Source organism: Lagopus muta, chromosome 2, assembly GCF_023343835.1.
Source record: "Lagopus muta isolate bLagMut1 chromosome 2, bLagMut1 primary, whole genome shotgun sequence".
Taxonomy (NCBI): Eukaryota; Metazoa; Chordata; class Aves; order Galliformes; family Phasianidae; genus Lagopus; species Lagopus muta.
The window spans coordinates 36652161-36724249 of NC_064434.1; positions in this window are offsets into that span (position 1 = coordinate 36652161).

Consider the following 72089-nt stretch of genomic DNA (forward strand, 5'->3'; position numbering starts at 1 on the left):
GGAGATCAAGTATTTGATTTTGGATAATTCATCATTCTCAAATGTATGAACTGGTCAACACTATTTCATTTTTACTCTATAACTCAGCTCTAACATTGCAAAACATTTAAGGGTGTGAATATTTCACATTTTTATTTTTACTATAAATTATGATTATACATTTTCAGAATTTCAGAAAAGTTCTATATTTAACTTATTTTGAATTTTTTTGGAGCAGTAATTTAAATTGCCTTTTCAGCCAACTAGGTGATAATTCAAAACTTTTCTGTCTGTCACCTCGTTTTTATTTGTGATTGAAGTCCCTTTTGTAGCACATATAGTTGTTGAACATTTGACAAACTAAAACTTTACTGTCTTTCAACTGGATTTGAATCGATCTCTCCCATGTTTCCTTCCTGGCTCAAACCTATCCTGAAATAAAACAAATATATTTTTCCTTGAGACTTTTGTGCATCTTCCTGGAGTACTTCTTAACCTTGAATCCATGCTTTAAATCTCTATTTCTAGGCACCTGAAATCCATAATTCCTTGATGTTTTAATGTTACTATTTAGATCCTTAGATCACAGAAATTCAGTGAAGTCTCTACATTCTCTGAATGCTAATCGGACTTTACCCAAACCCATTGATGGAGACATTTACCACCTGTAAGATAGGAAGCAACTAGTGAGATTCAGATCCAGATTCAGACATCAGACACCATTTAGGGTTTTTAACATTTGATGACACTATATTATCAGCCTAAACTACAGCCTTGGTGATATCTCCAGGACATATAAATACAGACATAGATTTCTAGAATTTTAAAGCTTCTGCTCTACCTTGTTTGATTTTTACTGACCTTTGCAGAAATCCATGGGAGTTACCAGAGCATCTTACCTCATATCTGTTATATCTATATGGACAGCTTGGATGCTCTAGAGTGCATGTACAACTCAATAGTTTCAAGTTCTTATTGCCCTCTTTTTTACATTTTAAATATGTTTTAAATATGTAGAAATATTGTGGTCTTCCAATATTTGAAGGGAGTATGTATATCAGAGTGGGTATGACTGTTTATGAGGGTGGACTGTGATAGGACAAGGGGAAATGGTTTTAAGCTGAGACAGGGGAGGTTTAGGTTAGATATTAGGAGGAAGTTTTTCACACAGAGGGTGGTGACACACTGGAACTGGTTGCCCAAGGAGGTTGTGGATGCCCCATCCCTGGAGGCACTCAAGGCCAGGCTGGATGTGGCTCTGGGCAGCCTGGTCAAGTGTTGGCAACCCTGCACATAGTAGGGGGGTTGAAATTAGATGATCATTATTGTCCTTTTCAACCTGGGCAACCCATTCCAATGTGTCACCACCCTGTGTGTGAAAAACTTATTCCTGACATCTAACCTAAATCTCTTCCATCTTACTGTCTCAGGAGGGAATCTTTCCTCTACTGTTTAAATGAATGATACATTGGCACTAAGTTGTCTTTCTTTCCTACTGCAGTTTAACACATTTATGTAATAGTAAAACAAAAATGATTTAAAACCAGTCATATGTTTCCAGATCTGTGTTTGAACTGCATTTCTGTCTGCATTTCAGTTTCTACTATACTTCGTTTTCTTTTCTTTTTTGACATGTTAACAGACAAAAAATGTAACATGATTTGGCAATGTTCACTTGCAGCCAAGAAACCCAATTGTATCCTAGGCCTCTTCAAAAACAGAACAGCTGGCAGATCAAGAGTATGATTTTCCCCTTCTGCTCTACTTTCATGAGACTTCTTGAAATCTGGGGATCATGGCATAAGAGTCTGTTTGATCAGGTCCAGAGGAGGGTCACAAAGATGATCAGAGAGCTGGAACACCTCTCCTATGAAGACAGGCTGATGGAGTACCAATTGTTCTGTCTGAAGAAGACTTCAAGGAGATCCTACAGGAATACTGAGAGGAGTTGCTTTATTAGGGAGTGTATCAACAGGACAAAGGATAAAGGTTTTAAACTGAGTGAATTGATTAGTCATTAGAAAGAGATTCTTTACTGTAACAGTACTGATATGCTGGAAGAGTTTGAAGTCATGGTCTCTGCCCACAGTCTGGAAATGTTCAGGTCCAGAGTGGATGGAGCTTTGGGCAACCTGGTTCAATGGAAGATGTCCCTGTTCATTGCAGGAGGGTTGGAACTAGATGATCTTAATGTCTCTTTGAAAATTTAACAAAATATCCTGTTATTCTCTGATGGTTAATGTTTTCTTGCAATAATGACAAAAGAGCTTTTAAATGAAGCTTCTTATTCAAAATAAGAAGCACTACTATGATTTGTTCTTGATACTGTTTTTTTTTTTTTTTAAGTGTCAGAAGTATTTGTAAAAGAGGTTCAGTTTTGGGGACTATTTAATAGGCAAGATACACAAGACATGAGAAAATATAAGATATCAGTTCATGTAATTTATACTATATTACCACTGAATCTGATACGATTCTAAAAAAATAACTTTTTAAAGTAAATTACAATCAATATTGTAATTAGAAATTTTAGTTAGTTAGTTAGCTACTTAGTTTTTAGATATAAAAGCTATAACTATACCTATCTTTTGTATTCTACATTACTTTAGAGAGCAACTCTACACTATACTAGGAAATTATATTTAGTTAACTATCTGCAAGTGTATCTCAGCTGTTCTCTAAATCAAACATGGATATGAATAAAAAGATAGGACTTAAAGGAGACTAGATTTTATTTGACTGGATTGTGATTTTTAAAGTTTTTTTATCCCCCCCCCCCCAAAAAAAAAAATACTGCCTTATATTCTTGATTTTGTCTCAGATTTGATATACCATTAAAATTATGCTTTAAATAGTTCTCTTCTTCTCATATCTGTATATTGTACAAATACCAGAGGCAGATTTGCTATTTAAATGTAGTTAATGTATATTACTCAGTAATTCATGTATTGACAGTAAAAGTTAATCACAATGTCAAAAATTTGGAGTAGATTCTAGTGAATAATATTTTGACCCTTTAAGGTGAAAGGTTTTAAGGAATTTGAGGCACAGTGGGGAAAAGATTTTCTCCTACATCTCACAGTGAATCTATAACAGAGTGATAACAAGAATATAGGTTTCTTGATTCTTATCTCTCCTTTAACTAGATGACCCTGATCAACTGAGCAAGAATTTTTAAAAATACACTTTTCTTTTTTTTTTTTTTTTTTTTTTTTACTGGAAGCAGAATCTCTTGTGTAAAATTATATGATCAAAATTTAAGCAAGATACTAACAATTCCTTTTTTCTTTGATGGAGAAATTCATCATAAAAAAGTAAAAGGAAGGGTAAAAAAGGGTAAAAGTAAAAGGGAAAGGAATATCATCCTTTCAGAGTGTTTCCTTTCAATAGTAACTGTTCTGGAAGTCTAAAACAAAAGAGGTCTGCTGTCTTCAACCTGTAACAAACAGCTGTGTTAGCATACATGATAAGTGCAGTCAAGTGAATGACTATACGTATTGCAAGGTAAATTTATTTGGAGCTAAGCTAAGAACGTTTAGAAGAATATATTCGATAGGGCTGGTGTATTATTTTTAAAATATTATATACTCTCACTACCTCAAACCCCAAATAGCAATGAAATTATTGCTTGCTTCACTGGAGACTCATTCAAAAGAAATGTGGTGGCAGAAACATCTCTCGATTTTCCTTCAGAACTAGTCATCTGGGAGGCAGAATTAAGTACGTGAAATTTTATCTTTGGTTTACTTCCAGAATTTCCCACATAGTTTTCCCCTGGAGACCAGATACTGACCCATTTTGAAAACAATATATATATTTAATTAGCCTTCATTTTCTCTAAAACATTTTCTTCCACAAATATTTGCCAGTCTAAATACAAATGAAAATTTTCTAAGAAATGTTAACTTATTTGGAAGACTATGGAACAATAAAACAGAGTATTTAGTTTTTTGGAACAAATGGGCTGTGGTGCACTAGGAATGTTTCTACTGATTTTAGTGGCTTTTTAAAAGCATGTGCCTAAGCTTTTATTACTGCACATCATTTTTGATACTGTTCTCGTTCTCTCTCATACTACTTTAGCACTGTCTATTCTCTTCTTAAAGCTTATTTGGACATTCACTTCACAAGGGTGAATTTCAATAACCATAGCCCTTGGTTTTTAAAATCCAAATAAAAAAGCTGATTTAAAAAAAATGCCTGAACATAAAATTTCAGAAGTAGAAACATATCTTTCTACTTTGCCATTTTTAATTAAGAATGTTCTGAGATTTTTGGTGATCAGTTATGGCAGTAATCCCATTTTTACAGGCTTCATACCTCAGTGCTACCAGTTTATCTTACACTTGGGTTTTTGCAATATTGGGAAAAATATAAATTATTTAAGATAACCAAAATGGGAAAATGAGAAAAATGTTTCTCTCATAAATGTACAGCAGCACTGAACTTCTGACACTGTGTCAGACTTAGCCTATAACTATACTTAATTAATCCATATTTAATTAAACCATAATTAATAGTAAATAAAATCTCTGATATAAGAAAATATAACTGCAGAATCTTGTAATTTATGTATAAGCCATTTAACTTCTTGTCTACATTTTCAAAAATTCCAAAATAAGACAGCAGAATATGGATATTTCCAGCTGGTGCTAGCAAATGTTAAGAGGTGACCAGAGCCTACCGGCAGGTCCCATACATTATCATCCCACATACATGCTGCTTGATGTAGGCTGCCACTTGCATCATCTGAAAATAAAATTTCAGAAGTGGCTGCTTTCCACATTCATCTTTAACAATTTTAAATGGAGTTTTAGGTGTTCGTTTGTTGATAAAGTTGAACTGACTCAAGTACGATGACTAACATTTTATAATTGAGTATAAGAATATATGAGGACATTACTTGAAAGTATATTTGGTTAACTTGGTGCAGAAGACTGTACAGTTATCACTGTTTCAATTTCAACCTTAAAGTGTGGACCGAGTGGCTTTAATGTTCAAGAAATTTGACAGTATATGTAATTAAATTACATTAATGTATGAAGACAATGCATGCTGTTATATCAAGAGAGCATATATTTATCTAAAAACATTGATCAAATGTGCTATTTTTTTTTTTTTTGTTTGTTTGTTTTAAAAAAGAGAACTTGTATCTGTAGAAGGCAACGGATTCTAGCCCAGAAAATAAGGAATTATTATTTGGAAGTTTTTTCTTGATTCTCGGGTAAGGTGGCAAAAATCCCACCATACATATGCCTGAATTTAATAGATAATCCATCTTTTCTGTAGGCCTTCAACAAGATTTAACTGAAAACATATGACACTTTTAAGAAAATACATATATTAAAAATCTAAATTTGAGATACAGGATGTTTGCATTGTGTGAAGGCAGATATTGATGGTATGACAGTAGACACCGGGCCTTCCCATCAATAGTACATTAAATTTTTCTGCATTGTGTCAGCAGAGTGCCAGCCTGACAAAATGGCGTCTGACATGGAAAAGTTTATGAAGGAAAAGTATGCAATTACATTTCTCCATGTGGAAAAAATTGCACCCATTGACGTTTATCAGCAGTAGGAACATTTACGGAGACCAAAAATTAGATATCAGCACAGTGAAGCAGGGGGTGATGTGTTTCAGCAGTGATGTGAAAGATGTTTCATTACAGAAGGCCACCCAGTTTTTTACAAATGTGACATGTGGGCACTTGTTCATCACTGGTGAAAATGCATAGCTAATGGTGGTGATTATGTTGAAAAAATTGTTTTGTAGCTATAAGTGTAGTAAGAGATTTTTAGAATATAGTTTAACAAAGTTTGTTTAATCTGGCAAAATGAAAGGCCTGGTGTACTAATATCATTGTTTATTAAAAAAAGACTGATAAACACTAAGAAAGACATACAACAGATCCAGATCAAATCTATCAGGAACTCAGATCCCTTTTTCAGGTAGATGTTTAGCAAGCCTACCCCTGGCATAGTATGCAAATAGTTAGCTGACAGTAGTTTAAGATTTTTTTTTTTGAGGCTATATCTGGAATTTCCTTTTAACTTATCTATCCACAACGGACTAGGAATAAGTAAACAATGTCCAGGATTTATGAGAGATATCCCAGAACAGAGGCTCATTTTCCAAGGACATTTTATTATTTTGGTGCAATATTAGGTGACCCAAGATTCATTTGCCTCTTTTGACTGTGGACAGATATTTATCTTGCCAGACTTGGCCTTAGACTTCTTAGTTTGGACCACTAGTTGGAAAAAGCTGTACAGGTGCCAAGTCCACAAATTTGTTCCTTTCTAGTAGAAGGAATTGATATAGAGTCAGTAATGTCCATTGCACTGACACCATTATACACAGGACTTGGTTGCTCAGATAATACATTATTTGATTATATCATGAAAGCTTTGTTTTTCACATAGAAACAAACCCACACATAAAATAAAACTCCTGCCTTTACCAGTTGCCTAATATTCAACTTCTGAGACAAAAAGCCAAAAGGGAAATCATGTGACAATACAAAATTTGCTTTCCTGGGGACATTGCTGCTAACTTGCTTTAGTTTTGATCTTCTTCTGTGTAAAGTCACTGTAAAAATATTTTTAAAATAAGATTCCAGTTTTTAGTGTTATACAAAATATATTGAGTCAACCCTCGGATAGCCTCAAGTTCAGGGGCAAATCTCATCTTCTCTGGATGTTTCATTAGTGGGATCACAAAGAGTACCTAAGCAGTCCTCTACCCCCAGGGAAAATGTACCTTTGGAGAAAGACTTTATAAAGAAAGAATATTTTAATACATAAAACAATATAAACTTAATATTTTCATTGAGCAGCTCAAAAATGCAAGTTGATATCAAGTAAATGCAATTTCTGACTAATCAAAAAGATGAACTTATATTATGAATTGTGTTTTAGACAGCCCTTTGTCTCTAAAATTTCAGAAATCAAGTCAATTTTAAAAACTTTTCTCCAATGAGAAATTTGCAGTGTTTTGTCAAGATGCTCAATTTATCCAATAGAATGAGAGTGCCTTCACAAAATCCATTATAAGTGGAAATATGAGACCAACTGGGACTGGGGTTGCTAAGCTAGAGCACAACCAGGAGCTGAAATGTTTTGCAGAGAATTATAGTCTCTTATAGGAATATAATCTATGAAATTCATTTTGGTGTGATTCCTAAAGGTGGATTTACACTTGTTATAATGTAATAAGAAGAAAATGACTTGCCTTCCTTTTTCACAAGTTGTGTGTACTCCAGCCGTTTGATCTGAAATCAAATAAATCTTGATTAGATTTTCATCTGATGTCATCTTGCAGTATAGTCACTTAGAAGTTTGTGAGAAATCTGTAATTTGTTAAACTCACTGAAAAGGTCTATTAATTAATTTTATTTTTAAACGTACATTCTTGTACATTTTGAAGGTATTACTGCCTGGATAACTTTTCAGGGATCTGTTCACAAATCCTTTCATTACTCAAATATTTTTTTTCGTCATAGCCAAAAAATCCCAAAGATGCTCTAAATCAGAAATGGGTTTTAACTGAAGTATCCTCTAAGGTCACGTTTCATGAAAGAAAATCCTGATAGCAAGAAATATTACATTATGTTCCTGGAACAAGCGATCTTTTTCAGTCTCTAGAAAAAGTTCAGTTACTTGCTGAGAAGAATGGTAGCTACGCCACAGTTATTTAAAAGCTTGTCTTCACTCTGCTGCCCAGTAAATCAAGCAGTGGTAAGCAATCTAAACGGGAAAACAAACAGTTTGTCCCTGCAAACTGGAAGTGCAGTGTAAGCACTAAGCTGGTGAATTCCAGTATCATTAATCTTTTTGTTTTCTACAGTGTTCCATGTCACCACCTCTGAGTTGGTGACACATACTCATGTCTGCACTGAGAATGAAGAAATGAAATTATTGAAATTGTTGAAATTATTTTGTCATACTTGAGGATTCTATGATCTTATTTTGCTTTGATTGAAATCTGATAGTTTCATGGTTGTGAATGTTCTCTTTCTTACTATAGTAAAATGAAAACAATTGAATGATAACATATCACACATTTAGTGATTACGAAGTTTCTCAACACTGCACCTCCCATTATACAATATTCGCTTTATTTCTAATTCCAGATAGGTGCACTATGACTTAATACAAACTTACATTTCAATTTGGCAAGTCTTCAAGCAGGACTTCATGAAAATAAGGATGCATCTGTTTCATTCCTGTTTAATATATGGATACTCTGCTTCATTCCCTTTATGTACCAAACCTTTATTGTTAATTACTATTGCCTAACAGTAATGCAAATAAAAGTTTTTAGGAAACAGCCAATAATGGTCTCTTTATTATCTGAAATACATTTATATTCAACTATTATACTTCAATTATGAAACGTCAGTATCCTCAGTCCTTCACTAGACCATTACATTCTCCTCAAACATGACATATTTTTTTCACCCTAGTGAAGGGCATTCTGAAGGGTAATGTAGAGTAAATACCACAGCAAAAGCACCTGCTCAAAATGTGTTAAAATCCTAGAATGACTGTGTTATAAATACTAGCAATATAAAATAATTGGTGCATATGTCTACTAGCACAATTCTTTCTTGCTCTTCAGAGCAATGCATAACAGAAAGTAGGTCTTCATTAAAAATATCAGTGATTCATAATGCTAAATGGTGTTGAAAACTGTCTAAATTAATGAACATGAAAACTTACAGAAATTATGTTGATGTGGCTAGGCCGGATCTACTCTGAAGACTCCTAACATACAGGTATTTTATACAGTCCAGAAATTTGATTATAATATATACCACCTCAGAATCCAGGGACGAAGTTTTCACATAAACTCTATAGTAAATACTGTGATTTAAAATTTAAATATATTAATTTTATTGAAATGTACTTAAAAAGTGATTGCTATGCACTGTAATCTTCATTGCCTTATCATGGAAAAAGCGAGAGAATAAAATGCACTAAGTAGACCACAAACCACAAAATATATTGTTAGGGAACTAGGAATGCATCTATGGTGATATGGCAAGATATTACTTCAAAATGTCATTTTTATACAATGAAAGGTTGAAATACCTGCACTAGAAAAATGTTTCAGTGAAGTGGGTAATGATTGATTGTGATTTTCGACAGCTTTTTGTAAAATATTATTCAAAAGAAAGAAAATGTTTAATTATTTTGTTTGTTTTTTTCCTCATATGAGATTTTTGGAAAGAATTTGAAATTAATGGCTTCAATAGTAATTTATATCCCACTGCTGGTGGAACTTAGTATAAACACCAAAGTACCTGGCTTGAAATAATGCAGTTATATAGATAAGCAGGTGTGTTTTGACTTCATACTTGACTAGAAGCCAGATGTAAAGTCTGGTCATATGTTCATCTATGCTTCAATTCTATTGTAGCTCTTGCCAAATTTGATTAATTTTTGTCAGGATTTAGATGAAAGGCTGCTTCACTGCTGAACTCCCCTACAACTGCAATATGTTCACAGTCACAAACCTTATTCAGAAATATCTATTCCCTTGAAACCTCAAAAAGATGGAGTATGACGCCTGTATCCGTTTATATATACATCTGTAAAGAATTTTTATTTTGTTACCTGTTTCTACTCTATATAACACTACTGAATTTCTGAACTGTGTGAGTAGTTCAAGTGTGTGCTTAGAGCTCTTAGCTGTATTAATGATGGAGACTGTGTCTAAATTAAAAAGAATTATAATCTAGCAACTGAAGAAAATATAGTGTTGCTGAATATTGAGTGTGTCCACTACATACGTTTCAAGTGGTCTTACTTCACATTGAGTCCAGGCTGGTTCCACAGACTAGACCAGGCTCTTCAGTTTACCTTCCTCCCTAAAGAATCCAGCCTATGCACTCCATACAGGAAATCAAATAATGGGCAGTGGGAATTTGCTTCAGAATTGTATCTCTAATTTGAAATACTGCATGAAATATTGTTTTTTTCAGCTTGATTTTTTGTAAAATGGGAAATGTCAAAATGTTTAATTTATATTCAGTTTAAATATTTTTAGTCAGAACTGGCATTCAGCATAGCCTGGCCTTATGTAATCTCAGAGGTATTATAATTGTCATTCCACATTACTCAGTCCTATATGTACATATATATACAAACTATCTTATATGTATATCTTATTAACTGTATTCTCTGAGTAGTATGATCCTTTAATGATACAAGCTCCCACAGTTAGGTCACTCAAGATAGCAGCTCTGAAGTTCATAAATAAATTTGTAATAAATGCAGACCAAAAAAAAATATATATATCATTTTGACAAACTCAAATAGAATTTTAAATTCTTGCTGTTTCAAAAAAAAAAAGTTACTTCCTGACTTTCTGGAAAAGTTAATATTTTTACACGGAAAGCATAGGTTTTGATAAAATGTTTTTAAAATAATGTGCATAATATAAAACACTCAGGATTGCATTTTTAATTGGGTTTGATTTACTTCTTATTGATAACATTTTATCATTTGAGGTGATAAATGGAAGTGAAAACTGCTTGAAAATACTCTTTAAAACTCTTTTAAAAATAACAGTAAAAAGAGGTTGATAAGTGGTTTCTGTTGAGCACATTTAGGAAGCCACTGCGTCTTTTTTTCTTGCAATTTTAAACAAAATACTGCCTAGTATTCTGTTTTCTTTAGAATACCAGGCTAACCCTAAAAGTTGTCATATACACTTTTTAACCAGCTGAGATAATACATTTTGTTAGGAAAAGTTCCTCCATTAATTGACTGGCGGTTTTACTTCTGACCTCCTCTCCTCACCTACCCACTTTGTCATAGTCTCACATCATGTCACATTCCACTGCAAGCACCCCACACTATTTGAACTGTAGCACAAAGGCGCAACCTAATCTGATTGTAAAACAGCTTTCTTGCTCTTCTGTGTTATACCTGAGACCAATAAGTGATGTGTCGCATGCTGTGAGCTAGTAAGTACTGCAGTTATTATTAACTGTTGCACAACTTGAAACTGGCAATGAATCCCACCCGCAGTGAGGATAAACCAGTTCTGATCCACAGAAGCAGTGTGTATGATTAAAAACTAATACCCAAACAAACAGGAGTGTACAGAGGCATGGTAGCAGGTGGTCCCACCCCAACAGCTTACAGAAATAGACCCTTAACCTAGCTTCTCTTGAAGCAATGCAGCAAGACACCATCTCTGTGGGCTGGGCTTGAAACTCAGGAAGACAAGAGATTTGCAGAATATCTAACAGATTGCAAGTTCCTGTGAGGAATACATACTCACACTAGCATAAATAGTTTCTAGCTATGATCAGCCTATATATTCTTTTTAAAAATCAATTGTAAAAGTACATCTCTAGGAGTAGTGAATGTAGGTCAGTCTTACACTCTGAATGACAATACAGTCTGGAAGGAGATAAATTTAAGAGTGTTAGAGATTCTGGAAGATGAAAAGCTGAAGGTAAATCTCTTAGTGTAATGTGACAGAAAAAAGTAAATGCCATTTCCAGCCTGTATTACATGAAACACCTAAGTCTAATTCAGCCAAAAAGTAGATTAGAAAATAGGCTTCCCATGTCTCAAACAATTTTCTAACTGCACACTATTGTAAAACAACTCTCCTTGAATGTCTGGTTTTGGAATTTAATTGTTTCTGAGATAGAATACAAATCACTGAAGTCCCAAAAGCTCTTGGACTGAACTGGTTTAAATATTCATAAACTGTAGAACAGCATCAACAGAGAAAACAGAAAATCTCTTACATACCCAGACTATGCACCTCACAATTTCTAATAACTTGAATTTATTTTGATGGGTTTTTTCTTTCAGGTAGAGGTGACAATGGATAGCTGGTTTTTCTTTTTTTTTATTTCTGACATGTAGTTAAAAATAAGATGTTCTATTCTGTACTATCAATTCAGTATGATGGCTATTTTACTTAAAGTTATTTCCATTTTCAAACTGGGTAAATAAGATGTTCTGAGACAAAAATAAAACTTTTTTCCAATGAATTCATTTTAATTCCCTCCACCTTTCAAAGGTGGCCTTGTCATTTGGCATAAATGTGATAATCACAAAAGAACTGCCTTTCTCTCTGCAGATATGGCATAACAGCTTCAAGAGTGATCACTGTTCTTTGACGACAAAACTTACTGTGAGAAATGAAGAGAATCTCTATCTGCTTATATCAACAAAACTTATGAGATAACCCACACAGATTAGTGATTTTCATAGGTTTATAATGAGTAGAAAGCTTTCTAATCCCGAAGATACCAGAAAATTTGATATGTGTGAAGAAGCTAAGCAAATGAAAATGGAAATTATGTTCATATCTTTTGCCATTTAGGATTATAGCAGCATTGAAATGCTTATGCCAGACATTTGATCACATAGGACCTTGAATTCAAGCTTGTTCTATTTCATTGGTGAGCTACTGAACTCAATCTAGCACTACTTGTTGAAACCCTTTGCCAGGGACTAAATACTAAGTCAGTCTTGATAAAAGTAATTTCCCTGATTTAAAACCTTGAGTCTAAACAGTTCAAATTAGTAAGACAGTAAAGTTCTTGGAAGCCTAGAAGATCTGATTCATATTTAGTCACAAGAACTTAAGATTTGTTTTTCTGTTATACTTCAGGGTAATGAAGGAGAGATGCCCCGAAAGTAATGACTCCTATTTTATTTTGTTGGCTCGTTATGTCTTAGGCAGATGATGATGGTATGGCAGTTGAAGTTGAACCTTCCCACCAATATATCATTAAGTTTTATTGCCCTGTGCCAGATGGCAGCAGAAAGGCAGTCTGATAAAATGGTGTTTGACATGGAAGCCTGTTGAAGAAAATATGTCACTGAATTCCTTCATATGGAAAACATGGAACCCACTGACATTCATCAGTGCTTACTGAATTTATATGGAGAATTATAGTCAACTTAGCAATGATGTTTAAGCAAGCTCCAGTCTATTCACAATAGCAAAATAAAACTGTGTTATGATGTCAGGTAAGCATTAATTTTTTTTAATCAACATCAATCCAAGTCGTGGCTGTGAAATAATTGCTTAAGGTAAAGCACTGTTCACAAATTGTCCACAGGGTACAAGAGTAGCTTGCAGTCTTTATGCAATTAAATTTGGGCTCATGAAAGGCAGATCATGCTTGACTATCTCCTTATCTTTATCTCCTTCTATGATTGAATCACCCATCTGCTGGATGAGAGAAAGGCCACTGACAGTTTACCTAGACTTCAGCAAAGCCCTTGACTGTCTCCCACAATATTCTGTAATATTATGTAATTGGTAAGTCTGATCAGCCTTATGACGACTTTACACTAAGATTTGAAAAAACAGCTTATGGAAGCTACATTGTGACTTTAAGATTTCTTTCACTGTTCTTTACATCCTTTGCATGGTTGTAATATATGAACTGCACTATGAGTAGTTCAACAATTTTGTTACTTAAAGGCCCAAATATTTAACATATTTAATGTTGGTTTTGAATTCTGTGGCATTTGCTTGTTCTCTTCTGTAATACTGTAGATTTTTTCTAAGCTGCTGTCACATTAAAGGGCAACATTCTAAGTGAAGCCCTATTTGGCATAAATCTGGTCACACTGAATATATGAACTGTCACCATTACACTATTACAGCCACAAAAATAATGCCCTACTGCATATCTATAGCAGCATTTCATGAGCTTATTCATGATCCTTTCTTTATTTTTTTCTAGCGGTGTGCAGACAGGACTCACATGACCGATCACAGAATGTTTGATATATGACAATCTTTGATTGTAATCAATCCACAATCACAACTAATAGTGAATTGAGGTTCTAACTCAATTCAATTTTCAGTGTAAATTCAGAAATTTCCTTCAAACTTTTCTTACTGAAATTCTTCCATTTACCTCACTATCTTACATTCATTTTTAACTCTCATCTATGTAAACTTTCTACCTTTAGAGTGAATAGTCAACATTATTTTTGGCTGCTGTAAAGTGATTTTTGGTTCCTTTACAGGACATTGTACCCTAATTACTGACAGGCTGAGTGGCCTCATGGATTCAGATGCTCTGCAACTCTAATAATATGCATTTCTGTCCATTATGTAGGGCTCACTGACTTTATTCCTCTAGTCAATGGGTTACAAGGTTAATGTGAAAAAAAAAGGATACAAGTAAATTACCAGATCATATAGGCTTAATTTTCTTCGGTGAAAATGTTTACATTTGAGACAATTATACAGTTCAAGTTCTTCAAAAAATAAGTAGCAATTAATAGGCATATAATGAGAAATGTATTTATAAAAAGTGTTGAAATTTCATGTAAATGCCCAATCAAATCTTTCTTGGAAAATGTTCCAAAGGTTTTATGGATGTTATGAAATTTCTCACCCTTGTTAGTAATGTTTCACCTTCAGGTAGGTCATTAACTGTAGAGTGAGCAAGCATCCACCAGTACTCACTAGCTCAGATTTGATATTAGAGAAAGGTTGTTTCTTTCTAGTATAGTGCTCCAGAATTTTCTCTCTTGTTTTTAAAATCTTACAGCAATATTCCACATATTGTTGGCTGAAAATTGTACTATTGATATTAGTTAGTTCCAGTCCATTCAAGCTTTGTGGGGACAAGCCTGATAACTAGGATGAAGTAGGGAGAGACCTACAGTCCTCGTTTTGAAGTGAGTAATTAATTAGGCTTTCATAATTCAAATGTAGATGTCTACAAAGTAAATTCAGACAAAACAGCTGTGCATCATACTTATTAGAAGTTTATTCAGAAGATTACACAGGCATGTTAGCAGCATAATGAAATAAGCTTTTTTCTTTATTTGTTTTAAATTCAATGCAGAAGAATCTACTTTTTTCCTTTTTTCTTTTTTTTTTATTTTTCATTCAACCATCCTGGGAAAATCACAGACAGAAGGCTTTTCGTGTTTTAAATGGAAAGCATTTATTCCTACCCTTAGGATACTGCCTGTGAGTGTGTGTGTATTTATATAATTTCTTGGAAACTTGTTAAAATAGAGAAAAATCTTTCTAAAGTTTGTTTATTTCCTGACATTTACAAGTTACACTCTTTAATATTGCTTTTAAAGACCTATTAAAAGTACATAGCTATGAGAAATTTTAATAGAAGTGGGAAAAGTGTCAGAGGAAATCACAATACAGAGTGAACTGCTAGAACAGTGCCAATCTGGTATAAGATCTCATTATTATCAAAAACAACTATCATAGTGCCTGTTGTGGTTATAAGGAAGCCAAACAAATCTTCTGCATGTTTTCAACATAAAAAACAACCTCAAAACTCACAACAGAATATATATAAATAAAAGAATATGAATTAAATGAACACAATCTTTATGAAATTACCTCCAGAATTCTCCTCCATATTCTTGGATTTTTTTCCTGATTTACCATCAGATAGTTCAAAAGTTAACTGGTTCAACAAAAGTGGAACTAACACTTGACGGCAGACCTGGTCAGATGTGACCTTGTTTACCTGAATATTGATAAACTCCAAAAATGGAGATTCTCTAACCTTTCTGGACAACCTATTCTAGTTCTGCATTCACATTGCTCCAAATAAAACTTTTCTAATACTGAGTCCAAGATTTTGTCTCTGTTCCTCCTAGCTATATTGTCACTTATGAAGTTTTTATTCAGATTTTTTTTTTTGCTATTTTTTTCTGCTTTTTTAAAATTTTGCCTTTGTTTTTTTCTGTAAAGCAAGTTATGTTCTCTATGTGCTTTTTTCTTTCTTTTTAGTTATTATTTTCCAATATTTTTTTATTGTATTATCAGATCAGATAGTGGAAAAAAAGATCCTTTATCTTGAAACATTAAATGATCAGTGTATCGTAGCTAAATCTATACTTACATACTATATGAGATATATTCTGTAGCTCTGAAGATAATAGCAAGGTCTAGTTACCTCCGTTAAATAAAAATTTCTTAGTGAGTGGCCCCATGTAAAGATATACTGGGAAAGATACCTGGCCTGTAATCTCCTTGGGCTATGTCTTTGAGAGCTTGAAAACTGAAACCACTTCTTATACTGATACTCCAAATTTCAGCACTTCATCTTCAAAGGAAAGGGGGAAAAAAAGAAAAAAAAAATACAAAAAACTTGTCCTAAAATTGCATTTGAGAGTCTGATTTAATACTAGTTATTATCTTTTCAGAACAAGAAGTTAACATAAGGAACAAGGGATTCTTTGCTTATTTCTCGGTTTTGACATTGACTCCATTCTTGGTTTTCCAACTTGTAAAATAAAGCTTTTCCTCCTATTTCGACCTGGTGTAGGTAACCTGCTTTGGCAGGGGGGTTGGACTCGATGATCTCTGGAGGTCCCTTCCAACTCTTACAATTCTATGATTCTGTGATTTCCTGTTTTTCAATTTCAAGCTCTACGCAATTCTCACATCGCTGAATGAAAAATTCTCACACCGCTGAATGAAAAAGCTCTCAAAGACTTCAATGAGGACACAAAAGTTGCTGAACATTAAGCATTTTTTAGATGACAACAACCAGCACCAAAAATCCCTAATTTTTGAAATAATTTAATATTCACTTTTATAGAAGTAAATAGAAACAATATTTTATGCAGTGACTACCAGTGACTTTTGAAGTGAAATGTTGAATATGATAATGTCTCTCTACCAAATGAAAGGAAAAAACTCTTCTTTAGAAAGTAAAAAAAAAATAAAAATGCATGCCAATGTAAGGACTTCATCAAAGGAAAATTAAACCCTTATCAAGAGAGGAAAGCTCAGCAGAAAACTTGCCAGTGCGGAAGGAAAGGGTAGAAATGATTCCTTTCAAACAAAAAAAGGAATTGAGAGAGAGAATAAAAGATTACCACTTTACAATGACAAGAGTCTTGCCAAAGGATTTCAAGAAGATAGTGCTCAAAAATCATCCTCAGTGGGTGCCTTTCCTACCATGGTTACCACTGTGTAGTACCAATGGAAATCAAACCCTGGGTCCAGGAGCTCCTTACGAACTACATGAAATATGCAAGTTGCTAAGGGTTCTTGCATTGCTTTTGTGAAAAGTGACAGTAGCTCCCAAGATGTGTTTTGAATACTGTTCTTCTAGGAGGAAGCAGAAATGTTTTTATCTTTGTTTGACTTCTTTATCTTACTTACATAGGTTGAAGTTGAACATTAGCCAAATATCTAAGATTTTAAAAATCATTCTTCCTCTTAATTTGGCAGCAAATTCTGCAGCTTCAAATTTGCAGTCTCTTCGTTTTACTGGTAAGTGAAAATAATTCATTTTTCCTCCAATTTTATGGAAAAAACAAGCCATATTTCTCAGAGCTAATAGGGGCAATGGAAGTTCAGAATAACAAGGTACAACATTTTTAGAAATGTGGAAATGGTTTTATGCCTCTCAGAAAAGGCATAAAAAATGTGAATGTCAAGGAAATTATAAGCAGAAAAAAATAAAATAAAAAAGTGTGGAAAATGAACTTAAAATATATATAATAAGATACATGTAATCTCACCAATTAAAGCAGACTGAAGAGCAGAGATGAAAAGCATATGAAATGAAAGGCATATAAGCACAAATAATATTCATGTCTTTAGATATGAAAAAATGAAGGTTAATGTAATATAATTAGATGATAAGTCATACCAAAAAAAATCTAAAAAAATGGAAAAAAAATATAACAATATCATAAGTTGATTTTAAAGGTAAAAAGTGTTGCATGTTTCTACGTGAAAGGCTATCAAGATCACTTGTGCATTCCATGAGCACAAATAAATACATATTTTAAAAAACTAGTGGCAGAGGATGACTAGAAAAATCTAGAATGGTTTTGTAACTGCTGATATTAAGCAGGTAAAATGATTGTGAATTCAACAATACAACTGAAGTGAGTGAAGAATTGACATTCAGTGCAATGATAAGCATGGAAAGAAGACAAGTAAATCTTGCAGTCATGAGTTATCAGATGTGTAACAGACAAATGCAGTAAACACAGGATTTTGTCTGTGAGGTGAAAGATAACCATGAAAGCAAATGTATCTTCTATATTGTCAACATTAAAATTGAAATCATATAAGATTAATAGTCTCGGAGATTATAGAGCCAACTAAGAAAGAAAATCCACAAATACATTAGGGAATCCAAGTTAGATCTTGGAGGCCTGTACATTCCAACTATTGTGAAGGCTACAGAAGTGATAATGGAATAAAAAGGATGGAAGATACTCAAGTCTGGTGAGATGTACTTTCTTCAGAAAGAGTGTAAAGACCTTTAGTAATATACCCACTTCCCTCCTACTCATAAATTGAATGCACTCTGTGTATAGTTCCAGCACAGCCAGACTTGATGAACCTTTTGGATTGCGCCAAACATTAAAACACTAATAATATAATGAACTTAGTTTTAATTTGGAAAGCAAAGGGGCTATGATTTAAGCCCCCTGATGTTGTGCAATTTAAATACCTGCTTAAACATTTAGGAGACAGGTGCATATCTAAGTCAGGACGTACAAGAGGAAAGTGAAGGAAAATCTGGAGTGAGAGAATGTGCGTGCATGCTCTGTTCTTAACTTTCTGCTCTGAGTTTTGACTTAGCTCTACAAGATATTTTGATTTGAATTTTTGAGGCAGGTATAATAGAATATAAAGTCTCCTAATTAATACAAAGCAGAAACTAGGTTATATGATGTCCTTTCAACCCTAGCACTGCTGGTTAAATCACTCGTCTTCTGAGGCTTTTTTCTTTTTAATGATTCAACCTAGAAATTAATTGTGTGTGCCACACAAACAAGCAGTAGAACAATTATTCAGAGATTTGTTATGTCATGCCCACAAAATAAGAAAATGAATTCTGTTGGCATTCTATTCACATGATTCTGTGAATCATGTCGTGGCAACATAATTTCTAGATCGCTTTCATAGAAGAAATCTTGTGCCTCATCTTGAATATCTATTTATTATAAAAAAAAAAAAATTAGAAATAGTTCAAGTGAACATTTAGAGAACAGAAAATTAGCATCGCAGTCACACTAAATGTGTAAAGGATTAGATTGTGTGACTTATGTCATGATTTGTATGTCAATAAAATTAGTGCCAAGATGATTTCTTGCTGATGTATGATGTGGTCTTCAAATGTACTGTCTGTTTGAAAGAAAATATCCTATTTTGAGCCATGACCCTTTACTCGTTTAGAACACATTAGCACATAATGAAGTGTGACAGCAGCTAATACACAACATGCAACCCTAGCAATACTGCTGTTGTTACTTGGCAACCAGCCAAACAAATAGAAACATCAGGTGAATAAATGCACGGTTTACCCTGTTTGAGACTGTAATTGATATTGGCATAGATCTTCACCTGCAGCTAGAGAGTTGTTATCACAAGCCTGTGTTAGAGACACAATGAATGGGTAGTTTTAAGCATTGAGCAGATGGATATGAGTACATCCCACACACCCAAACATCTTTGATTTATAAATCTTTACATGGACAAGTATTTCAAAAATATTAAAATAAATCCAAGTGAAAGTTATAATTCACCCAAGGCCACACTGGATTTGATTCTTTCTTGAAAACACCTAAGACATTGATCTTAAGGAAAGAGCATGATACAATCCTGACACCGTCTAGCATATTATCTGGTCATAGTTTTACTTAAAAGTGGATTGCTGGTTTGTTGTTGTTTTATGTGAAAAGTATCAGAAATGCTTTGTGAAATAGCTGCTATTATTTTTTAATAGTAGAAAAGCAGGTACTGATTAAGAAAAAAATTCCACTTTCCAAATGCATCAGTTTGTGATGTCACCCTCATTTCGTCCTCTCCTATGTGCTAGGAAAACAACACAATTAGCAAAAGCAGAAAACTCTTAATGTAGCAAACTGTTAACAGAGTTCAGGTGCCCAGGATGAACTGTGCTCTACTGGAGATCATCTGACTTCAGTAATGCCAGTATTTATGGATGAAAAATCAATTAGTTTGAGTGGTCTCAATCTGATTTCAGGCTTTTTAAAGAGGCCTGCATTTCAACACCTAGCAATTTAAAGACATTGTCAATGGTATTCTGAAAGGCAGTCCTTAGTCTATAATCACAGTTTCAGAAGAAAAGGAATAAAATTAAGGAAAACATTATCAGCCAGAAATGTTCCCACTACCTATTACTACACAAATTTTCAATGGAAATATGAGTATTTTTACAATGTTTTTACAGACCTTGGAGATCACAATGTATGTGGTGTGTTCTGTGTGTGTCTATTTGTGTTTATGTGTGAAAGCATGATTTCAGGCAACTTACTGGAAATAAATACTTCACTGTTCATACCCTATAGGTTTGAAACACAAGAAACTGTTTTTTCCCTCTCCCTTCCTTTTCCTTTTCTTTTTCCTTTTCCTTTTCCTTTTCCTTTTCCTTTTCCTTTTCCTTTTCCTTTTCCTTTTCCTTTTCCTTTTCCTTTTCCATTTCCTTTTCCTTTTCCTGCCTGCCTGCCTTCCTGCCTGCCTTCCTGCCTGCCTTTCTCCCTTCCTCCCTTCCTCCCTTCCTCCCTTCCTCCCTTCCTTCCTGGCTGTGTAGTTATGCATTTTCCCAGACCCAGTCAGAATTTAAATGTGTATATGACAATGGAATATTTCTAACTGGAGTGATGAGAAGAGCAAATAAACTGTTTTGTAAACTGTCTTCACTAATGAAGACTTGAATTTTGGTGTTATTTCTTTATTTTCTTATTTACGTATTTATTTAGGCCAGATCTAATATTGTTGTATCACATTACAGCTACTGCTGTTGAAATGGTTGTGTTGCAGAACCTAAATGCATAGACTATATTAAACCCAGAAGTGTCATCAAGGTTTACACGAGAGCGATCTGGCATGCTGAAGCAATGAGGCATAAGTGGAAACAGATACTTCAGCTGCCTATATCACATCTCTGGAGTGTTGTGAGGCAAAGCACAGCTAAGCCATGCCTCTGACACCTCAGATCCCAGCAGCACATTACCTAATTATCTCACGGCAACCATCCCTTTAGGGCGTTCTTTCTACTATTAGGAAACACTTTGATGATGGGTGGAAAAAGATATTTTTGGAAGCAGAGGAATATGTTGCTTGCAAGGAAGAATTACTGTAATCAGTGCAGTGTGTTCCATTCTTTCTGGCTTCAGTAACTGTTAAAAAAAAAATTACTTCGGCCTTATAATTTCTACATTTCAGCAAAATTCAGATGAGAGCTTCTTGGAGAAGGCTAAAATTATTTAGGTGCCAAAAACAGAATAGTACAATCTGTTGTAAGGTAAATTCACAATGCAAGCTGTACGGTTTATTTAGACCTCACCAGCTTTTCCTACACTCTTATCCTTTATGACTGCAACGCAACTTAGCCTATTCTGAGTCTGACCCCTGAGGGGCACCATTTGTGACCAGCCTCCACCCTGACACAGAGCCATTGATCACAACCCTTTGGCTGCATCCAGCCAATTCCTAATCGATCGACCAGTCCATCCTTCAAATCCACACCTCTCCAATTTAGACCGAAGGGTGTGGTGAGGGACCATGTCAAAGACATTGCAGAAGTCCAAGCAGATGACATCCATCGCCCTTCCCCCATCCATCAAAGCCATCACTGTATCATAGAAGGCCACCAGACTGGTCAGGCACGATCTGCCCTTGGTGAAGACATGCTGGCTGTCTCAAATCACTTCTTTATCTTGTATGTGCCTTAATATAGCTTCTAGAAGGATCTGCTCCATGATCTTTCCAGGCACAGAGATGAGGTTCACCTGCCTGTAGTTCACAACAAGAATTGGACCTCATCCTCTCTTTAAACATGAGGACAGGCAGAGAGTGGCTCACTGCTTCTGTAAGTCTTCTAAGCTATGCCACTATGAACTATTCAGGATTCACTATATAGGCATCTATAAAGGCACAGGCCCAATTTGAAGGCAGGGAGTTCCAGGAAGTTTATGGTGAGGTCTTGAAGGAGTGACATTGTTATACTTCTTCTCCTGCCACACGCAGAGTCACTGGAAGAGAAATATGCCCTCAGCTTAGATGCTTCAGCACAAGATCCAACACTCAGCCTAAAACAACTGCTATTGCCAGTTTGATAAGATGAGGACTTTCTATAAAGTTCAGCTGAAGTGTAGAGATTCTTTCTTTTGGGAGAGCTCTGCTCTAGTGTGGTGGACAGGTAGAACATACAGTAACTTCTATCACTTTTAAAGATAACTTACTATAGCTCATGAGACATAGCTCTAAATTCTATAGCTAGGATAACTATGAAAGACCACTGAAATATTACAGTTTTTCACATTATCCACCTTTTTATTTTTATCCTCTTATGCTAATGGTAATAAAACCTTGTTCCTAGAAGCTTCAAATTTAAATCTAGATTTAGCTCTATGTTTTCATGCTCCATTAATTTCCTTTTTTGCTGATATTCAGTAATGATGGGTCTTCTTAATAAAATTTGATCATTGCTTTGGGGACAAAGTTTTGAAGTACACTATCTATTTCTCCATTCAAGATTGGCTAGATATACTATCATTGGCCACTTACTAAAGCAAACAAAAATCTGACAGGTTCTGAGCTTTAGAAAATCTTTAGTCAGCAAAGATTCAGACAGACCATTTCCTCATTAGCTTGACTATTCTTCTCTTTCTAAAGCCAGTTCAACCTTTGGGTTTTGGCTGAAAATTACATGCTGATGCAGCATCCTTACTAACAGCCCAAGAGAGTTTCTGAATCTGAATAAATTTCTAAACTTCCTTTTCATGCAGCTATTGAAAATGCAATTTCCAGTTCCTGCTTAGATTAAAATCCCTGTTAGATTACGATGCCGCTGTGAGGAAGAATGCAGAAGTCCCCATAATATCATGGAGCTAACTGTAACACATTTTACATAAAAACTCTTGACATTCCTTTTTATCATTTCCATGCTCAGTAACATACAACAAAATTTAGACTGCTGCAAGTATATTGTCTGTCACAGGTCCTTCAAGATTTTATTTGGCTGTTAGTCAGCTCGCATTACTCCAGGCTGTTTGATACACAGAGTGCAAAGCAGCTTAGCTATGTTAGTATTAATGTTCAAACCATAATAAAATCACTTCATTAAACAGCATATTACAGTTTAATTGTTTGATAATATTTTGATTAGATTGTTTAGTAGACAGTTCTTGCTGTAAAGCATTTTCTTACTGTAGAGTGATTCTTTGGGAAAAGGCAATACCAAAATGCTCAAGATAGTTTTTTTTAAAAAGAGAATACAGTGAGAAAATTTTAAATATTCTTCTTCTTACTGTTGGTTACTTTCTTGCTATCGCAGTTTTGTTGTTAGTCTCCACAGTATTTATAAAATCTATGAAAATTTAGATGCTATTAGGAAAGCTCTATTTCAAGTCACAGTGAAAGAGGGAATCCCAGTTGTGTGTACAGACTGGGAAAAGAACTTGATAAGAGTTGAATTCCTTCTCTGGTTCTGGTAGATGAAAAACTTAACATAAACCAGTGGAGTGCTCTTACAGCCTAAAGGCCTAATTTAACCTGGGCTGCATCAAAAAGAGGGGGCCAGTAGGGAGTGAGAAGCCATTGTCCCCCTCTACTCTGCCCCTGTGAGGCCCCATCTGAAGTATTGTGTCCAGGCCTGGGGCTGCCTGTACAAAAAATACATGGAGCTGTTGGAGTAGGTCCAGAAATGGTCCATGAAGATGATCAGAAGTCTGAAGCACCTGCCTTTGAAGAAAGGCTGAAGGAGATGGGTTTGTTTACCTTGGAGAAGAGAAGGCTCTGAAGAGACAAGCTTCCAATACTGAAAATTTATAAGCTGTAAGCATACTGACTTATTACATGTTCTGATAGTGATAGGACAATGGGGAATTATTTAAAACTAAAATAGGATTAGATGATAGGAAGAAATTACTCAGAGGATAATGGGGCAAAGGAATATGCTGCTCAGAGAAGTTGTGGATGCCCCATTCCTGGAGGCATTCAGAACCAAGTTGGGTGCGACCTTGGGCAGCCTGATCTAGTAGGTGGCAACCCTGTACATGGCAGGAGGGTTGCAACTGTGAGAGATGCTCCAAAAGTAATGACTCCCACTTCATTATGTTGGCTCACAACATTAGAGGTGGATATTCATGGTATGGCAATAGTGGTTGAACTTTCCTGTCAATATTACATAGAATTTTGTGACAGATGGCAGCAGAGAGGCAATCTGACAAAATGACATCTGACATGGAAGAGGGTGTGAAACAGAGGTCTGTCATTGAATTCCTCCCTGTGGAAAAAATTGCACCCAGTGGCATTCATCAGTGCTTGCTAAACATTCATGTAAAACAAACTGTGGATGTGAGTACAGTGAGGCAGTGAGTGATGTGTTTCAGCATTGTTAGCAGCGATGTGAAAGAAATAACACACTCTAAACAGTTGCACACAGCTAGAATACCACAAAATAAAGAGCATCTCAATCAGGTCATCCACACAAATTGGTTAATTAACAGTCGGGAATTGTATACAGAGCTGAAAATCAGTTTCAGTGCATTGGAAATAGTGGTGATGACATTAAAATATTGCAGTTTGTGCCAAATGTTTTCCACAAATGGTCACACAGGAACAGAAAGAACGCCTTGTGCAACTTAATCAGTACCCATTGAATACATACAAGGTTGAAGATGACAATTTCCTTGAGTGCATCATAAACAGTGACACGATGCAGTGTCACCACTATGAGCTGGAATCAAAACAGCAGTTAGTGGAAGAGCAATGTGTGAATTCCTTACTGGAAAAAAAGTTCAGGATGCAGCTCTCAGCAGGTAAAGTGCTGTGCACTGTTTTTCAAGATAGGAAAGGGATGATCCCCTTGGATTTTCTGTGATCCAGAAAAACCATCAACTCTGACTGCTACATCACAATGCTGAGTAAGCTAGAGGCTCAAACTTTTAGAGTAAGGCCAGAGAAGATAACCCTTGTCATAGAAGATAACACAATAACACCAGGCCCTATACCAATTTGAAGACTGTGGATTATGTTTCCAGGCTTGGCTGGACTATTCTTCCTCACCCACTGGGACTGTCATCTTCTGACTTCCATCTGCTCAGATCAGTGAAAATGGACTGTATGGGCAATATTTTCCTAGCAACAATGCTGTCATAGCAGCTGTGAAAACCACTACTGTTGCAGAAATCTACAAGCATGGCAGAAGGCTCTTGTTTGTTGCTGGTGAAAGTGAAAGTGCATAGCTAATAGTGGTGGATAGCTATGTTGAAAAGGAGCATTTTGTAGCTGAGAATTTGTTCTATCAAGTACTGTTATTGTGTTCTTTGTATCTGTTATAGTTTCCATGAAAATAAAGAGAATACATTACATTCAGAGTGACCTACTTTAAGGTACCTTTCAACCTATGCTATTCTATGATTCTATGATAAGTACAAAGACTTCTTCAAAAACAAACAGGGGCTGAGGGGGGGTATACACTTTCCTCTTTGATTTTCTGTGGAAAGCAGTATATAAGTATCTTGTGTGAGAGTCAGGAAAAAATTTCACTGGGTTCAGTGCTGCGAGAATTATCAAAAAATAACAACAAAGTGTAAATTCACTCCAAAATGCATATGTGCTTTTTATATTCAACCTGAACCTCCTCTGGCACAGCTTGAAGCCATTCCCTCTAGTCTTATCACTTGTTGCATGAGAGAAGAATTCCACCTCCCACCTCAGCACAACTCCTTTTTAGATAGTATTAGAGATCTATAACATCTCCTTCAGTCTCCTTTTCTCGAGACTAAATAATCCCAGTTCCCTCAGGCACTACAAGTAATAGTTGTGCTCCAGACCCCTCACCAGCTTCATTGACCTTCTCTGAACATGCACCAGGGTCTCAGTGCCTTTCTTGCAGTAAGGGACCCAAAACTGAACACAGTACTAAAGATGAGGCCTCACCAATGCTGAGTACAGAGATATCACTTCCCTGCTCCTGCTGGTGACACTATTTCCAATGCTAGCCAGGATACCATTGGCCCCTTGGCTATAAGGGCACACTGCTGGCTCATGTGTATCAACCAATACCCTCTGGTCCATTTCTTTCACACAGTCTTCCTGCCACTCTGCCCAAAGCCTGTAGAGTTTTCTGGGGTTGTTGTGGTCAAAATGCAGGACCCAACGCTTGTTATTTATGAATTTCATCTCATTGGTCTCAGCCCACTTATCCAACCTGTCTAGATCCTTCTGTAGGGCCTTCCTATCCTCAGGCAGATTGTCACTTCCTGCCAACTTGGTGTTATCTGCAAACTTATTGAGGGTGTTCTCAATTCCTTTTAAATAAATATTACAGAATTTTGCTAATTCAGATGCATGTTTGCAAGTTAGCATGCATCATATACAACTGCTAATGAGGACAGAAATTTGAGTTCACTTACAGGTGAATTGTTACAGTTTGTAAGAAACTAAAATCACTTTGTTATTTTCTTATTAGCTTTATTAACAGTCACCCATTTAGACACCTGATTACTCACAGCAACCTCTGATTGATCAGTTCAATTTTAGACCTACTGCTGAAAATGATGATGAAATATTTATGATTTATTCTTTGCAGGTTTCAAACACATAGACTGGAAAATTATTAAATGTTTTTCACATGCTCAAAAAAATATATCCCATTGGTTTAAATAACACAACTAGAAACATCTAGAATAAATAAACTTCTCCAGCTGATGTACAGAAATAATTTGACTGCAGACGTCCTTTCTGGACATCAGGAGTAGGATTCAAATTTTGTTTTTATTGGGATCTTTTGGTTTATTGGTTTGATTGGTTTGATTTTGTTTTGGGACAGGACAGGGAGGCTATGGGTGGCTTTTGTTTGTTGTGTTTTGCTTATTCACTCAGATTCTGTTTTCTTTCATTCTGGAAATCATCATTTTTAATCGTTTCGACTTGTAAAAAAGTACTAGAATTCATATGGGAGTTTTACTGACAATTTACTTGTCTTCAGCAAAAGTAAAGGACATTCTTACATAAAAACTCTGTGGAGATGTAGAGTACATTTGTTCTCACTTATTTGTGTGCCAATAGTATTAAAATGCCCTTCCAGCAAAGTCCATTTATCTAAGTCAATTTCATATCTATGTCCTTGGAACAATAGTGGAGGTGCCTGGTCTGCATTTGGATGAACTGAGATTCTTGGCATGCTGTGTAAGCCTTGATCATGAAGGCTTTTTGAGTAATAACAAGCTTTCATACAAAGAGAGCATTATAAATTTTTGTATTAAATTATACAATGGCAAGAACATGGTTGGTATTGTTCTAGCAAATAGTGCTATATAGACAATGTAGTTTGCATTTCCATACAAAGTGTTTTTGACTGCATTGTCAACATGTAAATAAGGATGCATGTCTATGTTAACAGTTGTCCATCTCCTGGGATCAAGTAAATGCAATATTTCATTAAGCTGTTCATTCTGGATGATCTTAAACAGTGTGAGAAAAAAAGACTAGTTGTCACAAATGAGTTATTAAACTGGGGGATGCAATTTTATCCTCCTCAGTTGCACATTCATAAACATACACATTCATGTCTATATGAAGTAACTTCTTTGTCAAAAATACAGTTCTAGTGTCTCCATAATCAGTGAGAAAACTGCCATTGAATGTTATATTGCTGCTTCCAAAATAAATAAAAACAAACAGATTAAAGAAAAGGCAAGTATAACAAAAGCAACATTTTTGTCTCTAGGGAAAATTTAGAAAATTCAGAAATGCACTGATAACAAAACACTATTTTTTAGATCCCTTATTAGCAAGTTGTTCACTTCAGAATTCCCCGGAAGCTATTAGTTCATTCTGGGCACAGAACATCCTGTGAAATTATCTCAGAGATGAAGGACACAATTTTAGTCCTGCTCAAATGATGAAGAATGAACAGCCTACATAGTGTTGTCGATTTTTAAGAGATTATGCAGAAAAAAACTCACATAGTTTCAAATACCTTAAAAATTAAACTATTTATTTCCCCACCATAAAATCTTCTACTTCCTTCTTAAAATTTCATGCAATTCAAGTGTTATATATTTTGGCCATTGCACTTATTCAGGTAAAATATTTTTGGCAGCTAAGTAGGGAGACTGTAGTAAATTCAATATTGCACAGCTTTACTATTTCCCATTTTGATTTCCTCTTGACCCTCATTGTTCCACTGAATCTTGCTTACTCCTTTTGGTGTATTTTTAAAACATTTTTCTTCTCTTTATTAGAATTATCTAATTTGAATTTTACACCTTCTATAGTGGGAAGAGATTAGACAGACAGACTAAATTTATCTTCGTATTTAGCTCATAGTTTTTCTTCATTTATGCTTCAATAAGTGTTACCATTTTATTTTTGTGTGAACACAAGAACATTCATCTAATTACAGCAAAAGTATTCTCAAAAGAGACTGACAGTGCACACAGATATTTGTAGAATAATAATATCAGCCTTTTAGCCTTTGATCTACTGAAGAAATAGCTGGTTTTAAAACAGGTATTCTTACCACATGAAAGCTGTTCTGCTAGCATTCAATATACTGATCTTTGTTTTTGATCAATTGTACTTTTTTCCATTTCACTCTCCAAGAAAGAATATGTACATTGTACTTTCTCATCCTCCATAATAATTATTTTTGCCACTACTTTTACTTGATTTGTTCCACTTTCTCAAAGTCTGTATCATTATTTATTCTAATCTAGTTCTATCACTATATGTAAATAAAAAAAACAATTTTACATTTTTTATTGTGCACATCTACTTAAAAAAAAAATAAATTAAAGGACATTAATTTCCCAGAATACCCCAAAAAAACTCCAAATCCTCTGATGATCACCAAGGATCTTACTTTTCTCTTTTGAGGAGCAAGCATCTCCTTTGTTAGTGTGTCAGATAGATTTGTGTGGAAGGAGACATTCAGTAGCTTTCAGTCATGCAAAGCAAATTCAGACAGAATGTTGGTGCAATGAGTCACAGAGAACATTATGAAAAAAATCTCCTTAAGACTTGCACTTCCTTGTCTTGGAGAATGACAGCAATAAAATATAAATATTTGGCATTTCTGTTACCTCAATTTCACAGTGCTTTCAGAATTTTCTTACCTAATGGCTGCAGAACACATCCTGGCAACCTGTCTTCCATTCTCATGGCAGAGTTCTGCTTATAGATGTGGTAGTGTTTGACTGGACCATCCTGTAATCCATACTTCCTCTTTTCTGGGTCAAAAGTGTGGTTTAGAGATCTCAGACATCTCCATTTACTGTGTTCTGATTTGACTTCTGGAAAGGTCTCAAAGACATGAACTGTTTTCCTTCTGGGTGATGGTAAATGAGAAGATATATATCTGCAATGCCAGTAATGAGTACTTGGCTAATGAGACCAGGCAAAAACAAATCTGAAGTATAAAGTAAATACATAAATAAATAAAAATCACAGAATCCTGAAATGTGGATAGTACAATTTAGTACTAATATTTACGTGTAGCAATTTTTTTCCTATTTTTCGTATTGTGTCTTAGTCTTATTTTCAGTGTATTTTCAATGCTGAATTTTCTGTACTGCTATATGAAGGTGCGTTTTACCGTGCAACAACATTTTGTTCCATTAAGGTATTCCTTCAGTTTAATGTGGTGGTATCCAGGATGTAGCTGGCTGGAAAATAATTCAACACAAATAAAATATACTGCAGCTTTCTAGCATAAAAAAAGAAAACAGTGCCTTTTCCCTGGAATGGAAATTAGAGAATAGAATGGATACTATAAGATTTAAAAGATGAATAGCACTCTTCATAAAGGCAGATTTTCTGGAATGAATCGGATCACACTGAACATTCCCTTGTTCTAAAGAACAGCACAGCTTAAGGAAAGGCAGGTCTGAACATAAACACTTCTAAGATACACTTATTTCTTTATTATTATTATTATTTATTATTATTATTATTATTTTAAGCTATATCACACTTTAAGTAGCTCAATTCATGGCTATGAAGTGATTGTTACTGTACGGCAAATAATATGTGTTCCAAATAGAAAATAAACTTTGTGTGATCTTAGATGAAAGCAGAAGAAATAAAAAGAATTCTGCCTTAAGAGACATGTTAGCTTTAAGCACAAGACTTAAAAGACTGATCCTGAAAAGAATGTATGGAGAAAGCAAAGAACTAGAAAGTATGACAAACAAGATTTGTGATTGCCTTAAGCGATTTTTACAGGTAAAAGTTCTGAGGAAAAAAATTCAATCTTTCATCAAGGCACTGTAGTAAATATTAACAAATGAGACACACCTACCTGAAACCAACCTGTACTGTATCTTGCCCACAGGTAGTAACAACAGCAGGTTACATTAAGCACTCTTGAAGACAAAGATATTTAGGTTCAGGCATTTCTGTACAGTTTGATATCTAACACTACTGAACTTCATGCAGTATTAGTCAGAGAAATATCTGCACTCAGGTTTTACTTCATCACCTTCACTACTGAGGATTACAAACCCAGTTTAGATTTTTCAGGTTTTCTAGTTAAACTTTGAGAAATATCCAGTCTTACACGTCTTCTACTTTATGGCTCCCACATTCAAAATGTATGTTTTGCCTTCTCTCTTTCTGACATAATGCCAAGAAGTCAGGTGCAGAAATGTCTGGGAATGTATCACTCACTGGGACTGATCCCACATTGTCAGGCACTTAGACAAAAGAAAGAATTATGACCTGAGTATTGAAAAAATGTTTTGCTTATGATAAATAAATGATTAACATTCCTTCCCTTTTATTTTCCCCTTTGATTTTTACATAATGACCTTAGTAGTGAAACAACATTAGTAGGTGCTTTTATTTCTGTATTAATGAATCTATAAACAGTTTTAGGTTATGTATTGACAGTTTAACTGAGGTTTTCACTGAGAAAGGACTGTAGATTTCCACCTGAATGAAATAGCTAAAAAAGAATTAACACGTTAAAGATTTTGGGAAGAAATCTAATAGAGACAATAGATCAATTGAATGTGGATTTTAATATCTTTTGGATTTAGGTCATTAATTCCCTTAAGCTGCTTCCAAAAATCCTACCTAGTCTTAGACATTTCAATGATCAGAGCCATAGTAAAATTTTTCTGCACTGTTTTGATTGCATTATACTTTAGATGACAAGTTGGCAAACTTGAAGAGAAGATAGTTGTGGCACTTCACCCTTCAGATTTGCTAAATTTATGTGGGATTTCAAATTTTTCTTTTCGATGGGAGATAATTTGACATTTCACCTAACTTAGTGCTATTGAATTAATCTTGGTGAGGGTGACAGAGCACTGGAAAAGACCAGAAAAGAGTCTTTCTCCAGAGATATTCAAGATACGCCTGGATGCCTGCTTGTGCAGCCTGCTGTAGGGAGCCTGTTTTGACAGAGGGGTTGGACTTGATCTATAGAGGTCCCTTCCAAACCCACAATTCTGTGATTCTGTGGTCTAAGACACAATAAAATCAGCAAAAACATTCAACGTCCTTTATGTATGTGTTTTGATGGTCAATCTGTAATAAAGAGAAGAATGTTATTATAAAAAAACAAAGAAATAAATTAATTAATAAGCGAGTGAATCAATAAATTCAATAAATACACAAAGCACAATAAATTATTCTCAGCAGATAAGGCATTCAGTAGACTGCTTAATAGGAAAATATTGATTATTTACTCACTGCAAGTGTTGTGGTATCTTACATATATTTTACACCAGTCAGATTTCATCTAGAAAGGTAGGCGCTTGTGGAATTATTTTTCCAAATTTCAACGCCTTTTTTTTTTTTTTTTTTTTCTTTCTGTTATTGTTGATGTTGTTTGTTTGCTTAAGGTATTTCTGTTTCTCACGGATTTTTTCTTCCAAAAATTTCCCTTAATCTCTTCCCTTCTACTTCAGAATATAACACATTCTGACTCTAGACTGAAGGTAAAATCATCTTCATATATCTTAAGAAAATGAAGGAATATAACAAGTTCATAACTTCTATAGAGGATTTCTGTGATACAACTATTGCAAAAGTGTTGCATAATGTATTAAATCCTGATGCCAGATCTGCAGAATGTAAGCTGTGTGGATAATTTTTTAAAGTGTCATTGATATATTCTACCTGCTTCACTATAGCGACCAATCTAAATAAATATTCTGCCAATTTCAGAGTCTTTTATAGAAATTACTTAAAATAAACACGAATATTGTTATCAGTTGTTTTTTAAATGATATAATTTACATCCATTAAGTATATACAATTTTTTTTTTAATAGGAAATCTTACAGCGTTCACAACAGTCTGATACTGACTCAGTTCAAACAGAATTGTCATCACAGTTGATCATTTCCTGACCTTAAAAATACAATCACAGGTCTTGTTGCATCAATCAGCATGACAAATCTACTACATTCTGACAAATAACTGATTATACTTATCACTACATTCACCACTCTGTGCTGAACATTTAGGCAATATTTCAGAGAAGTATACATTTCACAAAAGATGTGAAAAGATAAGAAGTAAAAAATAAAAATAAGAATACAGAGAACAGTATTTTGATTAATAATTAAAACCTGTGTGTGTGACAAAATGCCTGAGATTTCAGGATTATGATTGATAATGATAATAAAAATGTCCTATTATTTTGAAACAATTAAGAGAACAAAGTTTGAGAGCATGCTCACAAAAAGAGTTGATAAATACAGTATTCCTCAAGCTTTGAATCAGTGACTGAACAGTTTAGTCTGTTATGTTCAGAGAGAATTAATGATATATGCAATAAGAATATTCATTTTCCGTAAAAAAAGGAATTCTTTTAATAATAAAAGTATGTAAATAGAAACTTATAAGTACTTTGTAAAAATAACAAATGGAAAAAAATATTGTATTTTCCTTTTATGAAATATAATTTCCATGAACTTCAGCATAGTCCTTATATTGCTGAGATTTTGATCTAGAAAACTGTAAATGCACAAGCCAATTGTCATACTGTAGGATAATAGAAGAGTCTACGGCTAAATGATACTAATATGTATGTAATCAACCAGTCCAATCTGGCCTCAGAACCAGAAATCAGTTTTCCTTTATTCAGAAGGATATTTAAATCCTGCTTGTTTTCAGAGGGAACACAATGACAAAATTAAGATAAATTATGCTGTGTGTTTGATAAAGTAAAGAACAGAAGTGCTTAACAGGCAAAAGTGCTACTCCATGTTGTTATCTGTAAACTTTCTGTGCAAATACAACCAGTCAAATGAAAATTATCTATGATTTAACTCATTTTAAGGACTGAAGTAAACTTACTTGTTCACCACCCAAAACTGTTAATGGAAAGTACAAATTTTACAACATACAAGGAGAGTCCCCAGTCAGTAGTCTCCTCTATCTTTCTAGTTTCCAAGTCATCTCATGAGTTTTAGTCTCCGAAATGTTGGACACAATCCTTTCTGCTGAAATGGGTAGAGTGGGCTTTCTGTGCAAACATTTTAGCAATTTGGAAGCAGATATTATTGAAAACTACCCATTTTATAGTATATTTTAGCTCAGTACTTTTCTCTACACTAGTATCTGAGATGGAAATCAGTGTTTAGGTGTCATTTTTGCTTTATTCTTCGAAGTTCATGTCCAGAGACCTTATTCAACCCATGTAGTACCAGGAACTTCAGTTGGTAAGATGACTTCAATGCTATTTACATGTGGAGTTTAATGTGTGTGAGAGTGAGCCTGAAAACAAACAGGGCAAAAGGTAAGATAAGCCTATATCAAACAGGTTTTGAAGTTTAGGAATGAACAATTTGAAAGCTATATTCCCTTCTTTGATCTTGGTTGTTTCAGTTTATTACAGGCTTGGAATAATCTCTGAGCTATCATTGACAGTCTGTCATCTACCATCCTGTTTTCTGCTCTGACTGTCGTTTACAGGACAATTTCAAAGAGTACAGACAAAGAAAACTAGCTTCCTTGTTCTGAAACTAATACACATTGTGTTTACTGTTTTCTGTAGAACTATAGATTGTGAAAGAAGTACAAAAATAAATTCTTTACTATAGGCTTGTAAGTCAAGCATGTAGTAAGGTTTTTGTTTGAGTTTCAAATCTGTCTGTTCATCACACAAGTGATATATGGAACTATTCCTGAAAGGCTGAGCTGTGAAATAGAAATCTAGCTGTGGTCAGGTTTTGCCAGAATGCCACTAACCTTAATTTCTTTGTGAAGCAACTCTATGCATCTTCTTGCTGGCAGCTAAATAAAGGACAAGCTAAGAACCAAGAAAAATGACGTAAGACAGGGCCTTCATTTTGAATTCTGAATTCTAATTTTGAATGTCAAAGTAAATGGAAAGTGGATTTTATTTAAATAAAACCATGGCCTTGCCTGAAGATTTCATGAAGTGGATGTAGGAATCGAGTGCCAAATTGCCAGACAGGAAGACAGACAGTATTAATACAAACAAACAAACACTACAGTTCATCATACCAGAAGTTATTACAATTTGCTGCATACTTTGTTCAGAATTAGGTTATGCTTTTGTCAAGAGCATTTAATCAGCAGTTGCTTTCTAAGAGACAATCACTAACTTCAACAAAAAAGGGATTGCCATGGAATTCTTATAAAAAGTGTGGTGTGGCAGATCAGACTAAATAACAAAACTGACCCCTTCTATAAAGATCTATGTTTAAAAATCCTATGTCTTCCTATTGGAGAATCTGAAAGACTAAGCACTTGATTTGAAACATTGTACTCTGGAGTATTATAATAGCAAGCAAAATCAGGTAATGAAAGTAATCCAGAATGCATGACCACCTACAGTGAGCCTCCAGGGAGAAGATATATTAAGTATTTAGCTATTTAGTCCTCTGTCACAGGCCCTGATACTACTTATTCACAGCAAGGAATGACATAAGCTCTATTGCCTGCTACAAGATGCAAGACTTTTAATATTGTATCAGATAATGCACAGCGTAGCTCAGGGTTTAAAAACTCAGTCTGCAGTAAGAAGCTTCAGTTAAAATTTATGACATAATGAAAAAGAACAAGTGATGAGAAATTAAGAGAAGTCATACTTAATTTTTTCAGTTATCTTCAAGAAATACCCAAACTGATATAGAAGCGATTGGATCCCCACACCTTGATTTTTCACTGACAATCATTATAACTGACTTTTTTTTACCATCATTATTTGATGTAGTAAAGATATATCTGAAAGGCACAGAGGGAATGTCACGGAGTTGACTAGATCAATCTATGTCTGTGACAGAGGCAACAGGCCTCTGCCCTCCTCCCCTACCCCAGTCCCACAAAAATGGGAAGGAAGGAAGGGAGGAAAAGAACAGCGGCAACAATCTATGGAGGAAAACTTATTTTACTATAATACCGTAATACAAGATAACAAAATATAATACAATTTAATTGAAATTGAGATGAATAAATCAGACAAGATGAGAGAGAGAGTTCCTGGGACCGAGTCAAACCTGAAAAGCTTGGAACGGCTAGGAAAGCACCCTCCAGCACCCACTGCAAGGCAGCAAGAGAGCGCCCCCCCAACCGGAAGGGCCAGATCCCGTGACTTCTGTAATGTACAGGGATAGGTACCTGGGATTGGGGCAGTGACACTTTAATACCCCGTACAGTACATGATGTTTTGATGTGGAATACTGAAACTCAAAATAAAAATAAAAAATAAAATAAAAATAAAAAAAAACATAGAACCTTGACAGGGAAAGAAGAAACATATTTAAAATACATTGACAGTGGTGATTTGGTTATTAAAGGAGTGTTTAGAAAGGAACAATTCAAAGTTTTGAAGGGAAGCAAAATGAAATTTCAGTATAGTTTGGAAAAAAATAAAGATAAAATGTTATTCTTACATTAATTAGTTTGCATAAATATGAGATGAAAATAGCAGGGCTGAGTAGAATGAAAGCATTCATAGATGGAAATTGAGAGATTTAAATATTGCAAGAAAAATTAGAACAATGAGATTTATTAAATATTGTACCAACATCTCTTGAGCATATAGGAAATTCCCCTTGCCTGGTACATTAACTTTATGGTGAGCATAAATAGTTGTGACAGGAGAACAAATGACAAGAACTAACAGGCTCTTTTCGTCTTGTAATAGCTAGGGTCAGAAATTACACTCACTGTTCTACAATGTATTTAGAGGTGTCTGAAATAACTCAGATGTAAGCAAAATAAGAAATCCTACACTTTCCACTTTAATGTAGATAAACTAATTTTGGTCTCTATTTTTCACCTAGGAAAAGAAACATGACAAAATGAGAAGTTGAAGTGAAAAATTCTGAAAAAGTCTAACTTTTGAATGATTGAGTCTAGAAAACTATATATCAATCAGATATATAGTCTCCATGTCATTCACCTAGACATGAAGGCCTTGCCAATGTCAGTGTTTAAGGTAAATAAAACCTATAAATAAATCAAAAAACATGCTCTATCAAGTGATTTACAGTTATGCAGTGAAGCTGACAAAGGATTTTAGACCCTTATGAGAGTTAAAAGTCATGGATCAAACAGATAAACCACAGGCACTTACATTTTCAGGATTTCTTTCTAAGTAGCAACCAGATGGTGATATACTTATTCACATTGAAAAGTACTGATTTGAGAGTGCAATTTGATACCGTATTTCACCTGAGACAAGCCCTTGTGCATGAAATCACAAGAGCAGTAATAAAGCTCTAGGAATAATTTGATTAAAAGTTTTGCCTTCTAAATACTGTTCAGATGTACAAATACTGTTCAGAAATGCTGTTACTAAAACACATATTCACTTTAATATAACATAGATATTTTTCAACAGTAACAGAAAGTAAGAAATGATCAAAATTTGAGTCTTATTCTACAAGAAGCTTTAGAGCTCTTTGGGGGTAAAAGCTGCCAAATATCCATATTTGTTCAGTGGAGGTGCTATATGGAAGTCTGCAGCTACTGCAATAAAAAATACTAAATTTTGACACAAAGTTTTTTATTAGAGACCACTGTTTTTCAGCGCAATATTCAAAAGTTCAACAGTCCATTACTGGAATAAACACTGTGTTTTAGGAACAGTTCTCAAAAGTGACTCTGACATGGATTTTCCATTTATTAAACAACACAGTAGTGATTTAACTGGTTGTTTCAGAGACAGATTTTCCCAAGTTGGTTTGTCTTCACTGACAGAACGAGGCAAAGGCTTATACATAGTCACTAGAAAATAATAAGAATACTGGGGCATTTTTCTTTTAATTTAGTCTTTAATTTATTGGAAAATGAGACGAGAATAATGCTGTAAAAGATTAAAATCTTTACATTTTTATTAGAGCTTGAGTTGATAAGTGTTTTGGAAATAGTTACTGCTGTTATTTAAGCTATTTTACACTGCAAACTGACAAAAAAAAATCTTCTAAAATTGGTACTTTAATGGGAGTCCAAGGATATTATAGAAGTTCAGATCACTGAGCAATAAGATTTCCACTGATAACAAAATGAGGACAGCTCATACTGTTCAGAAATACAATATGTAAGTATGAATATAACTATATAGTTAGATCACATGGGAAAGACTTAGTCTTCTGCAGTATTTTACATACTGCATCATTTTAAAGACTGAACATTTGTTTCAATTTATTCAAAATGACAAATGGATTCTCTGAAGAGCATGTGATTGTTAAAAGCTTGGTATTTCTTATATTTTATGCTACTTGCATCCCAGTGTTCTGGCAGCTGGACTGTGGATAAGATTTGAAGTGTGAATTCCGCATTAAAAGAATAACACATTGAGAACAGTATTAGATATGGTCTCACATAAGACTGTTGGTCAAACCTTTCCAAATCTGTTGAGTACTGGAAATACAACATACATATAAAATAACAGATGAAAGCACAAAACCAACACACTGGTGTTTTTTGTTTTCATTTTTAAACTCCTTAGAGTTAAATTTGCTTCTTCAGCACATACACAAATAATTTTTCATTTTTTTCTGATGTGAAAGAGAAGAAACTGTGAGTACTATGATCAAATAAACATCTAGGAACTTTTTGAGCTTTGCTTTAATTTACCATTATAGAATGGCTCAAAATGCAGAAAAGATTAAGCAAGCATCTGTGAAAAATGAATCAGTGGGCTGCGTGTATATTTGTAGATAGTTACTTGACACATTGACTCATTGAGATATAAATGAGACAGATAATCCAATTAGATTTTTCTTCACACATAATTAAAAAGTGGTGCTTTGTTCTTCGCACCTGGCTTTGAGATGTTGGAGTTAGACTCAAGTCACACGTTCAAGTTTTGCCTCGCAGTAGTAAGAATTAGAACCTTAATATTTGTGTAGAATACAAGACTAACAACTAATCCGTTGACTCTAAGACCTGGGCATTAAAAAAAAAATCAAAAAGAAACGGAAAGAAATCAAATTACCAAACATGCAATATCTATACTCTCTTTGAATGAATGAGAGTGCTCATGACAGAAAATCTATCAGAAACAAAGGGAAAATGTAGACAGTTATTTAGAAATCTTACCAAGTTTTCCAGTGTTTGTTTACAGAAATTTTTTGCTAAAATAGTTGTTATTAACACTATCTACTATTTTACTAGGTGCATGTTTGAAGTCTTATCACCTATGAAGAAAGTTGTGAAATTACATTATACAGTACAATACAAGGTGGTGTGCAGAAACACAAGCTCTCTCTCTCTGTTTTTGTTTTGTTTTGTTTTGTTTTGTTTTGTCTTTTGTCTCAGAAGAATATAGGATGATTAAGACAACAGGTATTATCACGTAGAGTTTGGTGGTTCTCAAGGTTTGTACATGTAAAATAGCCTAAGACAGGGATGTTCTGTCCTACGTATCTTATATTTCCTTCTATATGAATACAATCACACACACACATATAAATATGAATATATATATATATCTGTTTAGATATATGTATATAAAGTAGACCAGCAAGGTTTGGCAAGGGAAGCTATTTTAATCCGTCTTATTTGTTGCTATCACCGTTCTCTTATGCATAAAGTAAGATAACATAGAGAAAAAAAGTCATTTATTTTTATAGTATATTCTCAAAATCTGTTCTGGTCTCTCTTCTACGAGCTCCACTAACCCTCACCTAGATCTTAACATTTCACAGTACTCAACTGTGTGAGTGTAATACAAACAGCTTCTGACATTTGCACCATTGTCCTGTAACACTCCGTACTTACAGTGTCCAGAACAGACTATTGTGTAGCCCATGACATAATCGAGTATGAGGGTTTTGCAGTGGCAGTTGCTTCTTATTCCTTAACACCATTAGGTGCAGGAGACCCACGGAAGCTATTGCTCCCTTAAAACTTTGTCAGTGTTAAAACATTTACAACAAACTGAACAGCAAAATGCCATACCAGCCCCAAGTATGCACACTAGGGTTCCTCAAGCAATCAAACTTGCCGAAATTAAAGGTCATAAGATCAGGACTGTAACTTTAAGCAACCCTGGGGAAGGCAACAATCTTCCACCTTTGTTGCATTATTGCAGGCTGCTCAAGATCACAAAACATGAAAAGCAACTATCAGATCACAGGATCTTTTCAGAGCTAGAAGCACCTGCAGTTAGGAAAAAAAGAATTCACAAAGCCCTCCTTTCATAATGGAGGCTTGCTGACATATCAGTGTGTGTGCATAGTAACCTCCAGCAGAAGAGAGTATTATGGACATTAATATTTTGTACAGAGCTCTTTTCCTGCATTCAAGCTGTCAGGGAAGGACATAAAAGTTAATTTTTTTAAAAGAATGAAATCTAAGACACTGAAAGAACTTTATAATTTAAAATCAGCATTTATTAGGGGACAGTGGCTAAAAAGAGTGAGAAGGTAAAATGAAAGACTAAAATGTTGTGTTATTTACTACAGTACTATGCTCTAATTTTGGAACAAATGATGAAAAAATAAGAATATGCCCGTAACAGGATTTGTGACTTTCTTGATTCTGTCTGATTACAGTGTGGCCACACTAGCTCTATCATGGTTTACAGGCAGAAGTGTCTATGCATGACCTACATAGCAGTACTGGGAGTCACCAGTCACACTTTCTCCTGCCTTGAGACACTTAGGCTAGATCTACATTGTATATACAGTAGTTGGTTCATGTATATAGGCTAGATCTACATTGTATATACAGTAGTTGGTTCATGTATATAGGCTAGATCTACATTGTATATACTGTAGTTGGTTCATGTATATACACAGAACCAATGCTTAAGCAATTGGTCTGAAAGGTTGTGCAAATAGATCCCTAAAAATCACATAAATGAGAAGTTGTAATGAGGTTATTTTTTTGAAAGCTATGCATGTATGGAGGCCAATTCATAGCAAATGCCAGTATCTCTAGCACACATGTACTGTAATTCGTTCTTGTTTTTATTACCTTCAACTCTGTAAAATGTTTTAAGTATAATATAAAAAATTATACATGTATTTATATCCTTTGTATATGTCCTTTGAGTGCCTAAAAACTGGCTATAAGGATGAAGGATACACTAAGATCTGTTGTGATAGGACAAGGGTAATGGTTTCAAACTAAAGAAGAGGAGATTTAGATCAGACATGACAAAGATGTTTTTTGCAATAAGAATGGTGAGGCACTGGAACATATTACCCAGAACGATGGTGAAAGCCCAATCCTTGGAAACATTCAAGATCAGGTTGCACAGGGCTCTGAGGAACCTGATCTAGCCACTGATGTCCCTGTTTGTTGCAGGGCAGTTGGACTAGATGACTTTTAATGGTCCTTTCCACCTCAAATGATTCTATAATTCTATGATTTATATTGGGTATACATGCAAGCTATAAAGTTACTGTTATTGACAACCTTAAATTTTCTTCTTGGAAAAATTAGAGTAAATATGAAACCCAAAAGAAAAGATAGTTCTGATTATACTAGCATGAAAACTAACATCCAGGCTGTCACTGAGACTTTAGAATCTGTAATCCTTGAACAGAAAGGGCATCTGCTGACTGCACTGTTTGACTTACGTCTTGGGGCCATGATCAACACCACACTTTACTTTCACCTCACAGTTTTTCATGTCCAAGGAACCAGTCTTATATAATATTCACAGTTTTTTTAATCTCCTTTGGTTTCATAACAGAAAGATAATAAATACTTTCCGATGTAAACTATAATATCAATAATAACAACAAATGAACATTGCATATGCATTTGCAGAATCATGGGGTTTGCCCATTGTAGATAAATATTTTCCATCAGTATCTCTTGATGATAAAGGCTCTTTGTGTTTCTCCAGTGATTATCCTGATTGATTCACTAAAAATTCTTGGAAATTATTCCAGAGGGTAACAAGAAAATTAGAAGCAGAAATTTAGGTGAAATTTCTAAAACAGAAAGCAACAACTTAATTCATAGCAAATATAGATGCATAATTTGTTTGTTTGGATAATGATACTTTCCAGCGATGTCTAAGCATTGATAAGATCCCCTCTCAGTTTTCTCCAGGCTGAACAGTCCCAGGTCTCTCACAAAGGAGATGGTCGAGGCCCCTTGTCAGCTTTGTGGCCCTCTGCTGGACTGTCTCTGGTAGTACACAGACTTTGTTGAACTGAGGGATCCAGAACTAGACACAGTACTGCAGACATGGCCTCACTGGAACATATGGGGAGATTAATCTTTGACTTTTTGACCACACTCTTTTCCATATACCCCAGAATACCACTGGTATTCTTTGTTTCTTTATTTAAAAATGCTGTATTATTTTGTTCTTTTTTTTTTTTTTTTTTTTTTTTTTTTGCATGCTTTTCACAAAATTCATCAGTTGTCAGCATAATTATCTTAATAGAAAAAATGAAATTTGATACAGAAAGTATTTGAAATACTTGAATAAAAACATATTTTATATGCTCTATGATTGCCTGTCTCATAGAAATCATGGATTTAGTGATTATACATGTTTTTCATAAGGTTGAATAAAAGACAAATTTTTATAATTGTTAAGTTTTCAGCATTGACTTTAGATATCCGCTAACACAGTGTGTCTCTCCTAAAGATCTGCATCATTCAAAGGCATCTGTACAGCCAAAATAATATATTGTGGGCAGCGCTCCTTGTTGTGATTATTTGAAGATCAGTACCAGTATTCAAGAATACATTTCAGTTTTATCTATTCACAAATTTCTGGATGCCTAGGGACTGAGACAAGTAGGACATGAAAATCATGACAAGATAGAAAAGTCCAATGGATCCTGTGGTCCATTTCCTCAGAGCTTGAATTTTCATCTGCTTTTTGCTCAGAACTTGGACTTCTGTTTAGATAACACGATTTATTTAAATAGAAGGAGTAGGTGGATATTGGAAAATGTAATCCTTAACATTGCAATACACAAAGGTGTTTGCAGATTACAAAATTCCAAGTCTTGTATTCTCATCTATTTTGAAACAATTACCAATGAAAGCAGAATTTAAGAAAATATTTTAATTTAAGATATATTTTAAACAAATGCTGGAAGACGTCTAAAATAGGTAAGATATTGTTCATCTTTTAAGGAATGATTAAATGTTGTTAAAGTAAACCCTTCTGAGTTTGCAGTTTGATGGAAATGACAATAAGATGACAATGACAACTGGAAAATTTCCTTGTGTAAATGGAGAAATCTCAAAGATAACCTTCTCAAGACCTGCAGTCTTGATTATCTTGACATGTAAAATTGGGACAAGGTATAGAACCTCTATCTTTGTATATTTACACAGAAATTTAATCCAGCAACTATCAAATGGTATTTGAAATTTAATGTCTGGATAACATACATTTACCTGGAAGGGAAAATCAAATTGTTTAGAAGCCTGATGTTGGTGGGTCATCTCATACAATAACAATATTGCCAAATAATGCCAGCAACAACATTAACAGTCATAATTATTTGTTTGTTTTTTTCTTGATGTCTGCATCCTCCTCTGTAAAAACAGCATTAAATTTTGAGTGTAAAACAGATCTACCAACTTCAGATGTAATCCCTTGCTCTAAATATTAGCACACTCCAGTGGGAGAGAGTTGTAATTTTATTTTTGCCTGTTCTAGGGCAGTAGCCAACAGAGCTGGTTTCCATACATAGCTCATTTGCCAACATTTTTTACACAAATGGCTGACAAGCAAAGAAGGTAAGTAAATGGTATTTTGGAATATGTAACTGCCACAGGCAAAATAACTGAGTATATGATAGCAATCAAAGAGTGAAAGTGTTATGAAGAGATCTAGCTCTGTGATTTTTTGGTTAGCAAAAAAAATCATCATCATAATAATCCAATGTGTATTGGACCAAGTTTTACAGAAATTGGAGACAGAAATTGCTCCAATGATGATGGTCACTGAATTGTAATTATTTTCATATTCCTGTGCACACAATTCCTCCAGTATCAAATCAAATACGATTTCAATAGATATTGCTAAAAGATGAAATTCACCTATTACTATAAATAAAGCAAACTAAATAGATTTAGTTCTGTGAGTATAGGCAAAGAGGAAAGTCTTTGATGAGAAATTTCAGTTGAATATTAGATACAGACTCCGGAGCTCTATGGGTGGAATGCGTTCATGCTATAGAGGATATCAATTTATGTTTTCTATGTAATTTTATCTTCCATTACAGTCTCAGAGCCTTCTAGGTCCACTTGGAACCCCTGTGTAATTTCTGTGGATGTAATTAGAAAGAAATTAAAGGATATTAGCTTATGTAGAAATTCTGTTCAGAGAATATATTTGGAAATAGCAGTCATCTGAAAAGGAGGAAATACATACCTTCACTCTTTTATCCTGGTTCAGTGGGATACTTACAATTGTCTCAATACCCATGCAGTTTTGCTATTCAATTCTCGGCAAGTGCAGTCGTTTTCTTTTGCCTGAGTTCAAACCAGTAAAGTGATAACTGTGAGGAGTGATTAAAATACTTAAAAAGTATTAAAGTATTGTTGCAAGAGGTACATATATGAAAGTATGTGAATTAACAAAAGATATCTGAAATGAATTTTGTGTATAGCTGTCAGTTACTTTCTGTGACCTGTCATTATTTTTTAGAAAATTTGTAATCGTAAATTCAGAACAGTTTCATGACAAAACCCTGAAGAAATATTTATCTTAATATAGATAATATATAAAGCTAAATAACACATAAAATGACAACAGGTTGCATTCAAGAATGAGAAATTGCATTCTTCAGAGATATGTTTGTTTCCGTTAGAGTGCAAATGATTTTTACTATTCAGATTCTTGTCTTTTTGAATACATTTTTTTTTTCTGGAAAGTAAGGAAAGAATTCCTTATGGTACACGTTATAAGCCTTAAGTTGTGCAAGAGGAGGTTTAGATTAAGTATCAGGAAGAATTTATTCATAGAAAGATTGGATAAGGATTGGAATAGACTGCCTGGGAAAGTGGTGGAGTCATCACCCCTGGAAGTATTTAAGAGAAATGTAGGTGTGATGTGTAGGGACATGATTTAGTGCTAGATTTGGTAGTCTTAGGCAGTGATCTGGAGTGATGATCTTAACAATATTTTTCAACATAAATAATTCTTTGGTTTTATATTATTATGTTTTTATACTGGGGAGTAGTAAGTTGGAGATGATGCAAAACAATGCCAGATGAAGAGCAAATAGGCACATAGCAGGCAAATACATACAAAATATGTCTCTTAAAAACAACAACAACAACAACTTATTGACTACTACTTTGGTTACTTATGCCAAGTCCTAGGTTCATCATATAAAACAGCAGCTATAAAAATGAAAATATGATGCATACAAACTCAGTTCTATTTCATTTCATGATTTTCGACTTTTGTTACAGATTTGTTTGTTTTTCTTTCCCCATACAACAGATTTCTGTGATCTTTGCTCAGCTAAAGGTGGAAAATGGATTGAAACAAAAGAGGTGAGGACTGAATTGTTTGTGGTCCATTTGACACAGCTGTTGCAAGTATAATGCATTTGAATTATGCCGTGCCCTTTTACATAGAAGAGAATTGTGTCTTTCCAGTATTTGGAGCTGTTCTGCTTTGCTATTCACAAACAAATTATTTTTATCTTTTCAGCTTTTTAGTTTTATTCATTTGTGTGCTTTTGCTGTTGGGGTTTTTCTTGGCCTCTTTTTAACAGTTCCTGAAGGATTTTAATTTTTCAGCTAAAGGTTTTTAGGGGTTTGGCTGTAGAAAAAGTGAGTACTGTGAGCATAATGTGAAGCATGAATGCAAAATTTCCTTTTTATTTACATGTTCTGACTGCCGGGAAGTGACCTTAACTTGTCATATTCCTTTCCATGGGACAAGTAAAGAACATATGAAGTTCTTTCCTTTCCTTTCCTTTCCTTTCCTTTCCTTTCCTTTCCTTTCCTTTCCTTTCCTTTCCTTTCCTTTCCTTTCCTTTCCTTTCCTTTCCTTTCCTTTCCTTTCCTTTCCTTTCCTTTCCTTTCCTTTCCTTTCCTTTCCTTTCCTTTCCTTTCCTTTCCTTTCCTTTCCTTTCCTTTCCTTTCCTTTCCTTTCCTTTCCTTTCCTTTCCTTTCCTTTCCTTTCCTTTCCTTTCCTTTCCTTTCCTTTCCTTTCCTTTCCTTTCCTTTCCTTTCCCTTCCTTTCCCTTCCTTTCCCTTCCTTTCCCTTCCTTTCCCTTCCTTTCCCTTCCTTTCCCTTCCTTTCCCTTCCTTTCCTTGATTACGAATGTACAATGTTACTTTGAAGTTTTCATTTAAACTAAATAATCTACAACTCGGTCACTGTAAACAAATATTTTGGGCCATTAAGGCACCTGAGCACCTTCCAGATGCAGGACTGATCCATTAGATGCAGATCTTCTCATCCTATACTTGCAATTTGTCTACAGTTTTCATGAATAGGACTGAAAGTTGGGCAGGATATCCAGGGAATGTTAAGAATGAGAAAGAATTAAATTAATATCATAAAAATAAACATTTTTATTATTTATATATAATATAAATAATAAATAAATAAATACATAATTTATATATATTACATATATATATATATATATAAGTAATTGTTGTCTTTATCAACAATGCACCATTTATTCTCATAGGGTGAAGGGTATACTCTTCAAGGTACCCAGGTAAATCATGCAATCTGAACATTCTCATGAAGGATTCTGCAGACCACACTGCTCAGTTTTCTAGCCATACCGCCTTCATCTGAAATGCCATTCACCAAATGTTATGGTCAAAAACATGAATGTAAATGATATAGATGACAACTCCACTTTGAAGCAGAGGTAATTTGCATGGTCTATGTTATTATGGTATTTCTTAAAATAGTCCCTAAACTACCTTCTTCTCCAAGTGACAAGTATGTTGGGGAGAGGAGAGGAGATTAAGAAATTAAGAAATGCAACACAAATAAAGAAATTGTAACTGTCTAACTGTCTAGATAATAAGTATCTCATGTCCCTGAACCTCCAGGAAGTAGTTGAGGGAGGAAAACCTCTCCTACTTCTCCTAAGAGAAGAGCAACTTTGAGACCACATAAAACTGCACACGTTCAAGTCGATAGGGACAGAAACCAAGCATCCCAGGATGTTAAAGGAATTGGTTAATGTAGTTTTCAAGTTACTCTCCATCATATTCAAAAAGCCATGGCTGTCAGGTGAAGTACCCAGTGACTGGAAAAAGGGAAACAACATCATTTTTGAGAAGGATAGAAGGGAAAACCCAGGGAACACTCTGTGAGCCCCTAAGCTGAGTGATGCAGTTGATACACTGATACAATGGAAGGAAAGATGCCATTTAACCAGACCTTAACGGACATGAATAGTGAGCCCACTGGAATAGGCTGCCCAGAGAACCTGTGGATGGACCATCCCTTGACATGTTTAAGAACATGTTGTACAGTACTCTCGGTAACCTGACCCAGTTTGAGATTTAAGGTCTCTTCAAACCCTTCCTTCCTTCCTTCCTTCCTTCCTTCCTTCCTTCCTTCCTTCCTTCCTTCCTTCCTTCCTTCCTTCCTTCCTTCCTTCCTTCCTTCCTTCCTTCCTTCCTTCCTTCCTTCCTTCCTTCCTTCCTTCCTTCCTTCCTTCCTTCCTTCCTTCCTTCCTTCCTTCCTTCCTTCCTTCCCTCCTCACACTTCCTCAATCGCAGATGCTCTTCCATTAAAAAAAGCCAAACCTTTGTATTAAGGGATTTTCTGATCCCCTGGTGCAACCAATGGAAGAACTCCAGATGGAATAGACTCTAATAATCACTTCTCAGTCTTCTAGCAAAACATTCTTCAGGTAACACATACAGTTAAAAATAGATGTGAAAGTTAGAGAGTTCTCTTTTATTTGTCAATTAAAAAAAAAAAAAAAAAAAAAAAGGCTGCCTAAGCGTGCACTGTGTTCTGTGTACACAAAACTTCACAACAGTTAGATTTTCACAAGCACATATACAAGAATCTATGCAGCCAGAAAGGTCTGGTATTAGGAACAGTTTTTAGGTAAAACTAATAGTTAAGTCAGAAAATATGTATTTGTGCTTTAGTGCAAAGAATTCATGGTTACTTTCAGTAAATTGTACTTATAAAGTCAAATGCAGAGTCAAATTTGGAATCCTGGTTTAGCATTCTATATAGAGAAATTTATGAAAAAATCCCTGCTGATTTAAATGTCCTATAATAAGCAGCAACCAGATGGGGCTGAAACAGGACTGTTTCCTTTTGAAACACAGCAATCTACAATCATCCCTGGCTCATATACAACTTGCGTAAATGATGAATGCTGTGAGTTCCTCTTCCATTTAATTAAGTGCAGTCACCCTAATTCTTCAGTCAGTTGGTCTACTTTCAAGTTTTACCTTCTCTTCAGAAAGTAAATTAAAAATACTAAAACTTCATAAGATAAGCTGCCTCTGAAGCACTGCTGAACATTGCTTCTAGGCAGGAGGGAAGGAAAAGAAATTATATATTCCATGTTGACGTTTCTGCTAAAGCCTGCAGTAGGTCTTCAACAATCAGTAGCTAGTACTAAGAAATACACTTCAATGGGTTTAAAATAATATTTTTTCTAATCTCATATTATTTTCAGTGAATTGAGATTACACCCTATTGTACCTTTTTCGTGAAAAGCAAGTGAGGAAACTATGAGGAAACCAACAGGTTTCGGTTAATTTATACAGTGATAAACTACTCATTGATTTCAGCAGTGGGTCTACAGGTCCACTAGGGCTAGTCATGATCATCACATAGAAAAACAATTTCTCTAGAAATGATGCCACTATTATAATATTTTATTATATTTTATAAAGATTACTGTAATGAAAAATGAAGTTTAAGCCCTGGTTACATGTAAATGTGAAAGCTGCATTTCTGTAATTCAGCCTTAGTAGTTTGATGTTGTGCAAACACATTCAAGCCACACTGAATATGAATTATAGCAGCATAACTCATATTCTGTCAGGTATTATGGCTTCATTATCCCTTTTCCAGTAATCCCAACATCAACACTATGCAAGGAAGAACTATGCAAGCTCAAAACACACAGAAACAATGCCAAGATTGCATGAAGAAATATCAAAAAGGACCTCATGTGTAGAACTGTCTTAAATTCCCCATAACATGTATATTTATAATTTTTTTTCAGAAAAATGCACAATTAAGAGACTGACTTCTCACTGAAAGGCTGGTACCAATAGCTTTTGCCCTTACAAGATGCTTTTAAATGGAGAATGTACTACAAGTAACATAGCTGAAGTTCCATTTTCACATAATCTGTCTAGATTTACTAATTCATTTAAAATTCTTAGAAACTGAATCACAATACAAAAAAAATATATGTCTATTCCAATTGTGATACTTAGCTAGATTAAAAATGTTTTAAAATTCAAAAAATTTGTTGAGAATATGTGTAACAGAAAATCAAAGAGAACTCACAAAAATGCCATTTTTGACAATAAAGAAGAGAAAAGATGAAAATATTAAACAGATTCAATTTCAGTAAGAACAGACCTCTCCAACTCTCCCATTCCAACCCCCCAGAAAATAGCGGAAAATGGATTCAGTTTGATCTAGGAACATGTGAGTTTAAGGAGTTAAAGCAGTGTTCTAATTTTTTTTTTCTCAGTGACAGATCCAACAACCTCATTCTCTGCATAAGTTTCTTAAAAATACTAAGAATGCCAAATAAGTTAGTAATACAGAATTTTCAGTACGTATTCACATACACAAGAAATAACTCTAAGTGAATCTTCCAAACACTTAGCAATATGCCAGCAGGGCTTTATAGTGCCTGCTCTAGAAGTCTTCAGTTTGTCTTAAAGTCTGCAGATCTGTAGAATTACCACAGCTCTTGTGATAGAAGTGACTATACAAGGAACTGTGGGTATTTTGAATTATTTTGGAGTTTCTGTGTTGACATTGTGAAAATAGCAATTTTTGTTTTTGTTGTTACTTTGTGGGTGTTTTTTTTTTTTTTTAATAGATTTCTATGATTACATGCAGTATAGACTACAATAATATGGTAATCATCACTCTCACTCATTGACAGAGAACTTGCAGGGGAAAAAATATTTGGAAGATTTGAGAGGAAGTTTTCAGTTTGGAAAAATCACTGTTTGGCTTTATTTTGGTAATAAGCAAACAGTTATGAAGCCAGTTATACAATGGAAGTTACACTGTACAGGTAAGGAAAAGTTTACATATGATAAGAACAAGCTTATTCATTAGATGTGAAACGTCTAATGTGAAAATGTGGAAAAAAAATAAAAGAGAAGATAAAAATACAATATATATTTAGCAGTTAGTGACTGTGGTCCTGAGAGATGAGCTATTTGATACAGTGACCAAGCACTGGAAATTAAATTTCAGGAAGCTTCCAAAAATTGTGGTAAGGTAATGTGCCTCAAATAAAAAGATCAAAATGTTTCTTCTTCAATTCATAGCCACAATGTATCCCTTTACTCAGTAAGTGATTGGTTAATGCAGCTGTCATCAGAACAGTCAAAATAATAATAATCAATAATCTTCCAGAGTTAAATAGAGGAACAGGCCACACTTTCCACTGAGAAGCTTGTATCATTAAAAGTGATTGCAGATATTTATTTATAAATCCATAGTCAGTATTTAGATCTCAAGTTTAAATTTTAACATTGCATGTAAAATATCCTTGAAGTGTTGTCTCGCACTAGGACTTACAACGCATATTTACAATTTTTAGATTTATCTTCAACTTTCTATTTGCTTAAACTGCTAAGTCGAAATAAAGGATTGAGCATTAAGGAATCAAAAGTATAGGTCTGCTCATCTTTTTGTAATTCTTATTATAGACTGTAATATTAAGATACCTGATATACTGCACAGCTAATGTTCAGCATTTCAGCTAAGTGATCTCCATATTCATACACTACCCTGAGATGTTCAGGGTTTACAGATAACTACTCAGAAAGTTAAAGGGGGCAGAAATTGCCTGTTCTTATCTGTCTATACAACATAAGCCCACCTGGGGACTGAATGAGACCAGGTCTTTAGCTTTATACATTACTAACAAGCAATAGTAATATAGTCACTTTACCAGGCTGTGAGAGTTCATTGTATTTGTTGCTGCCATTTATATAAACAATATGTGCTTACATGAAACAAACTGTTGTGAATTGCTATTTCATCTCTACTGCAACATAGTGTTTAAAATGAGTTGCCACATAAATAAAAACACCTGTCTTTTCAGTACTTGTTGAACCTGATGAATGAATTGCATCATGAGAGACATTATTATACTGTAAACCAACCTTTATTTCAATATCAGCATAGCATTCCCAAAAGCACCTCTTTTATACTATGACAGACACAAAATATAGATCTGTCTATCGGTGTTTTTACGGCAGTATCTGCCACTCATATATAAATGTAATTCTTTATTTGTGAAATAACGTAGAAATCCCACAGCTTCTTTGCAGTTTTCTGTTGACAAGGGATAAATATCACTCTAAACAAGGTATTTAGAAAGACAAGTACACTTTTCTGATTTTTAAATATTGTAACATTTCCAAATCTAAGGAAAGAAACAATGCAAACTCTTTAAAGTTAGATTCAAAGTATTTCCATCTGAATCTCACAGATAGATTATATTTTAACTTGCACAGGACCAACAGATCTGCAGTCTTTTAACAAATACTCATTTCTGTGGCCTTGAACTCATTTTTCTATATAAGTGTCATGGTTTTATTGGTTATCGGTATTCCACATCATAACATGTAGTGCACTGGGAGTTTAACTGTTAATGCTCAAGTTCCAGGTACTTGTCCAGAACAGAAGAAGAAGCCCAGGGGGCTTTGCAGTCAGAGAGGAGATAGAACTCCTGGCAAGGTCATCTGATGCACTTTTCTATATTGGCTCTTCTTCATCTCCCTGCTGGTCAACCAGACTACACATCTCACCTAAGCACTGTGGTGAGGCCTATCCACCCTTCAGACACTCTCATTATGTTTGATTCATTAATTCTTAAATTCTAATTCTTAAATTCTAATTACATTGTATTATAGTGTGTTACCTTGCATTCTGATACTATATTTAGTAAATTAGTTTGTTTCTCCTCAGATCATTGTCGCTGTTTTTAATTACTTTGGGTCCCTGTTTCCCTTTTCCAGAGGGACTTTGTGAAATCCCTGCACCCTGCTAGTCATGGAACCAGGCCAAACCAGCCTGTAAACCATTGACAATAAGAAATGAAGAGCTTACCCCTGTTTCTGTGTTGATATGCGCCTCCTAACGATAAATGAATATGGCAATGGAACACAGGGATTCCTGATTATGCAATTTGTCTTCCATGACACTAACTCAACTTCTTTACATCTATTTCTGTACTCTCTGAAATATTAAATACTTAAGTACGTTTTTTGCTCTGTAGCATCTTGGAGAAGTCAGCAAAATTAGATGTGTTGACTACATAAAATTAAATGTGTTGACTACATAAAATCTGAAAAAATACTTTTGTATTGTTCATAATGAACATAAAAATGTTCATTTAAGTTTTCCTGTATAAGTTTCCTATATGTTTAATACTCTCCTTTGCACAAATGAAACTGAGACAGGAAGTGTGGAACTGAACTTCATAGAACACAAAAAATCTGAAGTGGTAGACATGCACTACACAAAATTACAAGGAAACCTACCTGTTACTCACGTCTGTTAATAAATTTAACAAACTGTCACTGAAAAAAACATTTTTATCTAAATTCCAAGAACTTTAAATGAGTTGGTATGAGGAAACTTTTGGTATCACCTATTATAAGAGAAAGTATGCAACAATGACAACTGCCTGGCAAATATGCATAACAGGGAAAGCCACAAGTGATTTAATTTCATTTTATTGTTTGGTTTGAAGTGCTTCAATTGCTTAAGAGTTATGTATTTAAAATATACACTTGACATTTTATTTTATTTTTATTTGATAATTAATTCTATTTTTGTGAATAACAATTCAACAAGGAGATGATGTGTTGTAGTGAATGAGTTCACACCTCACCATAGAGAAGCAGAAGATCTAATGATATAAAAGAAAGTATACTTTGGAATAGCATTATTACATCTTTTGCTGTTTTTGTTTTCATCTTCAGAACATTTGGGTGCCTGCCTTGCACTCAAATTCTTGTACTTTTTACAGTAATACTTTGATTCTATGTCAGAGACAAATTCAACAGGTATGACCAGAAGCATCAAAGCACACACTACTCAGTGACACACAGTTTAAAATAAGAATAAGAAGGAAATAAGAAGGAAATAAGGAAAGCAGAAGGTAATAAGAAGGAAAGGTATTGTGAATCGACAGTCATTTCTAAAATTCCTGCTCTGCAACAGATAAAGCAGCCAAGCCCAGAGGAAACTGACAAATGTAAAAGGGACCTGCAGGAGGTGAGGATGCTTAGTTTGAGATAGTCAGTAATGATGTTAGAAATAATTGCTGTCACAGATTTCATTCTAAATATGAAAAAAGTCCATTTTCTTGGAGATGGTTCCTGATACAACTTAGTCCTGCATCTTCCCAGAGATCCCCTCTGAAAAGGACTTGAAAAGCCTGACATTTTATTGAAAGTTCAAATAATCCTCTTCCATGTTGATCCTTAGGGCTTTGATCTCAAAAACAGAAAGGTATTTGAAAAAATTTCCATGTACAAAAAAATAATCCAAATTTTAACACCACTTGTTAATTCATTTTCAGAATTATTGAGAGTTTTAGAGATGATATTTGCAGAAATGAAGTCTGAAACAGAGAACATTGTAGGATGCCCTATATAATTATTCAAATAAAAATATGCTTGACAAAAGAAATAAGTTCCAACTCACAAGCCCACTACACAAAGCATCTAATCACAAAGTGATCTCATGCTTAAAAACCTCAAGAATTCTGATTCACAGAACAGGTCACCAGAAATCAGAGTTCTTCTGGGTTGTTCACTCTTCTGTCACTGGCTGGACTCATGGTTTCAACTCAATTATTCTCTATGCCAGATGCTCCTCTTTTGAAGGGGGAGAATAACACTCATTAGCAGGGTGAAAGAGCTGTTGCTGAAGATTTTGGAATATCTCAGATGAAAAGCATTTAGGTGAAAACATGTTTCACTTTGATGTGACAATGAAATAATACAACTAACTTCCTGGAAAAACAATCAAATGGATGTGCTTTTCATAGCTTTTTTTTCTGTGATGTAATTATTATTATTATTATTATTATTATTATTATTATATTCTTTTTAAAGTATTGTTTTGTTTTGTTTTTAATTATATAGAAGTGTTTCCTTCTGTTCTCAGAGAGCTTTACATCTCCTAGTCTGCATTAATTTTCCTAATTGTGAACAAAGTAAAAACATCATTCTAGTTGCACTTTTAAAGTTTTCTACATGCATTCATGACACAGTGCTGAATGAGAACACCGGGGTGTCCGTATGTGTTGTATTTTGTGGTCTGTGTGTTGTTTTCTTGTAATGCTATTACAATTGTATAAAATAATTTTAAAAATCAAGATATAAAATTAGAAACTAGGTGCACAAAATCAAAATAATACCTCAGTGATTCCATTTACTTACTGTGCATTTAAGTAGGTCCATTTAGCACATTTGCAGTCTTTTCAAGGGAAACAAGTGCACGGTGTGAATTTGAAGATACGTCTAATTTGTTGTAGATGCAGGAAGCAAAGCAAATAAATGGAGGGTTATGCATATAATAACACAATAGTGAATGTAGCTCTGGGCAGCCTGGTCTGGTTGTTGGCAACCCTGCACATAGCAGGGGGGTTGAAACTCGATGATCACTGTGTCCTTTTCAACCCAGCCCATTCTATGATTTGATGATTCTATGATTCTATGACACTGATGATTATTCAAATAGGTAGTTTCTTGACAAACTCAGTGTTTTTCCAACAGCATCACTCTGGACCATGCACCCAATAAAATTCCCTAGGGCCTGGTGACCATATTACTTCTTTGGCCTTGAAAAAAACCAAAAACCTCAGATAATTTAGCGCAAACCACAAGTACAATTTTAGCTAGTGAGACTGGGTTAGAATTTGACCTTACTTATTCTCTTTGAAAGAGAAGGATTACACTGAGGAAAGGCAGTTATAAAATGTGTTCAATAACTACTGAAGCAGAGCAGCATTTTTTTATCATTGGAATTCAAAATTTGCTTTATGCTTTATACAGTCATTTGATAAACAGTCACCTCACATGAATATGAATGGGTTCAGAGAAGAGACACGGACGATCAGAGGGCTGAAGCACCTCTCTTATGAAGAGAGGTTGAGGGTTTGGGGCTTGCTTAGCTTGGAGAAGAAAAGGCTCTGGGAAGATCTCATTGCAGCCTTCCAGTATGTGAAGGAAGTTTTCAAACAGGAAGGGGATCAAATTTTTACAGTCTGATAAGACAAAAGAGAATGGATTTAAACTAAAAGGGAGGAGAATTAGGTTAGATGTTAGAAAAAAAATTATTCAGACGGTGATGAGGCAGTGGCACAGGCTGTACAAAGAAGTTGTGGATGCCCCATCTCTAGAGGCACTCAAACTCAGGTTGGAGGGAGCCATTGGCAGCCTGATCCAGTGGTTAGAAAGGCTGCCCCTGGCAGGGGGGTAAAAAATATGTGACCTTTAAGATCCCTTCCACCTAAGGCATTCTATGATTTTATAAATATGAACAACTGTTATTTTAGGTCCTGGCACTTAAAAGAAATTGTTATCATTTCTATAAACCAGTCTTCAGAATGAATCGTGAATTCTCTTTAATTATGTATTAAGGACCTGTCATATTGTAATGAATGGAACAAAGTTTTATTTCTATGCACTGAAACATACAAATACACATACATTATGTTAATGTTGCCAGAGTGAGAAACTTATGTTGCTTGTCCATCAAAGTATCAAATGGCTTGAATGACTAGATCTGATTTTCTCATCTATTATTTTCACATGCAGTTAAACTACAGGTGAATTAAGAGAAACAATGTAAAAGAAGCGTAGGTACAGTATGATGTGCTTTGTGCTTCCTAATTAGTACTAGCATTTCAATCATCATTTGTAATAACTCAACCACTGATGGAATAAAAACTCATGATCCTTCTTGAACCACATTCCACACTTGGTTTTTCAGCATAACTCTATATGTGCACATACACACATGGTGACAAGTGTATGGCTTTTTCATTATATGGTAACTTCATAGCAAGTTCCAATTTGACACATAAACATATTTTAGAAGACACTAAGGAAAAAAGTGCACCAAGCAAAATGGAAGTGAATTGATTCCATACTTTGAATTTTTGAATTCCTATAACAGAACTGTTGTTTGTTTTTTGTTTTGAGTTTAACCTTGGAATAGATATTGATTGCCATTTACCATAAGGGACTTCATTACTTTACACTAGTACATCTGAATGTTAAATGGGGCTTTCCAAATATGAGGAGATGCTATTTTCAATGTTTAAATACAGTCATATGTTTATCTATGATGTACTGAGCCACTCACAATGATCTGATCCCTAGATCATACACAGTAGGTAGCTCTAGAGTATGTACTAGAATATTCATCTTGATTTTTTTTTTTTTTTCTTAATGGAAATTAGGAAGTTGGAGGAAGAGAAAGAGCAGTGAAGGTCACTTTATCTGTCCCTTCAGTCTATAAGTGGGTGATGTATAGACTGAGAAAGCAAAATTTTTTTTACGTTTTCTGGTATAGGCATGGTGCTGAAAACCATCTCCTCTGTATTCTTTTTCTCAACTAAGGTCAGGTGGCATACAGAATCTATACAATATAATCTTCAGTCAATGAACAAGCTTAAGGAACTTCAGTGTTTGAATCAATCATTTTCTTTCCATTAAAAAGAACATTGGTTTCATTAAGAAGATATTTACTGACCTCTGAATAGGTCTTTCCCCTAGATGGGGAAAGGGATTGTGGGAAGAAAGATTTTTGCTTTGAAGTATTAGCAGCTCAGAAAAGGGTGACAAGAATTTTTTTTTGTGTCTATTTAGAAATACTTGAAATCTCATTATCCTGCAAAAATGGCTGTTATTTTCTCTTGAAATATAAGAGCATATTTGCTACAGAAATAAGTAGTGGCAGGTAGCAACTTACTTGAAACTTTAATGTGTAAACATGCTGTTTCTAGAAAATATCTTCATATGTTTAAAAGAATAATTTCTTATCACAACTTGTATGTGATTGTCATTTTACTTGAACGAAAATAAATTGCAATCAAGTCTTCAAGACTACTTACATAAAATGAATTAAAGTGGGGTAAAAAGCTTACAGAATTAATATTTGTCTCTCCTTGTAGTTATTTTTTCAAATACTTAAAGTTGATTAGAAACCCATGTCTCTGTATAGTCTGAGTTATAATTCATTTGATGTGTTAAGATAATTGTCCATTTATAATCTGGAAGCTATGTTAAATCATGTGCCAGATGAGAAGGTAATATGAAACAGCCAGCATGACTGGAGAGGAGCCAGCAGTTTGCTCTTACATCCCGGAAGGCCAGCAGTATTCTGTATCAAAAGAGGGGTGACCAGCGGGGAGAGAGGGAATTGTCAGCCTCTACTCTGCCATTGTGAGTATGGAGTACTTTGTCTAGGCATGAGGCCCCCAGCACAAGAAGGACGTGGAGCTGCTGGAGAGGGTCTGGAGTAGGGCTACTAAGGTGATCAAAGGGCTGGAGCACCTGTGCTATGAAGAAAAGTTGATGGAGTTGGGCTTGTTTAGCTTGGAGAAGAGAAGGCTCTGGGAAGACCTCACTGTGGCCTTTCAATATTAGAAGAAAGTTTACAGGCTAAAGGGGTGTTGATTTTTTATAGGGTCAGATAATGATAGGACAACGGTGAATGGATTTAAACTAAAAGAGGAGATTCGGGTTAGATGTTAGGAAGAAATTTTTACTCAAGGATGGTGAGGTTGCTCACAGAAGTTGGGGAAACTCCATCTCTGGAGACATTCAAGGTCAGTTTGGATGGGGCCTTAGGCAGCCTGATCTGGGGGTCGACGATCCTGTCCACAGCAAGGATGCTGGAACTAGATATTTAAGGTCCCTTCCTATGATTCTATGATTGAAGACATGATTCAGAATTGGTTTCCAATTATGAAAAAAATTAATTGCTTGGAAAACATACTGTTCCTTACTGTGTTATATAAGCTGGCATTGAGAGCTAAAATGATACTAATTAACGTTCTACAGCTCATCATTTAGCACACTTAAATTTTTATAGATATACATCAAGGCCAATAGTGCTATTCATACCCTACAGACACAGGATTCGAAGCATAAATCAGGGCTCTAGTGATGATCAGACAGTGATTGTGATCTGGTTTTGGATGCAGTCACTCATTGAGAAACACAGATTTATGTGCTCTGGAAGATTCAGTGAACTAAAGAGAGAGCAAGAAACATTTTATCCTCTCTTTTTTTTTTTTTGTTGCTCCAGAGACTTATCCATCAGAAAAGTACTTGATCATTCTTGTCCATTGAAGAGTGATGTCTTATGTCAATCTCTTTACAGCAAAATGTGTAGGAAGAAACTCTGGAAAACAGCTATTTTTTATATATATCTAACAGTTATATTCCTTTCTGGCCTAAAAATTTATGTTAAAGAAGCCACAGAGAAACATAAAAAAGTTATGTTTGTAATATAAAAAATAGACTTCAGAATACTGCCCTCTGCAGTTTTTATGACAATTTAATATAATAGCACAATCTTAGCATCTCAGGCTAGTAGGTTAATTTGCCAGAGCCTAATATTTATATAATTAATAAATTAGTAAGCATATTTGTTACAGCGACAGATATCCTGCCAGTGCTGAAGTGTACCCGATCTTCCTCTTTTGTCTCCCTTCTCCTTTTGAATAATGAAATAGTCTGCTCTGATTGAATGAGATGTCATCAAAACATGATTTTTATTTCCTGTTCCAAGTGCCTCAAATCTGCAGCTGTCAAAAGACCACATGGAAAATCAATCACGTTCGAAATCTCACAAATTGGGTTATTTTCAGACTATCACAAAACAATCCAAAAGCCATTTACATTGATGTACACTGCAGAATCTCTGGAGAACTTTCAGTTTGTGAGAGATGTAGTTGAAACAAGAAAAACTGATGCACAAATGCAATGGCAATCTGGCAAATGGTGGTCTAATCTGTTCTTAAAACTCTCTAGTGGCTGGGACTTCTTGGTGATCATTCCCTTAACTAAATCAGATCTTGTAACTTATAGATGAGATCAGAAACTGTCTAACATAATGCTTGTATGAAGTATACAGGGGTATGAAGTAACAGGGAAACCCTGTTTTTTTTTTTTTTTGTTTTTGTTTTGTTTTTTAATTTCTAAATGAATGTACTTTTTTTTTTTTTTTAAACATGAATTTTCTCCTGGACAACTTTCTTACATTTAATATTTTACTGACTTTACACTCATCTCCCCATTATACCTGCAGATAAAATGTATCTCTGTACAAAAGACAGTCTAACTTTTTTGCATCTGAAGAGAAAGAAAGCAATTATTAATTGCTGAAAAGCAACAGACCTCTAACTTCAAATTACCTTGAGGGCTCAAGAGAGGAAACATAGACATTCTCTTGTAAAAACAAAAAGCAGCTATATGTTACAGTGTATTGCAAGATATGTGACTCTTCTTGTGTGTGTAACAATTCTTGCCAATATAAAATATTCATTTGTCAGATTTTTTTCAGTATTCACTAAAAAACATCTCTTATAGCTGACACTAATCTCATTTTACTCAGTCAAAACATACAAAAAAAAAAAAAAAAAAAAAAAAGAATCCAGAAAAATTAGGAAAATCCAGAAAAAATAGTCAAGAAGTACAGAACAATGACAAAATGCATGTAAGGCAGGCTGAAAAAGTTCAGGTAGCTCGAGACGTAACATACATATGTTGTTAACGTGCTTAATATATTCAGGTAAAATTTTATGAATTTAGCTAAATATTTGCCTAAAATAATGGTTATAGAAGTATTTCAGATTTCATCTTTGATTTATTTTCTCTCAAAAATTCACTTTGGTTGTTGTGATGTTTTAATGTGACAGAACATAAAATTTCTGATATCAAAGTGAGCAGAAAAAAAAACTGCCACAGAAGAGAAATTGTAAATAGCATTTACTGAGGAACATATGTGATCTTAATTTCCTGTGAGTCTAGTTTCTGTTTGTTTGTTTTCTTGTGCAGTAAATAAGGCTAATTTACAACTCAATGCAAAATCCAGTATTATCTGAAGATAAGGAGACTTTATGAAGTTAGACATGATCTCAGTAACACAATTTGTTCTCTCATACTAAACACAGTAAGTAATGAAAAAGCTGTAACACAGAGATGTGTGTCTAAATATCTGGTTTTACGTGAATTCAGTGCCATGTCACTACTGAATACGTTTCAAGAAAGAAAAGAAATTACAACTACAATGCCATAAATAAAACATATTTTGCAACATAGATGAATACATTGAACAACCTTGTCCAATAATGACTTTGCAATAGCACAGTCTACATGCTACAGCATTATCCTATAAGGGATATCCTGTAAAGTATACCACTTGTTTGGAAAAGATGATAGATGCACAGAAGAAATTAAGCACTTATTAATACTATAAACAACACTGTTTTCAATAACGTGCCTCACAGAACTGGAAGAGTAGATAAATCGGAATAGAGAGTCTGGGTTTGCATTTGCCAGTGGTGCCGTTTGGAAGAGGATTATTTTTCTACTTATTCTCTGTAAATTCAGTATTTCAATCCATATACAGAGTGCTAAATTTTGCTCATTCTTTCTAAAAATAAAAAATAAAAAAAAGAATAGAGGGCTTTTTGCAGATAAAAAAAAAATACAAAACCTTAGTTTGGACTACACTCAGGTCTTTGCAATGAAAAAGCACAAGAGCTGTGCAGAATTTATCTCCCTTAACAATGTCAGAAAATCTCAATCTAGGATTTCGTAAGTAAATTGACCTTAAGCTGTCCTCCATATCAGGGTGATCTTCACCTTATGGTAATAATGCCAATAGTAACAACAGCAATTGCATTAAATGCTATTGGATTGTAACCAGCCAGGACAATTTCAGGACAGCTACTATACGGCTTAAATCACTGAGCAGAAAAATGCTTAGCAGGTTACTATTATATCTTTCAGTTATTGACAATGAACATTTCTCTCCTGGGCACCACCAGGGCACCGACTGCAGTAGCAAAGCTGCTTAAACCAGAAGCTATCATAAAACCATTACTCAAAAAAAAAAAAAAAAAAAAAAAAGCCACAGCAGGGAGCATTTTATGCAGGTCAGCCTCACAGAGTTATTCAAGTCCTATTGTGGCAACTAGAAGATCAAGATAAAGGTGGAGATACCAGCTCACAAAATCTGTTTGACACATACTTCCTGAAGATTTTTGAGAAGCTCGAAACTTAAGCATTTGGGTAGCATGTAATAGCGAAGGACTGAGAGTTATTTTTTCTTGTACTTTTTTGTAGTGTAAGTATTTGAAAATATATAGGGAAGGGCTGAAATGATGGATTAATATCTAGATATGTACATATAAACACATTTGAGATATGAAATGTTGAAAGGAAAATTAATTTTCTGAAGTAAAATCCAACAACTTGCTCAATAACATGTAGATAAAAATCTTTCTCATGAGTCCTTTCATACAGCAATTCTTGTTCCTGTCCATGCATTTGTAAATCCAACAGCTTCAATAGGACACCGACACTAAGCAGGATCTTCACATTGTCTGCTAATGTCTTTCACAGAATTCAGATTGAGAGGGATTCTCAGAACCCATCTGTTTAATTCTGCAGGGGGAAAATAAAACCTTTGATATCTTGCTAGTTCAGTGTTTTTGTGTTGAATCCATTGAGATCTATTCTCTACAACTTATCTGACAACTCACCACTCTAAAAACTGCAAGTACCATACCAAGGCACTAGTACAAAAATATCAGAAATATCAGTCTTTATTTTTTAATTACTTTTCATTTTTAGGCAGTAATAGAAATGTATAATACTTTAAACAATCTATTCTTAAACAAAAAGAATGGCCTTGACGGTTTCTACCACAAAACCCCACACTTTTATTGCATAGAAAAAATGTGAAAGAGCAGCATGTAACTACTGATTACTGTCACATTGATGTTGATCAGCATGTAAAAAATTGCACTGAGAACTGAGAAAATTACTATTCATTATTAAAATGATAGACTTTTCATAAATGTCAAATCATTTTAAGAGAACAAATTTTTTATCAAATGGCATCCTTATCGGAAAAATAAAAATTACTTCAAAGAAAAAAAAAAGTTTTTTCATTTTGCAGTGAAATGGTAACACTGTTGTATTGGTTGTATTTTTTTTTTTAATTGAAAGGATATGTGAAATTAAATGGTTAAGATCAAGTGAACACTTATAAATGGAAATTCTGCAGCAACAGACAGAAGAGTTTTTCTATCTGCCTAAGTGTCACATGTCCTACTATGACATACCCTGTGCTCTGTCAGGAGAAATAACTCTACAGCATGTTATTCTACTATGAGTGCTAGCTGGGAATTAGATTATTTTACTCAGTCCTAGCTGACAGAACATTAAAGTATAGGCATGGCTTTTTCCTGACTCATAAAGCTAAAAGCTTGTGTAAGGCACTGCAAGATTGATACCTTTGATTTTAAGACCTTTAAGACTATGTCCATGCTTTCAATAATGTTTTGTTTATTAACACTTTACTAGCTCTTGTTCCAGAGTGAGTCTTTAAAGGACTGCAGAAATAAAAATTATAATTAAATATAATTAAATATAATAAGTATTTACCAAATATGAAGAGCAACTTGCAGGAATTTATGGAGCTGAGAAGAGAATTTTACAAATCAGAAAAAGACTTTATGATCTACAAAAACCAGTAGATATAGCTATACTAGATGCCTGCATAATTTGTACCAGAGTAAGTGAAACATTTTTTTCCTTTAATAAAAGCTTCAGGGAATATGTTGCAAAAAGACTCTTGTTTCTGTTAATGAAAAAGTAGTCTACCCCTCTTAATTACTGTACTAAACTAGCCACGCACTATATACAAGATGTAGCTAATGAAATCATGGAATGCCTTAAATCCGATCAGGCCACATTTTAAAAGGAGAATATAATATATATTGAGATTTTCTTTATATCACTGTTCAAGTAAAAATAGGCCAAAAATGGAGTCTGACAAGTTATTTCATAAAAATGTAAATATTTAAATCTGCATTTTTAATTAAATATGTAATTTAAGTCACAATAAATTTTCAAAGTGTGTTTTCACTTTCAGTATTTCTTCTCAAATGAAGAATTAGATCAGAAAAAACTGTTAACCATGAAGTGATTTAAAAATCAATCAGAAAATTATGGTTGCCAGCACAGCTTCATCAAGGGCAGATCAAGTTTGACCAAACTGGTTGTCTTCTGTGATGGAGTGATGGCATCTGTGGACAAAGGACAAACAATGCTGTCTACTTGGACTAGTGCAAAGCCTTTGACATTCTTATCTCTAAATTGAGGAGGTATGGGTTTGTAAGCTGGACTATTCAGCAGATAAAAAATTGGTTGGATGGTTGAAGCCAGACAGTTCTTGTCCATAGCTCTATGTCTAGGTGGAGGCTAGTAATAAGTGGTGTCTCCAGAAGAGTTAATTGGGAGCAGCCCTGTAGGGAAGGACTTGGCAGTTCTGATGGACAAAAAACTGGACATGAGCCAACAGTGTGCACTTGCAGTCCAGAGGACCAACTGTATCTTGGGCTGTATCGAAAGGGGTGGCCAGCAGGGAGAGTGAGGGAATTGTTACTCCCTCCTCTACCCTTGTGAGGTTTCATCTGGAGTACTGCATCCAAGCGCAGGGCCTCCCATACAGAAATGGTACAGATCTGTTGGAGCAGGTCCAACAGTGTGTGCCACGAAGATGATCAAAAAGTTGGAACACTTATATGAAGAAAGGCTGAAGGAGTTGGTCTTGTTTAGCTTGGATAAAATAAGGTTCTGTGAAGACTTCATTGTGGCCCTCTAGTACTTAAAGAAAGTTTATAAACAGGAGGGAGATAGACTTTTTACACAGTCTGATAATGATAGGCAAGAGGAAATGGATTTAAATTAAAAGAGAGGATATTTAGGTTAGGTGTTAGGAAGAAAGTTTTTACTATCAGGGTGAGGTACTGGATCAGTCTGCTCAGAGGAGCTTGGAGGCACTGAAGAACAGGTTGGATAGGATCCTAGGCAACCAGATTTAGTGTTTGGCAACCTTGTCCATGCTATGGAGGTGGAACCAGATGATCTTTAAGTTCCTTTCTAAACTAAGTTATTCTATGAAATGTGGAGGTTGGTGGCCCTGCCTGCAGCACAGGAGTTGGAGTCTGATGATCCTTGAGGCCCCTTCCAATCCAAGCCATTCTATGATTCTATGATATCTTTCAATTTGGATCTGAATACTTCTACTTCTTACAAGATATTGTATATGCATTTTTGCACACCATTTCTTACATTTGAAGGAGATTTTCTCCTACGCAATGTTCATTGCAATACTTTCAAATCAGTATCTACTGTATTTCCACAAAAAACAATGTCTGATGAGTAATGCATTTTAAAATAATAATAATAACAACACAAATCTTAAGGATAACAGTTAACCACAACTCCATTAGCATGCAAGGATGTAGGATATCAATCAGGTCAAATATCAGTAATAGGTGCTTTCATAACATTTAGAAAGCGGTAGAAATTTCAAGCGAATACAGAAAAGGAGATATAAAAAGCAAGTCCTACGAGGTATCATTTTATGCACTAGGCCTGATGCAGACAAAACAGCAATTTTACTGTCTGTCTCATTTATAAAGTCTGGAAAGAAAGTGGTAAGTTGAGATCCACCCACTGTATACCAACTGAGCATTACAAGAGCTTGATATCATTTGCAGCAGGACTTGCTCTCTAGGTTACACAGGACTCAAGGTTTTTGTATGTTTTTAAGAAGCTGATATCTTCTTTGCATAAGATTTTATTTATTTATTTATTTTTTTCCAGGGCTCTTCTGTTGATAAACTCAGGAGAAAAACATGTTCCTCCTCAATTTCTGGTACTTTTAGGTTTCCACCACCAATGAAACACAGTTGAGGTTACATCTTATATTCACATGAAACAGATTCTCCTCTATTTCATCTATTTCATAATCTAGAAATCTGACTAGAATTTGTCATTGCAACACAGTGAACAATAGATTAATATGGGCTAGAAATCCCATTCTATTCATACTGAAATATTTCAAGAAAAAAAAAAATAAAGGAAACATCTATATGCTACTTTGTTTCCACTACCCTAGTGGCTGGCACGTTTTGTTATGTATTTGAGTTTCTGACTGTGGAGCACTATCAAAGCACTAAATTATATTCATCAACAAGTAGTATTCATATGAAGCTTTGGCTAGAAGAATGGCTGGTGGAGAAACAAAAGGGAGAACAGACTTTTAGCTTGAGTTCATTTTTGCTACTTTTGAATATCGAAATTCTATTACTGATAATTGTCAGCTTTTTATCACTTGGACTTATTACAGGCTCTACTGTAAAACAGTGACTGTTTTCTTTGTTGAAGCAATGATTAGAAGGAAATATATTTTCGTGTGTGTGTGTGTGTGTGTGTATAAAATTGGCCTTTATTTATAAACCAACTGGTATAAGTGAGATTCAGGCCTTTCCTTTTCGAAAGAGGTAGTGAACTTCAGTCTAAACACAAGCTGACAATATTTGTTCTGAGTTAACTTAATTATGTGAGTTTGGGTTTTCTTAGTGACTGACTGGGTTTTTGACAACTTGTGAAGTAGTATGCGAGCACTGCTGAGACTGAGAACAAGATGTTGGTTTATAAATATAGTTGGCAGAGCACAAGAGAAGTGTATAGTGAAAATTAGCTTGTAAAGACTCAAGACTAGGGTATGTGAAGTAAACAAGCATTTGGTAAGACCATTTAAGAAAATTTACCTAACAAAAACCTAAGGGAGGACTAAGATTTTTCCATTCAGCCATCACTCATACTCTTTCCATTTCAGATCTCACATCCCACTCTTCCCTCAGAGAAAGAAATGTTATTTAGCTGGAGAGAAAAAAAAAAAAAAAAAAAAAAAAAAAAAAAAAAAAAAAAAAAAAAGACATCAAATTGTACACAAATCCTAAAATGTAATGTTGGGACATCACTCCTAAGGTCTCTGATTCACCATAGGCTTGGACATTCACCAAGTTCCTGAGAACTTCTTTGCTTCTCTCTTAAAAGAGAAAAGAATATGATGAGTTGGTAATGGAGATAATTGAGGTTTTGATTTCAGCACTAGAGCACCTGGCTAATTCAAAAGAACTGAGAGATCTTAAGTGGATCAAAGATAATTGTAGGGTTTTGGAAGCAAGTTCTGCATTTACCATAGCCACACAACAAAATAATAAGGGTCAGTACAATACACAAGGGAAATTCCATTAGATATAGAGAAAATAATCACAATTAGAGTTGTTAAGCACTGGAATAGGTTTCCTAGAGAGCAAAATATCTCCATTCATGGAAATACTCAAAATTTGTCTAGACACAGTTCTGGGCAATAAACTTTAACTCCAGATTTAGTCGAACTTATAGTGACCATGCTCCTTGTCATGGTTTTATGATTTTTGGTTATTGGTATTCCACATCATAACACCATGTAGTGCACTGGGAGTCAAAATATTAATGCTCCAGTTTCAGGTACCTGTCCAGAAGAGAAGAACTACACTCCCCAGGGGGCTTTGTGGTCAGAAAGGAGATAGAACTCCTGGCAAGGTCACCTAATGTGCTCTTCTTCATCCGACCTTCTTTGTCTCCCTGCTGCTCAACTGGACTGCACATCTCACCTCATTGTTACGGTGAGGCCTATCCACCTTTTGGACATTCTCTCTCTCATTATATTTGATTTATTAGCTTAAATTCTAATTACATTGTATTATAGTGTGCTATCTTGCATTCTGATACTATACTTAGTAAATTAGCTTGTTTCTCCTCAGATTGTTGCTGCTGGTTTTAATTATTTTGGGTCCCCTATTTCCCTTTTTCTGGAGTCATAGATTTTGTGAAATCCTTCTGCTCTGCTAGTCACGGAACCAGGCCAAACCAGCTCGTAAACCATTGACACTCCTGTAACCGGTGAGGTCTGGAAGTGCATCCAAAGAGAAAAGTAGTCATGAGTTCAGATAGGCAGTTGTGTGCAGCAGATATGCACAGGTGCAATTTCCTTAATCAAGGAGAGATTAAGAATCTTGTCATTATTGTACCTGTAGTCACACAAATTCAGCATAATAAGGCCATTGCCCACAGTCCCTGAAAACAGACATGGGCAGAGGAATTGTTTCCTTCAATATCCTCACTGACACTAAATCTGTAGTCCAAATTGAGGATACAAAAAAAATGATATTTCATGCAAGCACTGAAGTTAAGAAAAAGTTTCTTTTTGGAACATCTGCCTCCAACTTTAATTGCTGTTTAGCTTTGCAGTTTTTTAATTTAGGCCCAAAATATAATATTATTTATATATTATTACTATATTACAATATTATAAAATTATAATCTTTCCCTTGTTTAAGAAAAAAAAAGGTTTTGTTTGCCTGTTTTTAGTATTAAGATAAATTTTAAATTGCTTACTCTGAGTAATGAAAGAAAAACTTTAGAGTCAGTTCTACTTTGCGATTTTTAAAACCTTTCCTTTTGGGGAACAAAGGTTCTCATAGATTTATTATTATTATTTATAATAATATTTACTTTGAGATTTTTTTACTGTAGTTTCATGAACTGCCAAAATGAAAGTAAATTTGTAGAAAGTTCTAATATTTGCAATAATAGGAACAAAATATAAATGAGATTCTTATAATTAAGTTTGATAATTCAAATGTATTGTGTTTCTATTTTCCCCTGAATATGAATCTTAGAGTAAAATCACATAAAAAGCATAGAGCATCTTCATAATATAGTGGATTTTACATGAATATTAGGAAAAATATATATATTTTATCCAAAGGATAAAACAAAGGAGTTCCTGCTGAGATCCAAAGCCAGAAGCTGTCACTCCAAGAAGAGCTGACTTGACCACTTTGGACTATAAATAACAGTTTGTACTGTTGTTGTGAGTCCTCATCAACTGAACAACACGACCTCCAAAGACCAGTCACTACTGAAGATCAGCATCTGACATAAAGAGAGCAGTGGATCTAGGAGCGGTGAACCACTTTGCTTTGCTATGTGTCTAGCTCTTTCCCTATTTTCTCTTTACTCTTTAATTTCTTTTATTCTTTTACTCTTTGTAGTAGCCGCTGCCTAAAATTGTTTTACCTGTAACACTTATTAATCGTAATTAGCCAATCAGCCAATTTTACCTCCAAGTAGTTGTTGTTAGTTGTTAAGAAATCTCTCAGTAAATTAATGTGTATTACTCCTCTGAGAATAGCATGACTCCATGGTGGTAGCAATCCCGTGCTCACTAGGGGAGGCATGACTTAGGAGGCAGAAGAACATTCTCTTCCCTCAAAACCCACTGAGTTGGATGAGACACTCTTCTCTGCCTGATTCCGCATTTTCACCAGATTTCTAATATCTCAAACTGAAAACACCTCTATCTTCAGTATTTGCAAAGATAATTATCCCTCAACCTCATTTTCTACTTGTAATGCACTTTCAGATCATCAGAAAGTACTATTTTTCTTCTCAACTGCAGTAGTTGTTTATTTGAACTCAATCCCACCCTACTATAGCCCAGATTTTTTTTATTTTTTTTTTTTCCTCCAGCCTGGTGGCAATGTTACAGTCATTTTTATTTATTTTTCTTTATGTGTATAGTTTGTGTACTTTGTTGTGTGGTATTTAGTCTTAAGGACTTATGAACATTTCATCAATTTATCAGAATCAGAATAAATCTACCCATTCTCCAAAGATTTTGCAGCACTAACTGCTGGGTATCAAAGTTTATAATTCATCTAATTTGTTAACAAAACAATTAAATTACACTGGACATAAGATAGATCACTGCAGGTTCACTAACATCAAGGATCTTCCTAGTTTCTTGAAAGAAAATTGTAGGTAACTACTATTTTACCAAATCATACAATGACTCAAGTTGGAAGAGACCTTCATAATCTTTTAATTCCAACCCTGCTGTGGTGGACAGGGTAATCACTTGCCAGTTCAGGCTGCCCTGAGTGCCATCCAACCTGGCCTTTAATGCCTCCAGAGACAGGACATCCACAATTTCTCTTAGCAGCCTGTCCAAGGAACAGAAATATCTGGCTTGTCTGCTCCTCATCACTTTCTGAGTAAAAAAGTTCTTCTTATCTGTTGGTCCCTGTAAGCAACGAAATTGCTTCTGATAAGTTCAGGAGATAGCCCTCAGCGGGCAAAGATATGTAAACAGTATTTTGGGATAGGAAAGGGGCGATCCTTCTGGATCTCCCAGAACCCAGACAAACCATCAACTCTGACAACTACATTGCAATGCTGACTAAGCTGAAGACTTGAAGGTCCAGAGTCAGCTCAAAGAAGACAGCCTCTTTTTTTGCAACTTAATAACACCAGACCCCATATCAGTTTGAAAATCATGAAGCACGCTGTCAATCTTGGCTGGACTGTCCTACCAAAGCCACCATATTACCTGGATTTGGCACCTTCTGGCTTCCGTCTCTTTTGGCTGATGGACACCAGGAGCAACATTTTCCTAGCAATGACGCTGCCATGGCAGCTTATAAACAATGGATCAGCTCCATTGGTGCAAATAGTTAATAACATGGCATGCAGGCTCTTGTTCACTGCTGGTGAAAATGCATAGCTAACAATGATGGCTTTCTTGAAAAACATTTTTTTTCTGGCTGAGAATTTTCTCTATCAAATAGTTTTATTATACTCTTTGGAAATAGTTTCCATGGAAATAAATTGGAGGTATTACTTTCAGAACTACTTACATCAGGAAATCAGAATCAACGAGAACTGTATTTATACTATAATGATGAAAGGATGAGATAGTTTTTCACTTAAAAAGTAAATATTTCTCTGAAATAAAATCACTAGATAATTGTATTCTATGGAAAAACAAAATGAATTATCAGTGAATGATTCTACGGTGAATTCATTTTGGCTTTCAGACTTTGATGGGGAAAAAAATTAAAGGTCACTTTTAATATATTATTATCCCTTTAATATGATAATTTTATCTTCTTGATGACAACTTCTCCAATCATATCACAATATGTTTTGGAAAGAGAAAAGGTATATTTTAGTAATTTGGCAATTCAGTAGTCCATATATCTCACATTATTAAAAATAAAAATTGCTAATAAAATTTGACAACCTCATTGAAAAAGTAATTTTCTGTTTCATTTTTGCAAATTAATTTCATGATATATTAAGAGTTTGTTTGTCATACATTTTAGTACAACTCATTAATCTCATGTGACATTCAGCAACTTAACAAGAAGGTGATACTCTATGATATTTATTGGATATCTTATTAAAGAATTCATAATTTCTTAGGAATTCATGGTTGATATAACAGTTTTCGGATTTTTTTTTATTTTATTTTATTTTAGAGGTCAGGTGATAACTTTTATTTTATACAGAAAAAATTATTTCTTACACTTCTACTGAAATATTTTATGAAAAAAAATGTAAGTACATAATATTTTAAAGACAGAATCACTTAAGAAAAAATTAAGATATATCATACTATCTCTATCTCTGACCCCTGAAAACAACCCAAAGTTGTTTTTGAAAATGTAAAATCTGAGGAAAGATATACAGGAGAGTAACACTGAATATATTCTCTTGCTCTTTCAACTTATCTTACATTATTTTTTAATATTGTTAAGATCGCTCTGGTTATCATCAAAACATGCAATATTGTAGTCTTTTCAAGTGCTTACAACTAATTGCTTGCACGTTCAAGCTACAACTTCTGCTATAATTGACAGAAGCCTTTTGCCTATCAGGATGATGTAATTGTCTCCACAGAATGAATTTGCACTCATTATTTCTTAGCTGTAAATAAGGCACAAACTAAGACTCCAGAGTAAAAAAAAAAAAAAAAAGGTGATTTTTTTGTGCTCCATCGACTTTCAGTTGGTTTCTGAATATTTATCTGTACATAAACTTCCTAAATCAATGTTCAGTAGAGCAGAACAACGTCTGAAAATAGCAGTTCACTGGAAACCAGTGAATGTAGAAGACAGATAAGAGTAAGCTGGAAGAAATAAAAAAATTATTCCCCTTCAAAGTCTGGTTCATCAAAACTAGTACTTCAAAATAAGGTTTTAAACACCTTTGACAACTACTACCATATTGCTGTAGTTCTGAAGACTTAATTCACTATGATTTTTTTTTCACAATTCCTAGTCATTAAAAAGTAGTGCAACTGCAATTACGAAATGAACATTATTTGATATGACATAAACCATCCAGATTTTTAACAAGGGAATGAACATCTTGAACAATACTGTGTGAAACATGCTGCAATAGCCTTGCCAAGTCAGTAACTTATTTGCACTAGGACTACCTAGCTGAACCTGGAGTCCTGCTCATATGTCCTGGGTAGTGGTTATTAGCTTTTACTTACGCACCAATAAAGTCCACATAAAGGAGATGAAAGAAAACAGGATTCCTTTCCTTATCACAGGGGTCACATGCAGGGACTTCACTGAAAAGGTTAAATCCCAATATAGTTTGACCATATACAATCCTGGCAATCCCTTTTCCCTCAGTAGCAACCATTATAACTTTGGACTACTCTGCTAAAATCTTCAAGTTCACTTTTTTTTTTTTTTCTTATGGGAAAGATATATAGCAATTATGTTTGCAGTTTTGTGATACTTACTATGATTCTTACTGTGTGTCTGTGATGACAAAATTTTAGTTGGCTTCCTGAAACACCAATTTCAAAACCATAGATTACACAGCAAGAGAATGATCCACTCTCCAGAACTACAAGAATCATACAAACTGTGTATACTAAATGGCACAGAATTGCAGCAAGAGAGTAATTTCGAAGGAGTTGATGGGTCAGCGACTTGCTAGTATAAGGGAAGAAAACATATGCAAGGCAAACAAAAGAGAAAACAGGAGTTGTTAATATTTCCTTTGAAATGTAAGTTTCTTTTCCAAACAAGTCTGGGATTAAATTTTTTTGAGGTGAGACACAGAACTGATGGCATTTGTAAGGTGGTCCTAGTGGCTGTCTGGTGTCAGATTGCCAGTGCTATAATGCTTCCTTATATTTTGCCTAAAGAAGTAGCAGTCTCCCACCTTTGAGAAGTTCAAAAGCTATCTGGACATACTCCTATGCAATTTGCTCTGGATATCCCTACCTGAGCAGAGGTTTCGACCAGATGACCTCCAGTTTCATCAGCTTCTTATGAGAAGAGTGAAATGATTAATATCTAAAACGACAGAAGTCTATTTGTGATTTTGCTTGAAATGTATTTCAAATAAAATTTCACTTGCACTATATAATTCCATATTACAGAGTTGATTACACTGACATTTACTTATTTTTTCTAAATTCTCTGTTAGAGACAGTCCAAGTTCCTGGAAATGATAATGTTTGATAGCAGTTTTATACAGAGCATTTGTTATTTT